Source organism: Gorilla gorilla, chromosome 4, assembly GCF_029281585.2.
Source record: "Gorilla gorilla gorilla isolate KB3781 chromosome 4, NHGRI_mGorGor1-v2.1_pri, whole genome shotgun sequence".
Lineage (NCBI taxonomy): Eukaryota > Metazoa > Chordata > Mammalia > Primates > Hominidae > Gorilla > Gorilla gorilla.
Genome location: NC_073228.2, coordinates 54,399,025 through 54,471,113, shown reverse-complemented (window position 1 = coordinate 54,471,113; position 72,089 = coordinate 54,399,025). Strand labels below are relative to the sequence as shown.

At 44.5% G+C, this 72,089-nt stretch overlaps 1 protein-coding gene, 1 long non-coding RNA gene, 1 other non-coding gene and 1 pseudogene across 4 annotated transcripts; 2 read left to right on the top strand and 2 right to left on the bottom strand.

Annotated features, from left to right (window-relative positions):
- Window positions 1-15,191: 15,191 nt before the first annotated feature.
- On the bottom strand, window positions 15,192-15,684 carry LOC101152166 (large ribosomal subunit protein eL21-like; annotated as a pseudogene).
- Window positions 15,685-43,901: 28,217 nt separating this feature from the next.
- LOC115934749 (U6 spliceosomal RNA) lies at window positions 43,902-44,008 on the top strand. Its single transcript, XR_004070509.1, has one exon. It is a non-coding gene; the product is annotated as a U6 spliceosomal RNA (small nuclear RNA).
- Window positions 44,009-59,206: 15,198 nt separating this feature from the next.
- On the bottom strand, window positions 59,207-60,040 carry LOC129533796 (uncharacterized). Its single transcript, XR_008680161.2, has 2 exons — window positions 59,956-60,040; window positions 59,207-59,522 (listed from the first exon to the last, which is right to left on the bottom strand). It is a non-coding gene; the product is annotated as an uncharacterized lncRNA (long non-coding RNA).
- A 77-nt stretch (window positions 60,041-60,117) lies between these two features.
- On the top strand, window positions 60,118-71,081 carry LOC101125558 (TBC1 domain family member 3G). 2 transcript variants are annotated; one of them, XM_055388331.2, is made up of 15 exons: window positions 60,118-60,237; window positions 61,685-61,757; window positions 61,920-62,002; window positions 63,289-63,328; window positions 63,811-63,891; window positions 64,335-64,442; window positions 64,773-64,882; window positions 66,135-66,183; window positions 66,709-66,829; window positions 67,543-67,637; window positions 68,022-68,087; window positions 68,551-68,650; window positions 69,021-69,173; window positions 70,155-70,593; window positions 70,637-71,081. In XM_055388331.2, the coding sequence occupies exons 2-15, from the start codon at window positions 61,686-61,688 to the stop codon at window positions 70,764-70,766; spliced, it is 1,647 nt and encodes a 548-aa protein (XP_055244306.2). In that variant the 5' UTR covers window positions 60,118-60,237; window position 61,685; the 3' UTR covers window positions 70,767-71,081. The 2 variants fall into 2 exon arrangements, with proteins under 2 accessions (XP_055244306.2, XP_055244304.2); XM_055388329.2 differs by having other exon boundaries at window positions 70,155-71,081.
- Window positions 71,082-72,089: the final 1,008 nt, after the last annotated feature.

Genomic DNA, 72,089 nt, shown 5'->3' with positions numbered 1-72,089 from the left:
GTAATCCCAGCACTTTGGGAGGCCAAGGTAGGTGGATCACCTGAGGTTGGGAGTTTGAGACCAGCCTGACCAACATGGTGAAACTCTGTCTCTACTAAAAAAACAAAATCAGCTGGGCGTGGTGGCACATGCCTGTCATCCCAGCTACTCGGGAGGCTGAGGCAGGAAAATTGCTTGAGCCTGGGAGGCAGAGGTTGCAGTGAGCCCAGATCACAACATTGCACTCCAGCCTGGGCAACAAGAGCAAAACTCCATCTCAAAAAAAAGTTATCTGAAGTTCAATGGAATAAGACATTCAAAGCTATAAAATATGAATAAGGGCAGGCGACAGCTTGTGGACTGCAGTGGCAACCCTAAGTCAAACCGCGAGTGCCAGACTATGGTTTAAAGAAAATATGCAATCTGGAAGTTTGCACCTCAAGTTACTGCTACTGCAAAGTAATTAGTACCATTTATGGTAAGAATATGTAAAGTTTTAGAATGTAATGCCAATTCTTCATTTTAGTAGGATGAACTCCACACTAGCTTGAGTCTTTGTCTCAACAGAAGCTTTTTTGACGATATAGTCAGTGGCTCAAAAGCCACTCAGGACCCAGCACAGTAGTTCACGCCTGTAATTCCAGTGCTTTGGGAAGCCAAGGTGGGAAGACTGCTTGAGGCCAAGAGTTTGAGTCCCAGCCTGGGCAACATAACAAGTCACCGTCTCTACAAAAAAATTAAAATAATAGCCAGGTATGGTGGCGCACGCCCATAGTCCTAGATATTCGGGAGGTGGGACATCACTTGAGCCCAAGAGTTCAAGGTTATGGTGAGCTATGATCACACCACTGCACTCTAGCCTGAAGAACAAAGAGAGACCTCACTTCTAAAATAAATGAATGATAAACAATTTTTAAAAACCAGTTATATTTGGAGAATATAACTATATATCACAGGCGTATAACATTTGAAGTGGTCAAATGGATTGTCTTTAAGAGACTTTAGCGAGGGTACTATAAATAGCAGTTATAGTTTCTATCCTATAGCATTAAACACCTGAGAGTGCTCTGTTTACTGAAGGCTCTACCACATAGTATGATACAGAAACTTACAACTTGCTGAGACCTTAAACTTAATTCACAGGCACTGCAACGTAAAACCACTTTTCTGTCCTTCAAGATCAAAACAAATGGTCTCATCTCTCCCTTCCCGCCCCAAGAAAATGGGGTACTTTAAAAGATGTCAGATGAAACAAGCCAATACTTTTAAAAACACAAGTCAATCCTTTGCAAAGAAACAGATTAAGATGCTCATATTCTGCTTCGGTATTGATCCCAAGCCTTTTAACAGTTTAAGCTGACCACAAATCTCCCCTTCCACTTCTATAGAATATTCTCCTCCTTAAACTTCCTTTAGGGCCTTCCGATACCTCCTGTCCCTTGACTTATATACACACACACCTCCAAAATATACGCAGACCTAAGGAACACAAGTGGAAAACACATTTTTAATTAATACACTGCTTATCCTTAAAAGTATGTTGTTAGAATGCAACAACATAGAGTCTACATAGAACCCCAGAATACCAAATTTGAAAGCTACAACAAAAATACCCCATAGCAATCTGAGTAATTTAAAGAACACAGATGTAAAAAATAAGGCATTCTTACCACTGTATTATAGGACTTAAACTTTGGTTTAAGGACAAAATTTTTGGTTGGGTGCAGTGGCCTGTACTCAAATAAAAAATGAAAAACAAAAATACTTTCTCCATGTTAAAAAAATTTTTTTTTTTTGAGACAGGGTCTCACTCAGGCCAGAGTGCAGTGGTGCAATCATGGCTCACTGCAGCCTTAATTTCCTGGGCTCAAGCAATCCTGACTCAGCCTCCCAAGTAGCATATACTACCACACCTGGCTAATTTGTCTGGTTTTTTTTTTTCTTTACTTTTAACCAATGCACACCGGCTGATTTATTTTTATTTTTAATTTTTTTTACTTTTTGTAGAGATGGGGTCTCACTCTGTTGCCCAGGCTGGTCTCAAACTCTGAGGCTCAAGTGATCCTCCCACCTCAGCCTCCCAAAAAGCTTGAATTATAGGCATGAGCCACTGCACCCAGCCAAAACATTTTTTAAAAGCAGACTTAAGGCCAGGTGCAGTGGCTTACATCTGTAATCCCAGCACTTTGGGAAGCGAGGCAGGTGTTTGACGCCAGCCTGGCCAACATGGCAAAACCCCGTCTATAGTAACAATAGAAAAATAGGGCCAGGCACGGTGGCTCAAGCCTGTGATCCCAGCACTATGGGAGGCTGAAGCAGGCGGATCACCTCAGGTCAGGAGTTCAAGACCAGCCTAGCCAAAATGGTAAAACCCTGCCTCTACTAAAAATACAAAAAAATTAGCCAAGCATGGTGGCACACGCCTGTAATCCCAGCTACTTGGGAGGCTGAGGCAGGAGAATCACTTGAACCCGGGAGGCAGAGGTTGCAGTGAGCCAAAATTGTGCCACTACACTCCAGCCTGGGTGACAAAGCGAGAACTTGTCTCAAAATAACAACAATAATAATAATAATAATAATAATAATAATAAAGCAGATTTGAGAAAAGAATCTAATTTCCCAGTGGTTAAAAAGTCAAATAAAAAGAGTAGGGCAAAAAAAAGAAACATTTAAAATAAAATGTAACAATATTAGCCCAGCACCATAGCTTATGCCTATAATCCCAGCACTTTGGGAGGCTGAGGCAGGTGGATTGTTTGAGGTCAGTAGTTTGAGACCAGCCAACATGGCAAAACCTTGTCTCTTTTAAAAATACAAAAATTAGCCAGGTGTGGTGGTACGTGCCTGTAATGCCAGCTACTTGGGAGGCTGAGGCAGGAGAATCGCTTGAACCTGGGAGGTGGAGCTTGCAGTGAGCTGAGATTGCGCCACTGCACTCCAACCTGGGCAACAGAGCGAGACTCTTATCTCAATAAAAAAATGAAGAAGAAGAAAAAAGAGATCTTGTCAATGGATACTAAAGTAAGGTATATATTGGCCAAGGTACATACAAAGGAATATCCAGAGACTAGTCACGCTCCCTATTTTTTAGAAGACAGGGTCTCACTCTGTCACCCAAGCTGGAGTACAGTGGCACAATCATGGCTCACTGTATCCTTGACCTCCTGGGTTCAAGTGATCCTCCTGCCTCAGCCTCCTGAGTAGCTGGGACTACAGGCACATGCCACCACACCCAACTAATTTTTTTTAGAGACAGCATCTCACTATGTTGCACAGCCTGGTCTTGAACTCAAGGCCTCAAGCAGTCCTCCCACATGGGCCTCCCAAAGTGCTGGGATTACAAGCATAAGCTACCGCACCTCGCCTACTCTCCCTTATTTAGTGAAAACACAATAATCAGTAATAAGCTACACTGCACTCTAGCCTGGGCGACAGAGCAAGACTCTGTCACAAAATAAAAAATAAAAAATAATAATAATAAGCTATAAAGAAAACATATAAATCTTATATTAGAAAAATTTTAGACTTTTCGAAGTGCTTCACATTCATATTCTATCACACCATTGCAAAATGTCCTAACAGTAAGTGACAAATCCAAAATTACAAAAGTAGTTGATCAGATCTGAAACCTGATTCAAAAAACATGTTTGCTCTATGGGAGGAAATATAAATATGTATAAATTCCTTCTTTATGCTAATTTCCTTACTCATTCCTAGTTAAAATATCACTTATCAGACCTAGGCTATTACAAACATGGAAGTAAAATTCAGTAAAACAAAGCCAAAAGTACCACTTTTTTTATTTAGCCAGTCTACCCTTCAACCAGGAATCATATGAAAAACATTCCATCAATGTTCTGTGTGTTTAAGACTGTGCTGGGCACTGGGGTGACTAGAAGAGAATTCAAACAGGGTTCTTTGCTTTTCAGATAGTATACACTCCATTTGATAAAAAGACAAGAAAAAAAGAAAACAAAGCCAAGCTGTGTTCAACCAATCCTCCTAAAGGAAGAAAACTTACTGTGTGGTTCTGTAAAACTCCAGGTAACAAGGATATCAAGAAGTGAGAGAGCAGAGTTTAGTCTGAAACAACCTCAAGGGGAAAAAAAAAAAAATGAAGTTTGAGCTGGACGTTGAAGGACGGACAGGAATTAGAAAAGCACAAAGGAGGAATTAAAGCATTCAGACAGGGACTGGCAGAAATAAAGACCAAGAAGTGGGACGAAGCATGATACATACAGAAGAGACTGAGGTGACCTGCCTGGAACATAGGTGCATGCAGATGCATAATGGGAAAGAGTTTGGTAAATTAAGTGGGGTCAGCTCCCAATAGACTGCTGGGTCACAGAGACATGCTGTTAAAATATTAAAATAATTGAATATTTAAACTTGAAAGAATCTAAAAGATTTTCTAGCCATTTCTTTTTCAACAGATAGGAAATCAAGGATCTATAGGAAAGCTAATGGCTAGGATAGGGACAAAGGCAGTGAATAGCAGAACAAAACTAAGATCCCCGCTAAGGAACTCCAATTCAGTAGAAAAGTATTGTGTCTTGGGAACTGGAAGAGATTGGTTTCCGGGGGGAGTGGAACATCACAGTGGCATCACAACTAAGCAATGACCACTATGTTTTGCCAGAAGTAATCACTTTCAAGAAAACAGCAATCAAGAAGGAAAGCAGAGGCAGGAGCTACTTTTCAGAGTTATAAAGGAAATGGGTGGATAAACAGCAGAGGTGGTGAGTATCTGGCAACAACAACAACAAAAAAGACTGGTCCACAGAGAGAGAGCTGCAGAACCAAGTAAACGTCTGATTTCCAATAGAAAGGAAATCTTAGCCTGCAAAGTGAAAAGAAAGCAGCCAACATAAAGACTAAGTTAGTTCCCAGACAGATAAGGTGGAAAGTGTAAGGGGGTGCAGAGAACTGAGGAACAGCTGGAAGAAATCTTTCTAAAGGATGAATTCCGGGCTAGGCACGGTGGCTCATGCCTGTAATCCCAGCACTTTGGGAGGTCAAGGCAGGTGGATCACGACATCAAGAAATTCAGACCCATCCTGGCTAACACGGTGAAACCCCGTCTCTACTAAAAATACAAAATTAGCTGGGCGTGGTGGCATGCACCTGTAGTCCCAGCTACTTGGGAGGCTGAGGCAGGAGAATCGCTTGAACCCGGGAGGCAGACGTTGCAGTGAGCTGAGATAGCGCCACTGCACTCCAGCCTGGGCGACAGAGTGAGACTCCATCTCAAAAAAAATAAATAAATAAAAATTTAAAATAATAATAAATTAAAAAATTCCGAAGCAAAGAATAAGCATTATTATGCTCGCTTCAGCACCACATATACTAAAATTGGAACAATAAGCATTATTTCTCACTCACCATAAAGAATTCATCACCATAAAAAGAGTACTCATTTTCAACTAGTATAAGGCCTTATAAAAATTACAGACCAGGCTTGAAGAATGAGGCTAGGAGATATTTTTTAAATCCAAAAAGCTTCAGAGTTTTGCAAATCTATTTGTCTAATCAGTATGTGGTTTGTAATTTCGAAGATGCTTGCCGATCATTTTACACTGTGAATCTCTCACTGCATATTCAAAGTACATTCAGATGAACACTCAATGTATGAGAACAACAAATATGTTATTATAACCTCTAAAATCAGAGTTTATTCTACAACATGTTCTTTAAATGGGTTTTTTTGGCTTTTATGTACTGCTTTTGCTTGATCGGATATGGAAAATATAATTGCTTTAAACGAACGTATTTACAACAAATCATTTTGGGATGGAGTTCTTTTTAATTCTTTTTTTTTTTAAGTTCAAATATCCATAGTTTTCCCATACTTCCTTTCAGAAATAAAGCTCTACAGGAACCAGTGGGGCATACAGAACTAGGTGAGATACACAGAAGGTTCTAATTTGCTTAGAAATGGGTTAATGAACCACAATGAAAAGCTACACATGGCCGGGCGTGGTGGCTCACGCCTGTAATCCCAGCACTTTGGGAGGCCAAGGCAAGTGGATTACCTGAAGCCAGGAGTTAGAGACCAGCCTGGCCAACACGGTGAAACCCCATCTCTACTAAAAATACAAAAATTAGCCAGGCGTGGTAGTGGGCGCCTGTAATCCCAGCTACTCAGGAGGCTGAGGCAGGAGAATGGCTTGAACCCGGGAGGCAGAGGTTGCAGTATGCTGAGATCTCCCCACTGCACTCCAGCCTAGGAGACAAGAGCGAAACTCTGTCTCAAAAAAAAAAAAAAAAAAAAAGGCTACACACCTACAATTTGTCAGTTTTAATTAGAAACTTGCTATTTGGCACCACAAAGGCAGGTTAAGGAGAGACATAAGATTTAACTGGTAACATTCAGCTTTCTGGCTGTCCACCTGTGCAACTGTCATTTCCCTAACCAAGGAGGTGATTACTTCTAAAATTGGTAACACTCATTCAACTTAGACCCTAAATACTAGGTTTAGCTGCAATATTATCAGGTTAAGGAATTTTATATTACCCACAAGAATGTGAGCTCAAAATGTCAATATGGCACACATCCACTTCTTTTAACTGAGTCTACTGCACTAAGTTGCTAAGCGATACCCATCAGAGTGCAGTATGTCTGTAATCAGCAGTGGCTAGAAATGCATTTCTGCTTTAATCACACCGAATATTAGAAACCCAACCAAAACAGCAATCATAAACAGAGTTGCCATCTTTAGACATGCACATGCTCCCTGGGGGCGTAAGTGGTCCAACATGCAAACTCTTAGCTGTAATAAGAAGGAAAAGCTTAACTCCCCCTGGGCCCAGTAAAGCAAAGTACAGAAAATATAATCCAAAATTCAAAAGTTTTATAAACAGTTGAAACTATTAAGATTCTTTTTTTTGTTTGTTTTTTTGAGATGGAGTCTCACTCTGTCGCCCAGGCTGGAGTGCAGTGGCACGATCTCGGCTCACTGCAAGCTCCACCTCCCAGGTTCAGGCCATTCTCCTGCCTCAGCCTCCCAAGTAGCTGGGACTACAGGCACCCGCCACCACACCCAGCTAATTTTTGTATTTTTAGTAGAGACGGGGTTTCGCTGTTGTTAGCCAGGATGGTGTCGATCTCCTGACCTCATGATCTGCCCGCCTCGGCCTCCCAGAGTGCTGGGATCACAGGCGTGAGCCACTGCGCCCGGCCAACTCTTAAGATTCTTATACAACTATCTCTCTGTACATGCAGGGCTTTTTCTCCCCTCAATAAAAATGTAAGCGATGGCTCACGCCTGTAATCTCAGCACTCTACTAAAAATACAAATATTATCCAGGAGTGGTGGCAGGCGCCTGTAATCTCAGCCACTTGGGAGGCTGAGGCAGGAGAATCACTTGAACCCAGGAGGCAGAGGTTGCAGTGAGCCAAGGTCGCATCATTGCACTCCAGCCTAGGCAAGAATCATGAAACTCCGTCTCAAAAATAAAAAAAAAATTAAACTCTTCTTAATATATTTAATGGATTAGAACAAATTCTATGGAATACCTAGGAAAAGCATCTCCCTGATGGTCAAGCATTCACTACTTTTCATACTGAAGCTCTTATTAGATCTATGTCACTTAACCTTCCCATGCCTCAGTTTTCTGACTAAAAGACATTTTCAACCGTAAGACGAACTCTAATTTGAATTAAACATTTATCACTTCTATCATAAATTAATATATATAAGTACCTTATGTTAAACACTGAAAACCCTTACATTTTTGCATCTCAAGGTCAGAGACTTTAACTTTCTAAGAGAAAAATGTGAGGAACAGGCCAGGCACAGTGGCTCATGCCTGTAATCCCAGCACTTCGGGAGGCCGGGCGGGGCGGGGGCAGATCACCTGAGGTCAGGAGTTCGAGACCAGCCTGACCAACATGGTGAAACCCTGTCTCTACTAAAAATACAAAAATTAGCCAGGCACAATGGTGCACACCTGTAATCCCAGCTACTTGGGAGACTGAAGCAGGAGAATCACCTGAATGCCGGAAGCAGGGGTTGCAATGAACCGACATCAAGCAACTGCACTCCAGTGTGGGCAACAGAGCAAGACCTTGTCTCAGAAAAAAAAAAAAAAAAAAAAAAGAAAGTGAGGAATAATCTCTTCTATATATCTTTCTCTTAATTATAACATAAGGAATGCAGAAAAATGCTGTTTTAAAAACTAATATCCTTAATTTTTAACAGATGGTGGTGAGTTTGATTCCACAATATGCATAACAAACAACGAAGCCTTAAGGTCTTTTAACGCTAGGGACAGAAGGAGAAACACTTTCTTGCATTACTGGATTACTGGGCATATAATCAAAATCATTCCTCTTTTTTTTTTTTTTTTTTGGAGACAAGAGTCTTGCTCTGTCGCCCAGGCTAGAGTGCAGTGGTCTGATCTCAGCTCACTGCAACCTCCACCTCCCGGATTCAAGCAATTCTCCTGCCTCAGCCTCCCGAGTAGCTGGGATTACAGGCGCCCGCCACCATGCCCAGCTAATTTTTGTATTTTTAGTAGAGACGAGGTTTCTGCATGTTGGTCAGGCTGGTCTCGAACTCCTGACCTCAGGTGATCCACCTGCCTTGGCCTCCCAAATTGCTGGGATTACAGGCGTGAGCCACTGCGCCCAGCCCAAAATCATTCCTCTTTTAAGTATCTTTTTCCAATATGGTAAATAAGCCTAGAGATGAACAGGTAAGAAGTAAAAAAATAAAATTAAGAAAAAACTGAAAAAAATTTTTAATTTTTAAAATTTAAGGAGAATTGCAGTGTGGATCCTTCAATTTCCTACACCCAGATTCTGCTGTCCACAAGGTTCAGCTTTGGGATTCTTCTACATGCCTTTTAAATCCTTTCTTAAAATTACAGAGAGTCTTTTCTACCAAGTTTTAAATCTAACGCTCTATCAATAATGTAATATTTTATATGCAGTAACATTAAACGTCAGATGGATTAGTAGTTTAGTTTAGACGCCTTTGGGTCTGGAAGCACATGAACGGATAAAACAATTCCTTCAAGTCTCTGACAGCTTCATAATTCTATTTAATCTACATAGCTTCTTCTCAACTTCCTCTGCCTATTCCAAGATATTTTCCAGGTAGGTCTGAAACACTTTGAGTCCCGTAAAGAAATGTTTATGCATCAAATAAGAGAAGAGCTCTTCCTCCACCCCTTCAGCTCCCATGTTTTACCATTATATCCAGTAAACAAAATAGATTGACTCAATCTTAAACAATTCCCCCATCACAGGAAGCCCACTGCAACCACAGCTGCAGAAAGTATCCCTTAAACCATCCCCAACTACCTACAGCAACACAAAGTTAAACCAATTTCCACTGACAAAAGGCTATGTGTGCATTCATTCTAATCAGCCCCAGGATTTATTGTGTGAAACTCAATCATATTCCTTGTAATTCCTTTCCTTTCCATATTCCTTTCCTAAATATCAAATTTATCCCCCAAAAGTGTGAAAATCTATGTCTGCACAAAAACTGCACAAATATGTTTATTTGTAATTGTCAAAATTTTGAAGCAATCAAATTCTCCTTTAGCAGGTGAATGGATAAGCCTTGGTACATTCAGACAATGGGACATTCTTCAGCATTAAAAAGAAATTATCTGTTAAGCCATAAAAAGACATGGAGGAAACCTAAATGCGTATTTCTAAATGAAAGAAGCTAATCTGAAAAGGCTACATACTGTATGATTCCAACTGACATTCTGGAAAAGCCAAAACTATGTGGTCAGTTAAAACATTAGTGGTTGCCAAGGGACGGAGAAAAGGCAGGGATGAATATGCAGAGCACAGAGGATTTTTAGGGCAGTGAAAATACTCTGTATGATACCATAATGGTGTATACATGTGATTATAGCTTTGTCCAAACCCATAGAATCCACAACACCAAGAGTGAACGCTAATGCAAGCTGCGGACTTTGGCTGATGGCGATATGTCAGTGCAGGCCCATCAGTTGTAATCGATGGAGCACTCTGGTGGCAAATGTTGACAATGGGGGAGGCTATGTTTACAGGGGAGCAGGGGACGTTTGGGACATCCCTGTATTACACAAATCTCTGTACAGTATTTCTCTCAATTTCCCAGTGAATCTAAACTGCTCTAACAAAATTAAAGTCTTAAACAGTTAAAAAAAATTAACATGGGTACAGTATTGTAAGCTAAGCTACAGATTTGATTTGGATTTTTACCAGTTTTTGCCTTAATATCTTTCCTTCTTCAACATTCAATTCAATATTCCTTTGTTGCATTAAATCATCACCTCTCCCTACACTCCTGCAACCTGTGACAGTTTCTCAGTTTTATCCTGTTTTTCATGAACTTTGCACTTTTGTTAAAGGTCTCTGTATTTGGGTAAAGCAACATTTTAAAAATCTACAATGAGTGAAATATATCTTGGAGGAGTAAGATTATATAAAAGGTCATTCACTGTTTAAAGTTTTTGGTTAAGGTACACTTTTAGAAAATATAGTCACATCTGTATGAGTGGTTTTGTCATGCATATTAAGTGTGGCTCTATTTCAGTGAGAATGCAACCCCACTTCATGAGTGATGCTGCTAAATGAGAAGGGAAGCGGAAAGAGAACAATGCATTACCAATGACAGCACAGCACAAAAGCTGGCTAGGATAGCATTGTATTGAGTCCAGTAAAGGAACCAAAATTTAATTAGGTTGAAAGAGAATTTAAGTATCTGGGCAATTGTATCACTCCGATCTCTGTCAGTATCACATTCATTTAACGTTCCTAAAGTAATTTTTTGAGAGTCTATATTGACCCAAGTATTTTGCTAGACACCAGGGATATGATGGTGACAGAGACACCAAGGAAATTAAAGATTAGTGGGAAGATAGCTAAAAGAAGAGAATTCAACACAATTAGATAAATTCTATTGTAAGGGCTAAAACAAATTTCTATGTGAACATAAAAAAGACATGAAAAAGTTTTTTGCTGTAGATAATTTAGAAAAAAAAAAACCCTGAAACTTTTAAGAAAGGTAAAAGTGACTGGAGAGGAAAAATGGGGAACAGAAAGAACCTAATTTTGGAAGACGCTATGTTTAAATGGTTGTGGGGCAGGGTTGGGCAGTGCTGGGGTTAGGAAGTACAGGTCTAGAAATCTGAGCACAGACCAGTTTAACATGTGATGGCTTGTCTGGGACAATCTCAGTTGGCTTTCGTCATGCCTAGCTGATCTGTGCCCATTTTCCTTCAAGTGTCCTGGTGTGAATGAGAGATTGCACAACACTCTGGAGAGAATACAGGTTATTCTTTGTGCATATTAAGGGGATATGGACTTGATTGGGTGAGTACAACTAGAAGTAGAAGAAGGTACAGGAGTCTCCTGACATCTTCATTTTGGTTGGTTGAGCTTGAGGCTCTTGTGAGACATTCACGCAGAAATAACCACTGGATAATTCAATATAGGACAATATTGAGAAATATGTGGGTGTGTGTGTGTATATAGAGAGAAAGAGACAGGGAGAATCAAAAGTAGGGGGCATCCCGGAGAACACTGGGATACATAATGATTAAGCAAACAGATTTCTATTCTGGTTAATTACATCTCTAGTTCCTCATCTATAACTAGGGCTAATATTAGTCACTTCTCGGTGTTGTAAAGATGAAATAAAATAGCATATAAGCACCTATATCCAGCAATCAATGTCCATATAGAGATATATAGCTATTAAAATTTATTCATATTTATGTATTTATTGCTAAACATACATGGCTACCATTCATTTTCCTGTGTCACCGTAGTAGAAGAAAAAGGGAAGCTCTCAGAAGAACACTTTACTTGAGGGCTATATTGTGTCATCAGGTAACTAGGGATTTGAAGTGATGCACTTCTTGCTTTTGAATTCCCATAGGGTAGTTTAGGGCAGGCCAGTTTGCCTGAAAGCAGAATGAGAAGAGAAGAATAATAGACCCATGAAATTGTGTTTTCCTTTTTATTTGTGAGAAGTTAGAATTCTGCCTTTGTTTATGCTGTCTCTGTGTGTCTGGCCTTCAGGGATCTTGAAGATTCTGGGTCTTCACAGTGGCCATAACACCTTGTGCTAGCTAAGCCTGTAATAGCATGCTTAATAAGGCTTAAAAAGAATGACCCGAATTCCTCAAACAAAACAAACTCTATGCAGAGGTGGTATATGGATTTTTCTTTCAAAAGATAAGCCAAGAAGAAGTAGATGATTAAAGGCAAAATAGATCCACAGGTCACTAATGGTGTAGAGACATACAGAATTACAAAAAGCAAGAACTAGTTAACAGAATGTATATCTAAAGGAAATAAAACAGGGACACATAGCCACACAGAAGTTGAGCAAAAAAAGCCCCTGTCTTCCTTTGGTTGCTCACTAACAAGGGAGCCTGGTGTTGGATGCTGACTCAGCGACTACAGAACTTGGGGAAACTGGGTCAGGTGTGCCTTCCCTAGCAGCTATAATGATTCCACAAAAATTAAACCTGAAGAAGTCGAATTAAGAATTCAGACATTTCTATAGGTGAGCTTGAGCATTCTTTCTAACAGTAATTTGCTAAGAAGTAATTTATTTAACCTAGGAATTTGTTAGTCTCATTTTGGGACCAAATATCTTTTCTGTGGAAACTCCACGATGAGCATCTTCTCACTGGTGCCTCTCCCTAGAGAATCAGGGCTAGGAGGCATGAGGCAGGGAAGCCAGATCAAAACAGCCAGTGTTCCTAGGAGGAATGCTCCAAATTTATCCTTTCCAAATTTATTTATCTATTTCATACAGCTAAGAAGGGTAACAAGTGCACAAAGTTTGGGAACCTTTCAGCCAAGTCTCTCTCTGCCTGTGTTTATAAAATAATAAAGAAATAAAAAGAAGTATTATTGGGACAAAGCCCTGCCCATTGATTACATATTTTCTATCGACGTTTTGATTCTGTTGCCATGGGGGAACTGACCATGCAGCCTCTACTGCCTGGAGTGTTCACTTTCTGTCCCTTTACAGAAGTCTGAGGCTCCTCAAACTACACCAACTGGTTTATTAAAAGACAGATGTGGGCCAGGAAGCCAATCCAGCTTCTTTCACTTCATCAAAATGAAGATGTCAGGAGACTCCTGTACCTTCTTCTACTTCTAGTTGTACTCACCCAATCAAGTCCATATCCCCTTAAAATGCACAAAGAATAACCTGTATTCTCTCAAGAGTGTTGTGCAATCTCTCATTCACACCAGGACACTTGAAGGAAAATGGGTACAGATCAGCTAGGCACAAGGAAGGCCAACTGAGACTGTCCCAGACAAGCCAACACATGTTAAGTGTTTAGGAAAATGAATGACAGAAAGACTGGGGAATCAAGAACCAAATGACAATTTTTTTTCTTATGAACAGGAGACTCTTCTATGAGGAAAACACGGGGGAGAAAATTCATTCTTAACTTTAAAAGTTTAAACTAATTTTAAACTAATTTATGCAAACTTGTGTAGCATAAAAATCAAAAGATAAAAAGGTCCTACACTAAATTATTCTTCCGAGTCTGTCCCCTATCTCCCCAGAGACATTCAGAGTTGTATGTTATTTATGTCTCTTCCAGAGTTAATGTATGGCATGGCATACACACACACACACACCCCATATGCAATTTTATATATATATATATATATACATATATATATATCTGAAAACAAACACATTTTAGGCTACTTGATATTCTGTTGTAATAAAGTCCAATTTTCCCTGCCCCATAATGATGTATTTTTAGATTTTTCTAGTATATTTATTTTACAAAAAATGATGAATGGGGTATTTTTGTTCATATAACATTCTGCTCATATATGAGTATAGCTGTAGGATAAATTTCTAGAAGGGGAATTGCTGAGGCAAAGGGCATGGCATTTGCATTCATAATTTAAAGATATTACCAAATTGCCTGCAAGAAGTTTTCCACAATTCAAACTATCACCAACTCTGCAGGAAAGTGGATTTTTCCCTGCACACTCACCAACACGGCATTTCACCGCAAATGTGAATCAATGCCAACATGAACGATGAGCAGACCCCTTTCCTGCTGCTGCGAAGGCAGTGTGCCTCCATCTTCCATGATTTTATCTATCACAGGAAAAAACAGGATTTAAATGTAAAAGTTGGACAAAATCACCCATAACAGACTATTTTAACCCAGTTTAGGAGGTTGTTAAAATTGGTATGGACAGAATGTCTGGATGGAAAGAAATTCTGAAAAAAATTTTAAAAACCCTGAAGAAGTATTCCTTGAAAAGTTTAAATGTGCCCTGAAACACATCTGGGTTATAATAAATGATAGAGCATCCAAGAGAAATGTAGAAGGCACATTTGTATTGAACGTGTGCATTTTAGTATGATTATATTTGCAATCCTGATATCATCAGGGTTTGAACAGTAAAATAGAGGCCACTCTTTGTGTACAAGGAATGAATGATTTCAAAGAAGGGACTTAGAGATTTGTACAACAACTGGAAGGGCTGCAGAACTGCAGGTCGGGAGGTCATCACCAAAGTAGGTGACTCTGCAGAGTTGGCCTTAAACCACCCTGGACAGTTCACCAGCTCAGGCCAAAGCACTCATACACAGCATTGTCAAGAAACTCAGCTGGGCTGCTTTAAGATTTAGGCCTGTCCCATCTGCTTGCAAGTGTCTCTGTAAAATGAGTCTCTTCTCCTCCATCTTCCACAGTGGGTGTAAGAGCTTCTCACTGGACATACCAACCTTAACCCATATGGTGAGTGGAATTCAGGAACTGTTGTTCTCAACTTTGGGGTAATACAATTTTGGAAACATACTGTGGAACTGATTTTTTTTCTCTTAACATTGTATCATGAACATTTCCCATAGCTTTTAATATTTTATAAATATTTTATAAACATGATTTTTATAGGCTTTTATCCTATGCAATATTGTCAGACTTTTTTCTACTATAAATAATTTTGCAAATTATATTCTGATATATGAAGTTTTTATATCCCTGATGATGTCCTTCTTGGCTATTTCTAAAATTGAAATGAAGGAATTAAAAGGAAGATACCTTTTTTAAGGAGAAAATAATTCAAAGATTTGGATCAGAATAATTCATAATTCCCTAATGCGTATCTGTAAATGATTATTATCCTTTTAGAAACACTATATATTTTCTTTTTTTCTTTTTTTTTTATAGCCCAGAGGTCCTTTATTATTATTTTTTAACACCTATTATGCCATGAATTCATAGGGAATAGGTTCCAGCAGCTCAGGCTCCTTCCCATTGGTTCTCACAAAGTGTGCTTCTCTGGGTGGAGCAGGCTGGCACTTTAGTTGAATCCAGGTACCTTTCTCTTTGGCTTCTTTCTTTTTCTGATCTTCCTTCACGCGTTTCAGGAAGCTATCTCGGCTCTCAGAGTGCTTAATGTGCTCAATACGCACATGAATTCTCTTGGCAAGAATCTTGCCCTTGTTTGTTTATAACAATGCCAACAGCATGCTGGGTAACATTGTAGACTCTTCCAGTTTTGCCATGGTAGCACTTATGGGGCATTCCTTTTTGAACAGTACCCATTCTCTTGATGTCTACAGTATCACCTTTCTTATAGATTCGCATATATGTGGCCAAAGGAACAACTCCATATTTTCTAAAAGGCCTAGAGAACATATATCGGGTGCCTCTCCTCTTTCCCTTTGTGTTCGTCATTTTGGCGAATTACCGGAAGATGGCAGTTCCGGCCGAAAGGTGAAACACTATATATTTTCATCAAAATAATTTAAAACACATACATGTAAACACACAAGAAATGCTGCTAAATTGATAGAGAAATAATGGCATCCCATGTTGATTTAAATGTTTATTAATGAAGTTGAGCAAATTTCTTATACATGTTGCTTCCATTGCTCCAATATCTTAAAAGTACTCTGCCTTTGAGGAACCTCCATCACAATTTGTGTAATGACTTTACTAATTTATATTCCCACCGACAGTGTATAAAATTCCCTTTTCTTCATATCTTCATCAACATTTGTTACTTTTTGTCTTTCTGATAATAACCATTCTAACAAATGTGAGGTTGTATTTCACCGTGATTTTGAATTCCATTTCTCTGATGATTAGTGATGTTGAACATGCTTCATATATATGTTGGCCATTTGTATGTCTTTTTTGAGATGTCTTCAGGTATTTTGTTCATTTTTAAATCTGATTTTGTTGTTGTTGCTTTGCTTTTGAGTTATGTTTCTGTATATTCTGGATAGTAACCCTTGCAAATGCAGAGTTTGCAAATGCTTTCTCTCATTCATAGGTGGTCTCTTCATTTTACTCCTTGTATTGATTGTTTTCCTTGCTGTGCAGAAGTTTTTTAGTTTGATATAAAGCTTTTTCTTTGTTTAGTTTTTTTTTTTTAATTTTGTTGAATGTGCTTCTGAGGTCTTATTCAAAAATCTTTGCACTGTCCAATTTCATGAAGCATTTCCCTGTTTTCTTCTAGTACTTTCATAATTTCTGATCTTATAGCTATGTCTTTAATCATTTAGGTTAATTTTTGTATATAGTGAGAGGTAGGGGTCTAGTTAAATTCTTCTGCATATGTATATTCAGTTTTTCTTACATCTTCTTTTTTTTCTGTTGCCCAGGCTGGAGTGCAGTGGCACAATCTTGGCTCTCTGCAACCTCCATCTCCCAGGTTCAAGTGATTCCCTTGCATCAGCATCCGAAGTAGCTGGGATTACAGGCACCTGCCACCATGCCTGGGTCATTTTTTTTATTTTTTATTTTTTAGTAGAGGTGGGGTTTTGCCATGTTGGCCATGCTGGTCTTGAACTCCTGACCCCAGGTGATCCGCCCACCTCGGCCTCCCAGAGTTTTGGGATTACAGGCGTGAGCCCCGCGCCTGGCTCCCTATATAATTTTTTTTAAAAAGACTGTCCTTTTCTTAATGTGAGTTCTTTGAGCCTTTCTAGCAATCCCATTACTGGTTATATATCCATAGGAAAAGAAATCAGTGTGTCAAAGAGATATCTGTACACCTATGTTTATTACAGTGCTATTTACAATAGTCAAGATATGCAATCAACCTAAATGCCTATCTACAGATAAATGAATAAAAAATTATACACACACACACACACACACAAGAATACTATCCAGCCATAAAACAGGAGGAAATCCTGTCATTACAACAACATGAATGAACCTTGAGGACAACTACGTTAAGTGAAATAAACCAGGCACAGACAAATACCACATGATCTTAATTATATGTGAAATATAAAAAATGTTGATTTCATAGAAATAGTAGCATGATGGTTACCATAGGCTGGGGATGGGAGGCTGGGGGAACTGGGAGAATTTGGTCAATGGATACACAGTTACAGTTAGACAGGAAAAATAAATTCTGGTACTCTATTATAAGGTAGGGTGACTATAGCAAATAACAATAAATAATGCATATTTCAAAATGGCTAGAAGAGAAGATTTTGAATGTTGTCACCACAAAGAAATAATAAATGTTTAAAGGGACGAAGGTGGTAATCATCTTGACTTGATCATTACACTATGTATACCTTTGAAACATCACATTGTACCCCACCAATATCCAGAATTATTTTCTGTCAAAAAATAAACATAAAACATGTTGTACTATAAATATTATCATAAAGTGTTGGGATAATTAATAATGAAACTGGATTTTTAAATGTCTGTTTCTGTTTTTTGTGAAATGCTTTTCTTGCACATGATTCTCAAGCTGTTCCTTCTACTGAAAGTGATAATGACAAGGGCATAATCCCATTTCATCACTGATGCTGGTGAAATATGGCAGTCATTCTCAGTGTGTGGGTGGAACTACAGTAGTGAGGAAAATATCTGTTCTCCCCCAGGAGAATCTGGGGTGCCTTTCAAGGGAGCGTACACCCTCAGGGTTACACATCGTAGCTCCACAGCTTTGTATAGTAGCAGGTGTGCCTTGCAGGCTGTGTGACTAGGAGTACGAGCATGTGTTCCCACTACCAAAAACAAAAATAAGATATATATTTTATATGATTCCACCTTCTTTTTGAGGCATGATAACTTTGTTCATTTACTTATATATATTCATTCAGTTGTTCTTAAATTATTAAAACATCACTACTATTTCTTTAAGAGAGAATTAAGTTTTCACGCCTTCTTTGCTGTACAGCTTTCGTTCAAATTTGGGGAAGTAGAAATGAGTTCCAATATGATCAGATTCAGTTGTTGAGCAATTAGCAGGAACATTTTTCAATATAGTTCAATTAAAGCTGTAAAATTTTTTGATTTTAATATGACGATTACATATTAATGTAATATTCTTATTCCTGTAAGGAAATTTGGGATAAGCTGAAAAGATTACTGGTCTCCAGTGGAAAATCATACATTGTTTAGAACACACACTTTCACTTTGCCTTTTATTACCTTTGAGCTATTACATACTTTTGTAAGTTGTAAATAATTGCTAGTAATGCAAAAAAATTCTTGCCTATAGATCTGCAAATTAATTCTGTTTTCTGGAGGTCCATTAACTTCCCTCTCAGGTATCCTGTCACCCCATCCTCCCTTACTCCTATGCCGAAAAACGCAGTTGTGAGTCTACCTAAAATTGCATTTCCTCATCTCTCCTGTGTGTGTGTGTGTGTGTGTGTGTGTGTGTGTGTACATATATGGCTATATTTATATATACATATGGCTATATTTACATATATAAAGACTTCTTTGAACCTATTATAACATTTTCCTGATTCCTTCATTGAGAGTTAAAGTGTCTATGATTTGTGTGTATATATATGTGTGTGTGTGCATGTGTGTATATGTATATAGATGTGTGTATATATATTTAAGAGTCATAATTCATCACCTTTGCAAATTGTATTTTAGCATTCTATTTTATTATTTTTATTTTTCTGGTCTTGTGATAGAGTTATGAGTATGCTCATATGTCAGGGAAAGATTCAAATCTGTCTTTTGGGAAAGAGCTTCTTACTAACAATATCTATGCCACTGGTTCTTATTAAGGTAAATGCAAATCAATAATTACAAAACAAAATGATCCCATAAGCCAGTGTCTTGACACATGTCAGAAGTCCCACCTGCTCAGGAGGCTGAAGCGGGAGGACTGCTTGAGCCCAGGAGTTCAAGACCAGCTGGAGCAACATAGGTGACAACTTGACTGTAAAAAAAAAAGAAAAAAAGAAAGAACAAAGAAAAGAAAAACCCATAATGAAGATTTATCTAGGATCTCCCTCTGTACTGTTTCCAAACTATATTTGTGTATAATCAAAAACTAGATACTATTTTATGGACTCCCCCAAAAAGGCCCCAAAACTTACCATTTTCTATAGTTAGACTCCTACAAGAGTCATGGACAATTATTTCCTAAAGTGAATTAAACAAGTGAGTTCACAGAATATAGATATTTTAAGACATTGAGGTAGAAGCAAAGAAAAAAAGAGAGTACACATACTCTTTAAGAGAGGGATATATACAGAACGATCTCCATAAATAAGAGCTATTTGGGAGACACTCTATTCAGGAGTGGGATGCTTGAAGGGAACTTCACCGGCAGAGAATAGCCTCTTACGGTGGCAGGACAAGAAGACTGCCAAGGGTGCAGGGTGAAAGGCAGGCCTTTTGTCATAACTACTATATGGGAAGGAGGGGCTTTGGGTCCCATACCTATTAATCATAGCTGGCACTTCATTATGTAAACAATTAATAGAAGCAAATTAAAAATAACCTGTTGGTGAGACAACAGATGGGCAAAACGATTGAGGAAACCAGACAAGAGCAAAAAGAAAAAATTACTTAGAAGAATTTGTAGAAAGATGCACAGACAAATCACGAAGATTTTTGGGTAAAAGTATAATCAAATTAGGTGAGAGAGAGAGTGACATTTGGCATGGAATTTGAAATTGGTCAATTTTATTTAGAGAGGGAGAAAGCCCAGAGTCTTCTGGCAGAGTCTTTTTCCTTTAGGCCAAAGGCCAAGGCCTCAAGCAGCTGCAAGTCCCAACTCCACTACCTGGGGCTGACCCTGCCCTGGCTCCTCATCAGACCCTAAGAAGCACACTGATTCCCCTTGGCTAACCTCTCTAGGGACAGGAAGGGCTGGTGCTTCATTTTTACGTCACTCAGAAAACTGCAAGACAGTATCCTCACCATGAAGATAGATAATGCTGTCCTCTGTCCTCTCTCTCTCTCCTCCTCCCTCTCTCTCCCTCTCTGTCTCTCCCTCCACCCTCTCTTTCTGTTTTTACTTTTCAGATAAAGTGACAATCGAGGGTTAATTCAAATCCCTCGTTATGCGAATGTGTTAAGAACAACACCATGCTTGTTTGTTGTTTAGCTCACCTTCTGTTTTGATAGGACTTCCGGGAGAGTTTCATTTGATCTTGCAGTAACGCTGACTAACTTATGAAGTAATATTTAGATGCATTCAGGTCTTGAACAAGATTGCCATTTTCTGCCGGGCACAGTGACGCCTGTAATCCCAGCACTCTGGGAGGCCGAGGTGGGCAGGTCACGAGGTCAGGAGGTGGAGACCATCCTGCCTAACACGGTGAAACCCCGTCTCTACAAAAAATTAGCTGGGCGTGGTGGCGGGCACCTATAGTCCCAGCTACTCCAGAGGCTGAGGCAGAAGAATGGCGTGAACCCGGGAGGCGGACCTTGCAGTGAGCGGAGATGGCGCCACTGCACTCCAGCCTGGGCAACAGAGCAAGACTCTGTCTCAAAAATAAATAAATAAATAAATAAATAAATAAATAAATAAATAAATAAAAAGACTGCCATTTTCTATGTCTCTCTCAATCAAAAAACAAGGATATTTCGGAGATTACTCTATTTTTTTCTACTTCTGAACATGTCAGTATTTCCAATGAAAATAAATTGGAAATACTTTCTTGAAAGATGCAATTGTTCTTAAATTTATCCATTAACATACGAATAGTTATTCAGCACAAATTTTGTGTTGGCAGCCCAACACACTGTAAGTAAATTAAGCAAAATAGATATTGTTTCTCAAGAAATTTATACTTAATGATGCAAAAATAATAAAGAAGTAGTCACACAAATTAAAAACGTAATTATAAGATGCTCTCAGAGTTAGTAAGCATTTGAAGTGGGAGAGGCATAATGATACCACATAGCTTAAAACATTTTCTTTTTTTTGACTGAGTTTCCCTCTGTCACCTAGGCTGGAGTGCAGTGGCATGATCTCGGCTCACTGAAAGCTCCGCCTCCCGGGTGCACGCCATTCTCCTGCCTCAGCCTCCCAAATAGCTGGGACTACAGGCGCCTGCCACCACACCTGGCTAATTTTTTGTATTTTTTAGTAGAGACAGGGTTTCACCGTGTTTGCCAGGATGGTCTCGATCTCCTGACCTTGTGATCTGCCCACCTCAGCCTTCCAAAGTGCTGGGATTACAGGCGTGAGCCACCGCGCCTGGCCCAAAACCATTATAATTCTTAAGGAAACAGAGAATGAAAGTACATGACAAATAAAACATACGTCAGGAGATGGACAAGTGAATTTACAGTATCCTAAGAGTTTCAGAGGATTCAGAAAGAGGAAAGAAGCACATAGTAACATTAACTTTTTAAAAAGCTAATAGAGAGGGTAGAATGGAACGAGTGGAACAAACCACAATAGGAAAGACAAATACAAAACATGTAATAAGATGGAAGGCTTACACCAGGTGCAGTGACTCATTCCTGTAATCCCAACACTCTCAAAGCTGAGGCAGGAAGATCACTTGAGCCCGGGACTACAAAGCTGCAGTGAGCTAGGATCCTGCTACTTGCACTCCAGCCTGAACAACAGAATGAAAACCTGTCACTTTAAAAAAAAACAAAACTTTGGAATAGTGAAGGCCTTTCTAACTAATAACTCAAAATACCGACATCATGAAAGACTAATAAATTGTACAAAATTAAAATAAAAAACCCATGCATGGTAAACAAATTTTTTAAAAAGCACAATATAAATAAAGACTAACCAGATGGGCAAAAATTAGTCCAACTCATATCAAAACAGCATAATAACATATAAGGGGCTCCTTATGAATGCTCCAATAAATCAAACTAAAAAGATCAACAACTGTGGCTGGGCATGGTGGCTCATGCCTGTAGTCCCACCACTTTGGGAGGCTGAGGTGAGTGGATCCCATCTCTACTAAGAATTAAAAAGTCAGCTGGGCCTGGTGGCGTGTGCCTATAATCCCAGCTATTCAGGTGAGTGAGGCAGGAGAGTCCTTTGAACCAGGGAGGCAGAGGCTACAGTAAGCCAAGATCAAGCCACTGCACTCCAGCCTACATGACAGACGGAGACCATCTCAAAAAAAAAAAAAAAAAGATCAACAACCAAGTCAAAAAGCAGACCACAGAAGAGAAAAAAACAAATTGCTCTTCAAACTGTTAAAAGATGTCAACTTCACTAATATTAAGAGAAATGCAAAACGACTGCTTGGATATACAAATTTTCACCTGTTAGGTAAGCAAAGGTATAAGGAACAGCTTTTTTATTCATATATTGGTAAAACTGGGAACATATATTGGTAAAACTACAGGGAGAATAACTTGGGACTATCCATCAAAATTAATTGCAAAACTCCTTTGACCCAATGTTTCCACCTATGGAAATTAATAATCCTATAGATATACTTGTATACAAGCAAAATGACATATATAAAAGAGTTAGTCATCAAAGTAGAAGATCAGAAAGTGCATCAACAACTGATTGATTAGATAACATGGTTAAAAAGGAAAAAAAGGCTCTATACTGATAACAGGATAAATTGTTCATGCCAGGTGCGGTGGCTCACGCCTGTAATCTCAGCACATTGGAAGGCCGAGGCAGTAGGATCATTTGGGGTCAAGAGTTCAACACCAGCCTGACCAATATTGTGAAACCCCATCTCTACTAAAAATATAAAAATTAGCTGGGCGTGGTGGCGCATACCTGTAATCCCAGCAACTTGGGAGGCTGCGGCAGGAGAATGGCTTGAGCCGGGAAGGTGGAGGTTACAGTGAGCGGACACTGCACCACTGCACTCCAGCCTGGGTGAATGAGCGAAGCTTCAAAAACAAAGAAAATTGAAGAAAAAAGAAAAGAAAAGTCTCAAAAAAAAGAAAAAAGATAAATTGTTCAGTGAAATAAATTAAGACGCAGAAGAGTATATAATATTAACCCATTTGTATAAAGATGGAGGGAGTAAAGAAGTATTTGTCCATTCACATTTGAATATGCAAAAGAAACCTAGAAAGATATGCAAGAAAGTAAATAATTATATGGTAGCAGGAAAGCTATTGATAAACTGGGCAGATGCGGAAGAGGAGTAACAGGAAGGGTTTTCAATATATTTTTAAATTTTGTACAATCTGACTGTATAACATAGTCTGAAGATTAAACTGCATAATATATATAGCTAGCCAAAATCATTGTATTTTTCCCATTTATTCACACCATTACTCTAGTCTATGCCAAAACTACTTTAGAGGTGGCTACCCAAAATGGAGAAGAGTATAGTAATAATAGCTAAACCTCTACTTTTTTTAGCTGCCTCATCATGTATGCCACGGCTTAATAAACTCACGTCTACACATCTCAAGAATAGTACTGAGCTACATGTACAAAAATACGATTTCTCTAACAAAGATAACTAAAAGTGGAGAAGAAAATGAGCAATGCACAAGGGTCCATAGGAAAGCATACCAAAATGTGATACAGAAGTCAGCATTTCTTTTTTTCTTTTCCTTTTTTTTTTTGAGACAGGGTCTCACTCTCACCCATCCCAGGGACTGAAGTACAGTGGTGTGACCATGGCTCACTGCAGCCTCCACCTCCCACGCTCAAGCCATCCTCCTGCTCAGCTTCCCAAGTAGCGGGAACTACAGGCACGTGCCACCATGTGGAACTAAGTCTTTTTATTTTTATTTTTTATTTTTACTTTTGCAGAGACCAAGGTCTCCCTATGTTGCCCAGGCTGGTCTCAGACTCCTACGCTCCAGTGAGCCTCCTACCTTGGCCTCTCAAAGAGCTGGGATTACAGGTGTCAGGCAGCGCACCCAGCCTAAAAGTCAACATTTCTTTATATTCCAGCCACAAAGATCCTCAGAGTTAAATGAAATTAACATTCACTAGAAACATCATCAGTCTAGAGATATACAAAACAGAAAAAAAGAATCTAAAACAACAGATTTTAGGTCTAACAACAACAACAACAAAATGTGGCTCATTTTTCAAAAAAAATTCCTAACACAAGAAACTATATCCATTTAACAAAATACACTTTCTTTTTTTTGAGACAGTCTCCTCCTGTCATGGAGGCTAATGGGCAATGGTGCAATCTCAGCTCGCTGGAATCTCCGCCCCCCGAGTTCAAGTGATTCTCCTGCCTTGGCCTCCCAAGTAGCTGGGACTACAGGCATGCACCACCACGCCCAGCTAATTTTTCTATTTTTAGTAGAAACCAGGTTTCACTATGTTGGCCAGGCTGGTCTTGAACTCCTGACCTCAGGTGATCCACCACCCTCGGCCTCCCAAAGTGCTGGCATTACAGGTGTGAGCTACCTCGCCCAGCCAAAAAAATAAGAATTTTAATTAGAAGTATGTATTTAATAAATCATTCTGCATAAAGTAGCCAATGCTTAAGTTTGTCCACAAAGTAGAAAAATTGTGGGCCAATACATAATAATGATTTATAAATTATAGCCACTACTGTCAAAAATGAGTAGAAAACACTTTAATTTGATGAAATAAAATAAACTACCAGATATTTGAAAATACTCCACCGCCCCAGTTTTCAATAAAAATTTTTTCAAGAAATCTCTGCACTTACCCCCATTATCTGTTCTTTTTAAAGCTCCATCCTTACGGGGACAAAGTTCACATCTCTATAAACAAGAAAAGAAACACGTAATGAAGAAATATTTCAGATTATCAAAAATGTAATATCTTCCCTGCAACTTCAAAACTGCTGAAAATGTGAGAGCAGCATTTGTACTAGTTGCCCCCCAAGAATATTTAGAAACATTCTTCACAAACAGTTGTTCTTGACGACATGTGATCTTCTTCAGAGAACAAGTAATTTTTTTAAAGTACATTTTAACTTTTAAACTCCTGCCACGGGCCAGGCACGGTGGCTCATGCCTGTAATCCCAGGACTTTGGGAGGCTGAGGCAGGCAGATTACCTGAGGTCGGAAGTTCGAGACCAGCCTGACTAACATGGAGAAACCCCGTCTCTACTAAAAATAAAAAATTAGCCAGGCGTGGTGGCGCATGCCTGTAATCCCAGCTACTGGGGAGGCTGAGGCAGGAGAATCGCTTGAACCCGGGAGGTGGAAGTTGCAGCGAGTCGAGATCGCACCACTGCACTCCAGCGTGGCAACAGAGCGAGACTCCGTCTCAGAAACAAAAAACAAAACAAAACAAAACAAAAACACTTCAATAGTTTCCCTATATCATATAGCCTTTTCTTATCTCCACCACCTTCTCTCCTTCCAACATTTCACTTCATGGGCAACACTGGCTTTTTCCTCTTTCTATAAATTTGCCAGAGCTCGTTGTCACTTCAAAGGCTTTTAACGGGTTGGTTTGACTCTAAATGGAATATTATCACTCACTGTACCCTCTTTTGCAGCTGGATAATTTCTATGTATCCGGCAGGTCCTTGCTTAAAGCCACTTCATCAAAGACAATGTCTCTGAATCTCCAGATGAGGTTAGGTGCCATATGATGATTTACCTATGCTTTCCTTCTTGGGATATATTACAATTGCAATTAGCTATTTATGTAATTAAGTTAACTCCTCCGCTAGATTAGAAGCTCCATTTCATGGCTGTAGCTACCCCTAACATCAGGCACATTATCTAGGCACAATAACTCAAAAACTACATGATGCAGGGATAAAAGGAACAAAATCACAAACATCCCATTGCTGCTATAACCAAAAAGAAAGAAAGAAAGAAATTTAAAAAAGGTCTTAATTTAAAAAAATAGGCCAGGTGTGATGGCTCATGCCTGTAATTCCAGCACTCTGGGAGGCCAAGTCAGGCGGATGACATAAGGTCAGAAGTTCAAAACCAGCCTGGCGAACGTGGCGAAACCCTGTCACTACTAAAAATACAAAAATTAGGCCTGGCACTGTGGCTCATACCTGTAATCCCAGCACTTTGGGAAGCCAAGGCAGATGGATCACAAGGTCGAGAGATCGAGACCATCCTGGCCAACATGGTGAAACCCCATCTCTAAAAAAAAAATACAAAAATTAGCTGGGTGTGGTGGCGCGTGCCTGTAGTCCCAGCTACTCGGGACGCTGAAGCAGAAGAATCACTTGAACCTGGGAGGCGGAGATTGCAGTGAGCTGAGATCCCACCACTGCACTCTAGCCTGACGACAGAGCAAGACTCCGTCTCAAAAAAAAAAAAAAAATTTAGCCAGGCGTGGTGGCAGGCACCTGTAATCCCAGCTACTCAGGAGGCTGAGCCATGAGAATCACTTGAATCCGGGAGGCGGAGGTTGCAGTGAGCCGAGATCACGCCACTGCACTCCAGTCTGGGCGACAGAGAGAGACTCTGTCAAAAAAAAAAAAAACTCAAAATTCGTTTTTATATAATTTCGATGACACCATAATCCTATTCTTTTGGACAGCAGTTAAGCAATAAGAATCAAGAAAAAAATCCGATTTAATTGCTTCACTTCTAGAGAGCCAAAGCAAATAATATAAGATATAGCATGTATAAATTACCTTTGTGTCTTTTATATCATTTATATACTTTATCTTCAAGACATGAAAATATATGCACAAAGATATTTTATATAACCATTTATAACCATAAAACTTTTATAAAAGTCTGGCCGGCTGCAGTGGCTCTCACTTGTAATCCCAGCACTTTGGGAGGCCGAGGTAGGTGGATCACTTGAGGTTAGGTGTTCAAGACCAGCCTAGGCAACATGGTGAAACCCATCTCTACTTAAAAATACAAAAAATTAGCTGGACATGGTGGCGCGAGACTATAGTCCAGCTATTAGGAAGGCTGAGGTCAGAGGATCACTTCAGCCCAGGGGGTCGAGGCTACAGTGAGCTGAGGTCACACCACAGAACTCCAGCCTGGGTGACAGAGTAAGATCTCATCTCAAAAAAAAAAAAAAAAAAAAAAAAAGATCTGGCCGGGCGTAGTGGTTCACGCCTGTAATCCCAGCACTTTGGGAGGCCGAGGCAGGCAGATCACAAGGTCAGGAGATCGAGACCATCCTGACCAACATGGTGAAACCCCATCTCTACTAAAAATACAAAAAAGTAGCCGGATGTGGTGGCACAAGCCTGTAGTTCCAGCTACTCGGGAGGCTGAGGCAGGAAAATGGCGTGAACCCAGGAGGCGGAGCTTGCAGTGAGCCGAGATCGCGCCACTGCACTCCAGCATGGGCGACACAGCGAGACTCCGTCTCAAAAAAAAAAAAAAAAAAAGGTCTAACGGCCTAACAATGATGTAACTAATACACTACTCACAAAGATTTTAACCAAGTTAAAAAAATAATTCACTGGGCCGGGCACGATAGCTCACGCCTGTAATCCCAGCACTTTGGGAGGCCGAGACAGGCGGATCACGAGGTCAGGAGATAGCTACCATCCTGGCTAACACGGTGAAACCCCGTCTCTACTAAAAATACAAAAAATTAGCCAGGCACGGAGGCGGGCGCCTGTAGTCCCAGCTACTCGGGAGGCTGAGGCAGGAGGATGGCGTGAACCCGGGAGGCGGAGGTTGCAGTGAGCCGAGATCGCACCACTGCACTCCAGCCTGGGTGACAGCAGGAGACTCCGTCTCAAAAAAAAAAAAAAAAAAATTCACTGAGCATTAAAAGAAAATACACAAAATACGCTGGGCACAGTGGCTCACGCTTGTAATTCTAGCACTTTGGGAAGCCGAGGCAGGCAGATCATGAGGTCGGGAATTCGAGACCAGCCTCACCAACATAGTGAAACCCCATCCCTACTAAAAATACAAAAAAAAATAAGCCGGGCTTCGTGTGCGCCTGTAATCCCAGCTACTCGGGAGGCTGAGGCAGGATAATCGCGTGAAGCCAGGAGGCGGAGGTTTCAGTGAGCCAAGATGGCGCCATTGCATTCCAGCCCAGGCCACACTGCAAGACTCCGTCTCAAAAAAAAACAAAAACACAAAATATATTAATAGGACTGTGGTAAGGATGGTAAGATTATGAGTGATTTCTTTCCTCTATTGCAAACTATACCATTTCCTTTATAATGTGAAGTGTTTTTTTGTTTTGTTTTGTTTTGAGATGGAGTCTCACTCTGTCACCTAGGCTGGAGTGCAGTGGCTCAATCTCGGCTCACTGCAACATACACTTCCCGGGTTCAAGCGATTCTCCTGCCTCGGCCTCCTGAGTAGCTGGGGTTACAGGTGCACACCACCGCGCCCGACTGATTTTTGCAGTTTTAGTAGAGATGGGGTTTCACTGTGTTAGTCAGGCTAGTCTCGAACTCCTGACCTCGTGATCTGCCCGCCTCAGCCTCCCAAAGTGCTGGGATTACAGGCGTGAGACACCGCACCCGGTCTATAATGTGAAATTTTATAGAAAAATGTCGCTAAATGCTAATCAAGTCTGCCCACCGAAGATCAACCTATAATAAAACAGGGTGTCTCAGCAACAACAACAACAACAACAAAAAAAGAAACTATAAGCCGAGCATGCTAGCACCAGTCTGCAGTCCCAAATACTCAGAAGGGTGAGACAGGAGGATCACTTGTGCCTGGGAGTTTGAGGCTGCAGTAATATAATCGCACCATTGCACTCCAGCCTGGGCAAAAGAGCAAGACTGGGTCTCAAATTTAAAAAAAAAAAGACAGAAAGAATTTTTTAAATACTAAAAATACAACATGTGAAGTGAAAATTTCACTCGGCAAGCTTCACAACAACAAATCTGAGATGACAAAAGAGTCAGTGAACTTGAAGCTACATCGATAGATAGAATCTAATGTGAGGCCAGGCGCTGTGGCTCACACCTATAATCCCAGCACTTTGGGAGGCCGAGATGGGTGGATCACCTGAGGTCAGGAGTTTGAGACCAGCCTGACCAACATGGAGAAATCCCATCTCTACTAAAAAATACAAAATTAGCCGGTGTGGTGGCACACACCTGTAGTCCCAGCTACTCAGCAGGCTGAGGCAGGAGAATCGCTTGAACCAGGAGGTAGAGGTTGCAGTGAGCTGAGATCCCACCATTGCACTTCAGCCTGGGCAAGAAGAGTGAAACTCTGTCTCAAAAAAAAAAAAAAAAAATCTGAAAGAGAAAATAGAGGTTAAACAAACAAACAAAAAACAGGGCTTCAGGGACCTACAGCACAGTACCAAAAGGTCTTACATACATAACCAAAGGCCTAAAAAAGAAGACAGAAAGAATATGAGGCAGGAAAGAAACTTTTGAAGAAATGATGGCTGAAATTTTCTTCAATTTGAAAAAAGACAAATCCACAGATTCAGGAATCTCAGCAAACCACGAATAGTCAAATGCCTTGCTAAAAAGCAAACACAGAGGGAAAACTCTTGAAGCACCAAAAGAAAATGTCACATTACACAGAGGGAACCATGACTGGATAAATGGCAGATTTCTCATCATAAAATATGGAAGCCAAAAGAAAATAAACTAAAATACCCCTTGCTAAAAGATAAGGCACTGTCAACACAGAATTCTATATCCAACCACAATGCCCTTCAAAAATAGAGGTGAAATAGATACTTTCAGATAAAAGAAAGCAAGCACAATTTATCACCAAAAGATACGCCCTGCAAGAAAGGCTAAAGAAATTCTTCAGGATTAAGAGAAATGATGCTAGAAAATGCAAATCTTCAGAAGACAAAGAAGACTACCACAAATGGTAAATATCTGGGTAAACTTAGATGACTTTTAGCTCTTAAGTTCTTAACATTACATGATTATTGAAAGCCAAAATTACATTGTTGTTTTCTGGGGCTTATAATGTACATAGTTCCAACACACATGACAATAGCATAACTGACAACAAACAGAGGTGATATAAAAGAACAACTTACAAGCTTTGTATACTTTACAACTTGTACAATATTAGCCAGAAGTGGTAATACTATAAAAACAGACTTAAAAGAGTAAAGAAATATATTTAAATTGCTAGAGAAATGTGCCAAAGAATTAAGTTGAAACCCTTCCTGATATTAAAAAATTAATTCAAAAGTGAATCGCAGACCTAAATGTAAGAGCTAAAACAATAAAACTTTAGAAAAAAACACAGGAGGTAAGTCTTTAGGACTTGGTTGAACAACAGTTTTTAGACATAACACTAGATAAAAGTAGAGGCAACAAAAGAAAAAATAACTAGAATTTACCAAACCTACAGACTTTTTTGCTACAAACAAAATCATCAGGAAAGTAAAAGGATGGAAGAAATATTTACAAGTCATATGTCTGATAAGTAGTTTGTATCCAGAATACAGAGCTCTTCCACTCAAAAATAAAAAGCTATACAGCCCAGTTAAAAATTGAACAAAGGGGCCGGGCACTGTGGCTCACCCCTGTAATCCCAGCACTTTGGGAGGCCTAGGCAGGGGGATCACCTGAGGTCAGGAGTTTGAGACTAGCCTGGCCATCATGGTGAAACTCCGTCTCTGCTAAAAATACAAAAATTGGCCAGGCGTGGTGGCGGGCACCTGTAATCCCAGGTACTCAGGAGGCTGAGGCAGGAGAAGCGCTTGAACCCGGGAAGCGGAGGTTGCAGTGAGCCAAGATATCACACCACTGCACTCCAGCCTGAACAACAGAGTGAGACTCTGTCTACAAAAGAATATAATGAAAAAAGATAAGTAAAAATCAACACCACAATGAGATACTACCTCATGCCCTGTAGGATAGCTAAAATCAAAAGCCAAACAATAAAAAATGTTGGCAAAGAGATGGAGAAATTAAAACCTTCATATATTGTTGCTGGTAATTTAAAATGTTACAGCCTCTTTGTCAGTTTTTCAAAAGGTTAAACAGAGTTGCAGCATGAAACAAAAATCCTAGGTCCAAGAGAATTGAAAACAAATGTCTGGATTTGCAGACAAATGTTCATAATAATAACACTATTCATAATATTGCAAAAGTATATACAACTTAAATGTTTATCAATTAATGAATGAGTAAAGAAAATGTAGTATAGCCATGTAATAGAATATTATTTGACAACAAAAAGGAATGAAGTTCTAATAAATGCTACAAAACAAATGCTTGTACATGATGCTAGGAGAAAGAAGCCACTCACAATACACCAAATGATTCCATTTATATGAAATTTGACAAATAGGGATAGAGACACAATGAAGATTAGTGATTGCCAGGAGCTGGGGAAGTAGGGTAATGGAGAGTGACTGTTAATGGGCCAAAGGGCTTCTTTTTGAGGGGATCCAAGTGTTCTAAAATTGATTGTAGTGACGTAGAGACTGTCTCAAAAAAAAAATAGTGTGTTAGCACAGATAGAAAAGTAAAACTCAATCACAAGGTGTCTGTAAGAAACACACTTCAACGGAAGACACAAACAGGTCCAAAGTAAATGGATAGGCTGGGTGCGTGGTGGCTCATGCCTGTAATCCTAGCACTTTGGGAGGCCGAGGTGGGCACTTGATCACTTGAGGCCAGGGGTTTGAGACCAGCCTGGCCAACACGGCAAAGCCCTGTCTCTACTAAAAATGCAAAAATTAGCCAGGCATGGTGGCACACACCTATAATCCCAGCTACTAGGGTGGCTGAAACAGGCGAACTGCTTGAACCTGGGAGGCAAATGCTGCAGTGAGCCGAGATCACACCACTGCACTCCAGCCTGGGTGATAGATTAAAACTCCATCTCAAAACAAACAAACAAACAACAACAACAACAACAAAAAGACGGTGAGTGGCTACATAGTAAAGAGAGGGAGGGACATTTCACAGTAAGTCAGACAATGAAGAAGTCATAATAATTATAAATGTATGCACCTAAAAACAAGGCTTCAAAATACATGAAGGAAAATTTGGCATAAGGCATAAACAGTCAGAATACTCAGTGCCCCAAACATGGTAAGATATTTTAGCATCCCTCTTTGTGATTGACAAAACCAGACCAAATAATAATAGTCATCATCATCATCTAGCAATGTTAAAACCACTATAAACATTCTTTTCAGGTAAACTTGGTGCATTCCCCATGAAAGACCACATACTGAGCCACAAAGCTGGACACGATAGAATGAAAATAATGGGAATCATACAGATTATGTTCCCTAACCACATTAGAAAAAAAGATATAAAATTAATGACCTAGCAGCCGGGTGCGGTGGCTCACGGCTGTAATCCCAGCACTTTGGATGGCCAAGGCAGGCGGATCACCTGAGGTCGCGAGCTCAAGACCATCCTGGCTAACACCGTGAAACCCCTTCTCTATTAAAAATACAAAAATTAGCTGGGCGTGGTAGTGGATGGCTGCAATCCGAGCTACTCAGGAGGCTGAGCTGAGGCAGGAGCATCGCTTGAACCTGGGATGCGGAGGTTGCAGTAAGCCAAGATTGCATTACTGCACTTTAGCCTGGGTGGCAGCACAAAACTCTGTCTCAAAATAAAATAAAATAAAATATGTAGGGTTCTACCTAAAGAACCTATATATAAAAGGGTAAAGTAAACCCAAAGTAAGTAGAAAAAAAAAAAGAAATAGTAAAAATAAGAGCAGAAGAAATGAAACAGAAAAGTAACAGAAAATTTGAAGTCAAAGCTGGTCCTTTTGTCAGAGACCTCTGAACCAGAGTGCTTCTATCTTGAACAGGGGCTGGGTCAAATAAGGCTGAGTCCTGCTGGGCTGCATTCCCAGTAAGTCATGCATTCTAAGTCACAGAATGAGATAGGAGGCTGGCACAAGATACAAGACAGAAAAACCTTGCTGTTAAAACAGGTTGTAATAAAGAAGGGGGCCAAAACCCACCAAAGCCAAGATGGTGATAAAACTGACCTCTGGTCATCCTCACTGCTCATTATACACTAATTATAATACATTAACATGCTAAGAGACACTCCCACAAGCGCCATGACAGTTTACAAATGCCATAGCAGTGCCAGGAAGTTACCCTATATAGTCTAAAAAGGGGAGGAACCACTAGTTCTGGGAATAGCCCACCCCTTTCCCAGAAAACTCATGAAGAATTCACCCCTTGTTTAGCATACAATCAAGAAATACTCATAAAAATGGGAAACCAGTGGCCCATGGCACTGCTCTGCCTATGGAGTAGCCATTCTTTTATTCCTTTACTTTCTTAATAAACTTGCTTTCACTTGATGAATCCGCCCCAAATTCTTTCTTGCAGGACATCCAAGAACCTCTCCTTGGGGTCTGGATTGGGATCCCTTCTGGTAACACGTTGGAAAGACCTACAAAGTTGACAGTCTGCAAGCGAAATTAATTTATTTTTAAATAGGAAGAATACAAATTACCAAGAACAAAAGGGGAATTAGCTCTATGATCCCAAAGGTATTAAGAGGGCCAAAAATTATTATTAATGACTTTATGCTAACTAGTTCAACAGCTGAGATGAAAAGAAGAAATTCTTTGAAAACAAAACTTATCAAAACTGATAAAACAGAATATCTGAGAAGCATTTTAAGTTGAATTATCAAAATCCTTCCCAAAAAGAAAACTCTAGACTCAGATTTTTTCACTGATAAGTTCCTTCAAACACTAAAGAAAAAATAGCATCAATCTCACACAAACATTTCCAGAAAACAGAGAAGACAATGCTTCCCAAATCATTTTCCAAGTTTAGCATGAAGAATACCAATGCATATACCAAAAATACCAGCACCTGACAAAAAGCAGCAAGGTTACACCAAAATCCCTCACATACAAAGATGCGCAAATATTTACTATTAGCAAATTAAATCCAACAATATATTAAGAGGAATAGGCCAGTTGCGATGGCTCACACAGATTACGAAAGTAATCCTGGCACTTTTGGAGGCCAAGGCGGGAGGATCACTTGAGGTCAGGAGACCTGCCTGGCCAACATGGTGAAACCTTGTCTCCATGAAAAAAATTAGCTGCTCATGGTGGCACGTGCCTGTAATCCCAGCTACTCCGGAGGCTGAGGCAGGAGAATCACTTGAACTCAGGAGGCGGAGGTTATAGTGAGCAGAGATTGTGCCACTGTACCCATCTCCAAAAAAAAAAAAAAAAAAAGAATAATACACCATGACACCAGATGGCATTTAGTATAACATTTGAAAATAAAACAATGAAATTTACATTAATATCTTTAAATATATAGCATTATCTCAACAGATACAGAAAAAGCTTTTGAGAAAACTCAATATCCATTCAGGACATAAACCCTCAGGAAGCTAGGGCTAGACCTTACTCAACTGTGTATTCTCCATGGCATGGCATGACTATTCCTCTTGGGGTCTGTGACTATAACTATCTTTTCAATGGCGGTCATGTTGGGTTCTGTTGTCCCTGTCATATCTAAATAGTAATAAAACCTATATTTGAAAACAATCTGATAAAGTTCATCAATAAAACCCCTACAGCTGACTTATAATTAGTGGTGTAACACTGAATGCTGTATTCAAAGAATGAAAACAAGATTAAGTCAATTCTGTGAGGGAAGAGAATAAAAGGCATTACAACTAGGGAAAAAAGAGATAAAACTGTGTTTTATGACAATCATCTATTAGAAAAATCTAAGAAATGTACCTAAAAAAACTCGTAGAATTAATATGACTTAAGGTTGTAAGAAACAGGTCAATATACAAAAATTCTATTTCCAACAAAAAATTAGAAATTTTTATAATACTTCATAATTTCTGAAAAATTTAATATTTTAAAATACAAATAGCATCAAAAAAAGACAAAATACTTAAAAATAAAAATAATTTTAGGCCAGGCGTGGTGGCTCATGCTTGTAATCCCAGCAGTTTGGGAGGCCGAAGCAGGCAGATCATTTGAGATCAGGAGTTGACCAGCCTGGCCAACAGGGTGAAACCCCATCTCTACTAAAAATATAAAAATTAGTTGGGCTTAGGGTACATGCCTGTAATCCCAGCTGCTTGGGAGGCTGAGGCAGGAGAATTGTTTGAACCCAGGAGATGGAGTGAGCCAAGACTGGGCCACTGCACTCCAGCTAGGCGACAGAGTGAGACTCTGTCTCAACAAAAAGGAAAAAAAATAAGTAATTTTAAAAACAGAAGACATGCGAGACCAAAGGCTAAAAGCAACAAACGACTGCTCAGACAAAACAAAAAAGACCTAAATAAATGGAGAGATACACTATACTAATGACTAAGACTCACTGGTTGTTAAGATGTCAGTTCTCCTCAAACTGATCAACAGATTCAAGACAATTACAATCATGATCCCATCAGCCTTTTTTGGAGAAGACAGAAAAGAGATGATTAAAATTTATACGGAAATGTGAAGGACGTAGAGTATGCAGAACTTCGAAAAAGAAGAAAAAGGTTTTAGGACTTGCAATTCTGACTTCAAGACAATATAAAGTTACCAAATAATCCGAATACTCTAACAGGGCTAGACAAACAGATTTTTGGAGCAGAATAAAGATTTCTGAAAGAGATCCCACTTATGCAGCCACGCGATGTTCCCAAAGCAACCCGGTAAGAAAAGGAGACTCTTTTCAACAAATGGTGAAAAACAACTGGATAGCCACATGCAAAAAACTCAGACCTACAAAAATAACTTCAGACGCATCACAGACCTAAATATAAATTAGCAAAAGCAAACCCTTTTAGAGGAAATAAAGGAAATTACCTTCAAGACTTTGAGGTTAGGCAAAAGTGTCTTAGCTCACAGTAAGCAATAACTACAAAAGAAAACACTGATAAATTAAACCTAGCAGATATAAATATTTCTGCTCATCAAAAGGTACAGTTAAAATAAATAGGTAGGCCGGGCGCGGTGGCTCACGCCTGTAATCCCAGCACTTTGGGAGGCCGAGGCGGACGGATCACAAGGTCAGGAGATCGAGACCACGGTGAAACCCCGTCTCTACTAGAAATACAAAAAGTTAGCCGGGCGTAGTGGCGGGCGCCTGTAGTCCCAGCTACTCGGGAGGCTGAGGCAGCAGAATGGCGTGAACCCGGGAAGCGGAGCTTGCAGTGAGCCGAGATCGCGCCACTGCACTCCAGCCTGGGTGACAGAGCGAGACTCCGTCTCAAAAATAAATAAATAAATAAATAAATAGGTAAACCACATAGACTTGGGGAAAGTATTTACAAAACATTTATCTAACAAAGGGTGAGTATTTAGGACATATAAACACCTTCTGCAACTCAAATAGATGAAAAACGAAAACAAAGAACAGTAAAGGCGAAATTAACAAACTCATCACAAAAGAGAACACACAAATGGCCAACACACAAGCTAAAACGTGCTCAATATCACCAGTTATCATGAAAATGTAAATTCAAACCACAGTGATACCACTTCTGGTCAAGATAGAGTGAATAAAGGGGACCAGATTTAGCCTCCTTGTGTGAAATAATAAAAACCTAATAAAATGAATGAAACAACAGCACTGAAGATATTGGACAAGTAACAAAAGACAGTGATCCCTGGAAGACAAAAAACAAACGGGCCACACGTGTGCCCAGCTTACTGCCTTGAGAGAGTTTCCAGGTCGTGGAACAGGGAGGAGGAACCCAGGCAGAGCCTGTCGTCTCCCCAAGTTGAGGAAATGGAGCTGGAAGTCCAAGGAGGCCAAGGTGCCTAGAGCTCACAAGGGAGACCAGCACTGAGTAGAGAGCTGGAGAGAGAGAGAGAAATGAAGAGATCTACAAAGGCTCACCCTAGAACTTTTGGTTGAATGACAAATCAGCACTTGCAATGTAAAGGGGCTGTCCAAGGGCAAGGTGAGAAATCACCAAAACAATTAGACGTAATAGCATCCAGAACTGACTTAAGGATGTGTATAGTACCCACACCCAAAAGTCCAAAAGGAAATGATGTGATATAATTTATATCACATTGGAGATGTGACATTGGAATACTAAGAGAGAAAAGGCTTCAGAAGGAGGAAAAATTTAACCCTAAACACAGCCCTGGTCCAATCAAGGAAAACATAAAAGACCCAACAGAAAGAAACTGTTTTCAAGCAACTTAATAATGCCACAGAACAAAGTCCACAAATATTTTTAAAAGGCAAACAAAACTAGAGAAACTAGAAAACAAGGTAAAATTCACACTGGCTCAAAAGTCAATCCAAATTTATAAGACTTACATAGAAGCAGGAAATTATACCCCATAATGAAACAAAAAACAAACCAATTTTGAAATGAAACAGAAAATAGAATTGGTAGACAAGTCCTTTAAAACAATTATGATGATATTTCATATGATCAGAAGGCTAGAAGAAACAACATATTAAGTAAAAGTATGATTTTTAAAATTTGAACTTCTAAAGATGAAAATTACAAAGTCTAAGATGAAAAATACACTTTCAAATTTGCAACACATGAAATCAAAATTACTAACCTAAATGAAACACAGAAAAAAAAACACTAAAAAATGTAATACGTGATAATTGAAATAACTTCAAGAGGCCAAACATATTTGTAACTAGAGCCACAAAACAGGAGACAATACAGAAAAAAAATTTTTAGAAATCATGGCCAACAACTTTTCACATATTTGAGGGAAATTATAAGCATATATAACAAGGCACTCTTTTAATGAACTATCATTCACTAGAAACATGAAGAAAAGTGGCTGAGCGCAGTGGCTCATGCCTGTAACCCCAGCACTTTCGGCAGCCAAAGTGGGAAAATCGCTTCAGCCCAGGAGTTCGCGACCAGTGTGGGCAACATTGCAGAACCCATCTCTAAAAACATACATACCCCCCAACACACACACACACCACACACATGAAAAATGGCCTGGCATGGTGGCTCACGCCTGTAATCCCAGCACTTTGGGAGGCCGAGGTGGGCAGGTCACCTGAGGTCGGGAGTTCGAGACCAGCCTGACCAACATGGAAAAACACCATCTCTACCAACAATACAAAATTAGCTGGGCATGGTGACTCATGCCTGTAATCACAGCTACTCGGGAGACTGAGGCAGGAGAATTGCTTGAACCTGGGAGGCAGAGATTGGGGTGAGCCGAGATCGTGCCATTGACTCCAGCCTGGGCAACAAGAGCAAAACTCCGTCTCAAAAAAAAAAAAAAAACAAACCAAAAAAAACACACAAAAATTAGCCATGGGTAGTGGCACACACCTGTGGTCCTTCCAGCTACTCAGGAAGGCTAAGGCAGAAGGAGGTCAAGGCCATAGTGAGCCATGACTATGCCACTGCACTCCAGCCCAGGTGACAGAGTAAAAGCCCATCTCCAAAAAACAGAGTAAACCATGACCAAAATGACTACAATCAGAAATTAAAATTCCAATGCAGCCAAAAAAAAAGATCTTATTACACACTACAAAATCAAAAGAAAGTTGAAATCGTTATAATACTATCATGTAAAGTGGACAAAAATAAAAATGTTATCAGGAAAAAAGAGCATCATTTTATATACATTAAGGGTTTAATTCATCAAGAACACACAAAAATCCTAAACATTTATTTACCTATTAATAACAAGGCTTCAAAATAAATAAAGCAAAAATGAGAGAACTGTAAGAAGAAATGAAAGAATCCACAATTATATTTTAAAATTTCAGCAAACCTCTCTATGTAATAGAACCAGACCAGGCACGGTGAATGACACTTGTTATCCCTGAACTTTGGGAGGCCGAGACAGGATTGCTTGATCACAGGAGTTCAAAACCAACCTGAGCAACACAGGGAGACCCTGTCTCTACAAAAAGAGTTTTAAAAATTAACTGGGTGGGCCAGGCGTGGTGGCTCACACCTGTAATCCCAGCATTTTGGGAGCCAGAGGCAGGCAGATCACCTGAGGTCAGCAATTCAAGTCCAGCCCAGCCAACATGGTGAAACCCTGTCTCTACTAAAAATTCAAAAATTAGCCGCGCATGGTGGCACACAACAGTAATCCTAGCTACTCGGGAAGCTTAGATAGGAGAATCGCTTCAACCCGGGAGATGGAGGTTGCAGTGAGCTGAGATCATGCCACTGCACTCCAGCCTGGGCGACAGAGAGAGATTCCATCTCCAATAATAAAATAAAATATAAAATAAAATAAAATAAAATAATAAAATAAAATAAAATAAATAAAATATAAAATAAAATATAAAATAAAATAAAATAAAATAAATAAAATAGCTGGGTGTGGTAGCATATGCCTGTAGACCCAGCTACTGGGGAGGCTGAGGTGGGAGGATCACTTGAGCCCAGGAGGTGGAGGCTCAATGAGCTATGATTGGGCATGCCACTGCACTCCAGCCTAGGTGACAGAGCGACATCATGTTCAAAAGAAAGGAATGATAATAATAACAGGACCAGCAGACAGAAAATCAGTAAGGATACAGAAGCTTGAATAACACCAAACTGACCTAACTAACTTTAGAACACTCTACACAACCTACCAGAATACACATTCTGTTCAAATGCATTTGGAACATTCACCAAGATATACCATATTCGGGCCAAAAAAACAACTCTTGGTACATTTAAAAGGTTTGAAGTCTTATCATGAATTTTTTCTTACCACTGTGTTATTAATTTAGAAATCAGTGACAGAAAAAAATATCAATAGGCAATCCCCATATTTGAAATCAAAACATACTTTTAAAATAACCAATGGGGGCCAGGAGCTGTGGCTCACGCCTCTAATTCCAGCACTTTGGGAGGTCGAGGCAGGTGGATCACAAGGTCAGGAGTTCAAGACCAGTCTGGCCAAGATGGTGAAACCCCGTCTCTACTAAAAATACAAAAATTACCCGGGCATGGTAGCAGGCGCCTGTAACCGCAGCTACTCAGGAGGCTGAGGCAGAGAATTGCTTGAACCCGGGAGGCGGAAGTTGCAGGGAGCCAAGATCACGCTGCTGCACTCCAGCCTGGGCGACAGAGCGAGAATCTGTCTCAAAATATAACATAACATAACATAACATAACATAACATAACCCATAACACCAAGGGGTAAAAAAAGGACAAATATATCAAGTATTTTAAGACAGTTAAAGCAGTAATTGAAAGAGAAATTTATACAATTACATGACTATATTAGAAAAGAAAGAAATCAGTGACTTCACCTTGTTCCTTAAGAAACTAGAAGAGCAAAAGAAAGAAAGATCGAGCAGAAGTCAATGAAATAGAAAAATAGGGCACACTCAGTGAAATGAAAGGTTAGACTTACACTTCCGGGACGATGGAATGGACATACTTTTTCCCTATTCCTCCCACGAAGTACAAATTTAAAATGTGAACATTGTAAATAAAACGAATATTCTCTGAAAGGTGGAGAGAAGGCAAATCAGCTCAGGATCACAGGACACAAGGCACAATATAGCAGTAAATTCCCTGGGTATTCTTCTTTTTGCCTAATGTATCCTACTCCTGGAATGGAGGAAGTGAGTACATCAGGACACCGATGAACACAGACCAAAAAAAAAGAATCCCCAACAGGGCCGGGCGCGATGGCTCACGCCTATAATCGCAGCACTTCGGGAGGCCGAGGCGGGTGGATCACCAGAAGTCAGGAGTTGGAGACTAGCCTGGCCAACATGGCAAAACCCCGCCTCTACGAAAAATAAAAATTAGCTGGGCGTGTTGGCCGGTGCCTATAGTCCCAGCTACTCCGGAAGCTGAGGCACGAAAATCGCTTGAACTTGGGAGGCGGAGGTTGCAGTGAGCAGAGATGGCGCCACTGCACTCCAGACTGGGTGATAAAGACGGTCTCCAAAAAAAAAAACAAAAAAACAAAAAAACTAAAACAGTTGTTTAAGTAAGATGCATAGTCTCATGACAACACAAAAATGCCCAGGTTTCAATCAAAAGTTATTTGTGATACCAAAAACATATGAAGAATCCAGAAGATTTCAAATTGAATGGAAAAAGGCAATAAACAAATGCAAACATCAAGATATCTTAATTCTAATACCTCACAGATACATCAGAATTAACTGAAAAAATTTTGTGTTTGTTTGTTGTTGCTTTTTGTTTGTTTGTTTCTTGAGACGGAGTCTCGCTCTGTTGCCCAAGCTGGAGTGCACTGGCATGATCTCAGCTCACCGCAAGCTCTACCTCCCAAGTTCAAGTGATTCTCCTGCCTCAGCCTCCTGAGCAGCTGGGATTACGGGTGCCGCCATCGCTCCTGGCTAATTTTTGTATTGTTAGTAGAGACGGGTTTTCGCCACGTTGGCCAGGCTGGTTTTGAACCCCGGACCCCAGGTGACTAACCCACCTTGGCCTCCCAAAAACAATTTTTAGGCCGGGCATGGTGGCTCACGCCTGTAATCTCATCACTTTGGGAGACCGAGGTGGGTGGATCACCTCAGGTCTGGAGTTGGAGAACAACAGCCTGACCAACATGGACAAACTCCGTCTCTACTAAAAATACAAACTTAGCCGGGCATGGTGGCACATGCCTGTAATCCCAGCTACTTAGGAGGCTGAGGCAGGAGAATCACTTGAACCCGGGAGGCGGAGGTTGCAGTGAGCTGAGATCACGCCATTGCACTTCAGCCTGGGCAACAAGAACGAAAGTTTGTCTCAAAAAGGAAGAAAAAAAAAAATTCAACGGAACAAATATCCAAACCATATCAATGAACTAAAATAAGCAGATATAAAATACAATAAAGAAAAATGGTTTTGGCATAGTGAATTGGGGTAGAAAAAAAATACGACAAGAAAAATGGGATTCCAAAAATGTTCAAGTAACTCAAAAGAAAGCAGGAAAAAGAACAATCAAAAAACTAAAACTAAAACGAGGCGTGGTGGCTCAGACCTGTTATTCTAGCACTTTGGGAGGCCAAGGCGGGTGAATCACCTAAGGCCGGGAGTTCAAGACCAGCCTGGCCAACATGGTGAAACCCCAACTCCACTAAAAATATAAAAATTAGCTGGGCGTGGTAGCACATGCCTGTAACCCCAGCTACTTGGGAGACTGAGGCACAAGAACTGCTTGAACCCGGGAGGCAGAGGTTGCAGTAGGCCAAGATTTAGCCACTGGACTCCAGCCTGGGCAAGAATAAAACTTTGTCTCAAAAAAAAAAAAAAAAAAAAGGATTCTGACAACATCTGTAACTATGTAAATGACCCAAATACCTAAAAACAGCAAATAAAAGACAAAAACTGGCCAGGTGCAATGGCTCACAACCATAATCCAAGCACTTTGGGAGGCTGAGGAGAGCAGATCACTTGAGGTTCGGTGTTCGAGACCATCCTGACCAACATGGTGAAACCCTGTCTCTACTAAAAATGCAAAAAAAAAAAATTTAGGCAGGCATGGTGGTGGGCGCCTGTAATAGCTACTCTGGAGGCTGAGGCAGGAGAATTGTTTGAACCCACTAGGCAGAGGTTGCAGTGAGCCGAGATCATACCACTGCACTCCACCCTGGGTGACAGAGTGATAATCCATCTCAAAAAAAAAAAAAAAGAAAAAGACAAAGATTGACAAACTAGATTTAAAAAACGTAACCTACAGCCAAGCATGGTGGCTCACGCCTGTAATGCCAGCACTTTGGGAGGCCATGACAGAAGGGTCTCTTGAGCCCATGAGTTTGAGACCAGGCTGGGCAACATAACAAGACCTCGTCCCTACAAATAATAAAAAAATTAGCCGGGCGTGATGGCGCACATGTGTGGTCCCAGTTACTTGGGAGGCTGAGGTGGGGGAATTGTTTGAGCCCAGGAGGTCCAGGCTGCAGTAAACCATGATTGTGCCACTGCAGTCCAGCCTGGGTGACAGAGCAAGACCATGTCTCAAAAAAAAAAAAGGCCAGGCACAGTGACTCACACCTGTAATCCCAGCACTTTGGGAGGCCAAGGAAGGCAGATCAAGAGGTCAAGTGTTCGAGACCAGCTTGGTCAACATAGTGAAACCCGGTTTCTACTAAAAATATAAAAAATTAACCAGGCATGGTGGCGGGCACCTGTAATCCCAGCTACTCGGGAGGCTGAGGCAGGAGAATTGGTTCAACCCGGGAGGTGGTGGTTGCAGTGAACCAAGATGACGCCATTGCACTCCAGCCCAGGCGACAGTGCAAGATTCCATCTCAAGAAAAAAAGAAAGAAAGAAAGAAAGAAAACATAACCTAACACTGTTTTGTGTACAAGGCATTTACTTCGAATATAACAATCTAAGCACGTTGAAAGCAAAAAAAAAATTCAAAAGGTATATGATGCAACCATTCACTAAGGAAAAGTGGATGACTATATTAATATCAGAAACAGTATACTTCAGAGCAAAGAAAAAGTACTAGAGACTAAGAAGGAAATTATTTATTGAGAGAGGGGTCAATCCACCAAGAGGACATAACATTCCTAAATGTGTATGCAGCAAAACACCAGACTACGAAATCTGTGAAAGAAAACCTGATGGAACAGAATGAAGAAATACACAAATCCACTATAGAGACTTCAGTATTTCTCTGTAACAACTGTTAAAACTACACGTATGATCACAGCAAGAATATTTACTTCAACCCCATGAACTAACTGGATCCATGGACATTTACAGGACATTCCACCCAGCAAGAGTGGAATACTTTTTTTTTTTTTTTGACAGAGTCTCACTCTGTCGCTCAGGCTGGAGTACAGTGGTGCAATCTCAGCTCGCTGCAACCTCAGCTTCCTGGGTTCAAGCAATTCTCCTGCCTCAGCCTCCCAAGTAGCTGGGACTACAGGCATGTGCCACCATGCCTGGCTAATTTTTGTATTGTTTTTGAGTAGAGATAGGGAGACTCCGTCTCAAAAAAAGAAAACAGCCAAAAGTGATGAACAGGGGATATATAAAGGTACTACTGCTTGTCTCAGCAGCACATATACCAAAATTGAATCAATACAGAGAAGATTAGCATGCTCCCTGCACAGTGATGACATGCAAATTCTTAAAGTGTTCCATATTTTAAAAAAAAGATACCAAATAAGCACCTGAAAAGATGGTCAACATCATTAGCCACTAAGTAAATACGTATTAAAAACACAGTGAGGTGTGTGTAGTGGCCTGTAATCCCAGCACTTTAGGAGACCAGTCTGGAGCATGACTTGAGCTCAGAAGTTCAAAACCAGCCTGAGCAACATAGCAAGACCTTATCTCTTCAAAAACATATTTCTAAAAACATTGGCTGGGTGTAGTGGCACACACCCATAGTCCCAGCTACTCAGAGGGTTAAGGTGGCAATGAGACATGATCATGACACTGCCCTTCAAAGCCTAGGTAACAGAGCAAGACCCTGTCTCAATAATAATAATAATAATAATAATAATAATAATAATAATAATACACACAATGAGATATCACTACCCACCTATCAACATTACTAAATGAAGACTTACGTTCACATGAAAACCTGTGTGATGTTTGTAACAGTTTTATTCATAATAACCTACAAGTGGAAATAACTGAGATTATCTTTCAGCAAATAAGTAAACAAAGTGCAGTATAACTGTAACAAACACTAAGCAACAACCCGGAGGAATCTCCAAGGAATTAAACTTAGTGTAAAAAACTCAATCCCAGAAAATTACATGTTGTTTTGTTTTGTTTTGTTTTTAGACCAGAATCTCATTCTGTCACCCAGGGTGGAGTGCAGTGGTGCAATCTCGGCTCACTGCAACCTCCACCTCCTGGGTTCAAGCAATTCTCATGTCTCAACCTCCCAAGCAGCTGGGATGACAGGTTAATCCCTGTAATTTTTGTATTTTCAGTAGAGACTGGGTTTCACCATGTTGGCCAGGCTGGTTTCCAACTCCTGACCTCAAGTAACCCACCCACCTCAGCCTCCCAAGGTGCTGGGATTACAGGCGTGAGCCAGGCACCTGGCCTGCAGAAAATTACAAGTTCTATCATCCCATTTATATAACATCCTTGAGATAACAAAATTACCAAAATGAGGAATACATTAGCAGTTACGACTAAGTCTGGCGGCAGGAGGAAAGCAGGTGTGGCTATAAAAGCACAACAGGAAGGGAGAGGATTCTGGGAAGATGGTGCAATAGGAAGCACCAGGAACCTGAGGTCGGGAGTTCAAGACCAGCCTGGCCAACATGGAGAAACCCCGTCTCTACTAAAAATACAAAATTAGTCGGGCGTGGTGGTGCATGCCTGTAATCCCAGCTACACAAGAAGCTGAGGCAGGAGAATTGCTCCAATCCAGGAGGCGGAGGTTGCCGTGAGCCAAGATCGCGCCATTGCACTCCAGCCTGGGCAACAAGAGTGAAACTCCATCTCAGAAAAACAACAACAACAACAAAAGAAACAAGTATATATAAGTCAGCAATGAAGAAAATGCAGGACTTGTACACAGAAAAATCATAAAACTTTACTGAAGTAAACTGAAGACAACATAAATAAATGGAAAGACATTTCATGTTCTTGGATTGCAACACCTTAATGTTGCTAAGATGTTACTACTCCAAAGCAATCTACACATTCAATAAAATCCCTGTCAAAATCCCAAGAATGTTTTTGCAGAAATTAAAAAAAAAAATACATTCTAAAACTCATGTAGAATCTCAAGGGACCTCAAATAGTCAAAACAATCTTGAAAAAGAATAAATGTGAAGACATCACACTTCGTGATTTCAAAACTTACCACAAAGCTACAGTAATCAAAACAGTGTTGCCAGGTTTGGTGGCTCATGCCTGTAATCCCAGCACTTTGGGAGGCCGAGGCGGACGGATCACCTGAGGTCGGGAGTTTGAGACCAGCCTAACCAACATGAAGAAACCCCGTCTCTACTAAAAAGACAAAAATTAGCCGGGCGTGGTGGCACATGCCTGTAATCCCAGCTACTCGGGAGGCTGAGGCAGGAGAATCGCTTGAACCCAGGAGGCAGAGGTTGCAGCGAGCCGAGATCAGGCCACTACACTCCAGCCTGGGCAACAAGAGTGAAACTCCACCTCAAAAAAACAAAAACAAAAACAAAACACAGTGTTGTACTGGCATAAAAACAGAGCACTGAAAGAGAATAGAGAGTTCAAAAACAAACTCTCGCTTATATGGTGAAGTGATTTTCAACAAAAGTGCCAGGATCATTCAGTGGGAAAGAGACTCTTTTCAACAAATAATGTTGGGAAAACTGCATTATCTACATGCAAAAGAATGTAGGTGGACACTTCTCTTACACTGCACACAAAAATTGACTCAAAGTGGATCAAAGACCTAAACATAAGAGCTACATCTGGGCCGGGCATGGTGACTCACACCTGTAATCCCAGCATGTTGGGAGGTCGAGGCAGGTGGATCATGAGGTCAGGAGATCGAGACCATTCTGGCAAACACGGTAAAACCCCGTCTGTACTAAAACTACTAAAAAACTAGCTGGGCGTGGTGGCAGGCGCCTGCAGTCCCAGCTATTCGGGAGGCTGAGGCAGGAGAATGGCGTGAACTGGGGAGGCAGAGCTTGCAATGAGCTGAGATCGTGCCACTGCACTCCAGCCTGGGCAACACAGTGAGACTCTGACTCAAAAATAAATAAATAAATAAATATAAAAATAAAAATGTCAACAAATTTGCTCAACTATAACAGAAAAAGAAAGCTTACGAGAGAATGTAGAGCTCATAGTTTCTACTTAGTGTTTGTTAGATAAAAGGTTTAAATGGACTGAAAATCCTGAAAAACTGCTTGAATCATAAAGAATCTATGAAATATTATGGAAGCGTTTTCTAGCTTGTTTCTGAAACCTCTGGAAAAAACCTCCTCATGTATCAATACAAGCTAACCTGCTTTACAGAAACCAGAAGAAAACCATGGCTGGGCACGGTGGCTCACGTCTATAATGCCAGCACTTTGGGAGGTCGAGGTGGGCGGATCACGAGGTCAGGAGTTCGAGGCCAGCCTGGCCAACATGGTGAAACCCCCGCTCTACTAAAAATACAAAAATTAGCCAGGCATGCTGGCAGGCGCCTGTAATCCCAGCTCCTTGAGAGGCTAAGGCAGGAAAATAGCTTGAACCTCGGAGGCAGAGATTGCAGTGACCCGAGATCGTGCCACTGCACTCCAGCCTGGGACCCAGCGAGACTCTGTATCAAAGAAAAAAGAAAAAAAAGAAAAAAGAAAACTATGCATTTTATTACATGTACGCATTTGTCTTTCATATACTTGTAACTCAGAAAACCATGATTTCACAAATATAATAATAGAAATACAATAATATTAGCAATCATAACATTTGTGAAAGTGTAAAGAATAAACTGGCCAGATGCTGTCTCTTACACCCTAGAACCCAGGTTCTGGTCAAGGCTTCTCTTGGTTGTATGAACTCACCTTCATGGACCTGTCATAAGGCTCAAAAGAGATACTGTAAACAAAAGCATCTTGTAAACTGCATAAGCCTGTAGATACGTGGTTCGTCTAAATCCAGGCACTTTAACGACTGACAGCTGTCCCCCCAGAACCTCCTTTCTCGATTCTTAACATAAACAACTTATATTTCCAAGTCCAGTTCAAAAGTTATATTCTTGGAAGCCTCCGCGTCCCTCCTGTCCATCCAGGCAGAACTAATCCATCTACGCTCTAGTATTATGCTTTCATAACTCTTGGCTCTTCCCCAGTTCATTCAAGAGTGTAACGAGCAGTTAAAATATGTCAGACATCATGCTATGCACTGGAGAAATAATCTTAAATGTGTGAAGCTTACAAAGCTTTTTCACACACATTATCTCATTTCATACTTTAAAAATATCCCATAGGATCATGATTATGTGTTTACAATTTCTCTAACCAGAATAAATTCCCAGGGGGTAGAGACTAAGTGTGATTCACCTTTGATTCCCCAGAGTCTAACGCAGTGTCTGGCACCCAGAAGGCACCCATTAAGCACTTGATAAATGAATGAATAAAGGAGTAACAGACACTTGTTCGATTACTAAAATGTCAATCAGGGTTAACACTGAAATAATCTTTCCACAAAGTTTCCACAGGGGAGAGGGGAAAAATACATTATATTATATACAAACACATCTGGGGAGCGAAAATTCCTCCCTGTAGCAGAGCATCTCCAACTCAAGTTTAACTGTTTAACAAAGCCACGTAGCAACTGAAGATGGATTTGATTTTACTACTGGACTAACAATCTCTTAGTGAAGAACAATGAGTTCTGCATAAAAGCTCCTATGTAGATCATTCTGCTTGGTAAAACTGGGCATTATTACACAAATATTAAAATAAACACTTAAAGAGCTTCTGCACAGCAAAAAAAAAAAAAAATCATCAGAGTGAACAGGCAACCTACAGAATGGGAGAAAATGTTTGCAATCTATCCATCTGAGAAAGGTCTAATATCCAGAATCTACAAGGAATTTAAACAGATTTATAAGAAAAAAAAAACTCATCAAAAAGAGGGTGAAGGATATGAACAGACATTTCTCAAAAGAAGATATTTATGCGGCCAACAAACATATGAAAAAAAGCTCATGATCACTGCTCATTAGAGAAATGCAAATCAAAACCACAATGAGATACCATCTCACGCCAGTTAGAATGGAGATCATTAAAAAGTCAGGAAACAACAGATGCTGGAAAGGATGTGGAGATACAGGCACGCTTTTACACCACTGGTGGGAGTGTAAATTAGTTCCATCATTACGGAAGACTGTGGCGATTCCTCACAGTGACCAATTGAAATTATATTTTACATGTAATAAAACCATTTTCTATTTACAAAAATCAAATAAATTCTCGTAAAGCAAACACGCCTCCATTTATTTCCCACTTTTTGCACAAAATTGGATTTCACTGTAACTGAGGTGTGCTAAATGCATGGTTAATCTAGTGTCAGCATCATCTTCCTATAAATTACAGATGCCTTCTGTGAGCAGGTCTCCTGCAGGCTCATGTATGTTGTATTTTGAAATCTACTTTAGAGGATATTTTAAGACTTTTAGAACCAGAAATACCATTTGACCCAGCAATCCCATTACTGGCTATATACGCAAAGGATTGTAAATCATTCTACTATAAAGACACATGCACACGTATGTTTATTGCAGCACTATTTACAATAGCAAAGACTTGGAACCAACCCAAATGCCCATCAAGGATAGACTGCATAAAGAAAATGTGGCACATATACACCATGGAATACTATGCAGCCATAAAAAAGAATGAGTTCATGTCATTTTCAGGGACGTGGATGAAGCTGGAAACCATCATCTCAGCAAACCAACACAGGAACAGAAAACCAAACACCACATGTTCTCACTCATAAGTGGCAGTTGAACAATGAGAACACATGGGCACAGGGAGGGGAACATCACACACCAGGGCCTGTCAGGGGATGGCGGGCAAGGGGAGGGATAGCATTAGGACATATACTTAATGCATGTGGGGCTTAAAACCTAGACGACAGGTCGATAGGTGCAGCAAACCACCATGGCACATGTATACCCATGTAATAAACCTGCACGTTCTGCACATGTATCCCAGAACTTAAAGTATAATTTTAAAAAATTTTAAAAATAAAAAATAAAATAAACAAAGTCTTGTTTCAGGGTAATATTAATTTGCGTTACCACCTATTTCAACACGGCAGACAATTGTACCATCTGAGACAAATGGAGCTTTGACATGAAATCTTAAAATACCCCATGAATGGTGGCCGGGCGCGGTGGCTCACACCTGTATCCCAGCACTTTGGGAGGCCGAGGCGGGCAGATCACGGGGTCAGTAGATCGAGACCATCCTGGCTAACACGGTGAAAACTCGTCTCTAATGAAAATACAAAAAATTATCGGGGCGTGGTGGCAGGTGCCCGTAGTCCCATCTACTCCTGAGGCTGAGGCAGGAGAATGGCGTGAACCGGGAGGTGGAGCTTGCAGTGAGCCAGATTGGGCCACTGCACTCCACCCTGCTCAACAGAGCCAGACTCCATCTCAAAAAAAAAAAAAAAAAAAAACCGCATGAATGGATTGATGACAAAAAGCGAAAAAATCCAATGCTACCAGCTCTCATAAGCTCAAAATTCAATTCTCTACTCTACAAAAATCCCTGGTATAAGTGAGAGATATACTTCAAGATCTTTGCATATTCCAAAGTTTATGGCTATTACTGACACAGAGCTTCTTCCATAAACTTCAAACGTTTGCACTGAAGAGCACTGTGTCTGGGGACTACTTTACTATCACTAGCTTCATAATGGTGTTTTCTCCTTGGTGTAATATTTCACAAGGAGACAAAGAATACGTACGTGTGTATGTGAATCATTCATGCTAGTTACCACGTAAATAACAACAAGCAGCAAATACGAAGTTACAAGTGAAGTTGAAGTGTAAATGCTGCTGTCCAGATGGGTGAGGCTTACTCATCCGCCACGCGACGTCCTCAACCTCGCCTCCACCGCACACAGCGTTCAAGTTTCCATCTCAACAGAACATACGCATCATGAACCTTTACGGTTCATAAACAGTTGAGAAAGCTAACATCAAATTCTTGCATGCCAAGAGTCTACAAATTATTCCATTCACAGATGTTATAATCGGATTTTTTTTTTTTTTTTTTTGATACGGAGTCTTGCTCTCACCCAGACTATAGTGCAGTGGCGCGACCTCGGCTCACTGCAACCTCCGCCTCCGGGATTCAAGCAATTCTCCTGCCTCAGCCTCCCGAGTAGCTGGAATTACAGGCACGCGCCACCATACCCGGTACTTTCTTGTATTTTTAGTAGAGACGGTGTTTCACTATGTTGGCCAGGCTGGTTTTGAACTCCTGACCTCAAGTGATCCGCCCACCTCAGCCTCCCCAAGTGCTGGGATTACAGGCGTGAGCCACCTCGCCCGACTCTGATCATTGCTTAATTAGGATAAAACCATTCCTTAGAAAGGTCATTCAATTCTGATGATTGTATATCTCATATTTTTCAAATACTGTCATTGTTAATAAGCGTTTCACTCCACTAAGGCTACCCTGGCATCAAACGTATTTCAGATTTGGCCAGGCCCGGCAGCTCATGCCTGCAATCCCAGCATTCTGGGAGGTCGAGGCGGGTGGTTCACCTGAGGTCAGGAGTTGGACACCAGGCTGGCCAACATGGCAAAACCCCATCTCTACTAAAACTACAAAAAATTAGCTGGGCGTGGTGGCAGGTGCCTGTAATCCTAGCTACTCGGGAGGTTAAGGCAGGAGAATCCCTTGAACCTGGGAGGGAGAGGTTGCAGTGAGCCGAGACTGCACCCCACTGCACTCCAGCCTGGGCGACAGAGCAAGACTCCATCTCGAAAATAATAATAATAAAATACAGTGAGGTGTTTTTTTTGTTTGGTTGGTTTTTTGGGGGTTTTTTAATGTTTTTTTGACCGAGTCTCGCTCTGTCGCCCAGGCTGGAGTGTGGTGGCGCGGTCTCAGCTCACTGCAAGCTCCGCCTCCCGGGTTCACGCCATTCTCTTGCCTCAGCCTCCCTAGTAGCTGGGACTACAGGCGCCCGCCACCACGCCCGGCTAACTTTTTGTATTTTTAGTAGAGACGGAGTTTCACCGTGTTAACCAGGATGGTCTCAATCTCCTGACCTCGTGATCCGCCCACCTCGGCCTCCCAAAGTGCTGGGATTACAGACGTGAGCCACCATTCCCGGCCCAACACAGTGAGTTTTAATAGACAGTCAGGGTCAGGTGACATTCATCTATCTAGTCCTACATGCCATTTTGGCATTGAAGGGTTCCACAGGGCTGGAGTCACTTAGCTCTAGGTGCACAATTCTAGTGTATGAGTATACTTTTCTATTCTAAAGCCGCAATGGGCAAAATGGGTCAGTGTAATTGTAGAATTCATCTTCTACATATCAAGCACTGTAATAGGTAAACATTTTATATACATCCTCTCTAATCTTTGCAACATTCCACAAAGTAAGGGTTATTTTACCCATTGAAAAATCACTGGAAAGTCAGAGGATTTAAGGCCATTGCCCCCAACATCTACAGCCCACACCAGGATTTGAACCCAGATCTGTCTGGTTTCAAAACCCTGCCCTAATCATTTCACTGTATTACCAATCCAAGGAATAAATAAAGTTAAGGTATCTTAGTCAGATAAAAGTGGCAAATTAGACCAGGCGTGGTGGCTCACGCCTGTAATCCCAGCACTTTGGGAGGCCGAGGCAGGCAGATCACGAGGTCAGGAGATCGAGACCATCCTGGCTAACACGGTGAAACCCCACCTCTACTAAAAAAATACAAAAAATTAGTCGAGCGTGGTGACACACGCCTGTAGTCCCAGCTACTCGGGAGGCTGAGGCAGGAGAATCGCTCGAAGCTGAGAGGCAGAGGTTGCAGTGAGCCGAGATCGTGCCACTGCACTCCAGCCTGGGTGACACAGTGAGATTCCATCTCAAAAAAATTTTTAAAAATGTGGCAAATTAATGAGAGGAAAATTTAAAAAGTTAACCCCACAAACCAATAAATCTATTTATGATTATGTTTTTTGTAAGAGACAGAGTCTTGCTCTATTGTCCAGGCTAGTCTCAAAGTCCTGACCTCAAGCAATCCTCCCGACTCAGCCTCCTGAGTAGTGGGGATTATAGGCATTACAGGCATGAGCCAATGCCCCCAGCAAGAAGTCTGTATGTTCTTATCATACGTGCGACTAAACAAAATTATACTTAAGAAACTGACAAATCATGGTAATATTTTAAATATCATGACTACACTGAAACCCTGCCAGAGGTATTTTTAAAATGTCAAGGATTTTTTTGATTTTTTTTTTTTTTGAGACAGAATCTCCCTCTGTTGCCCAGGCTGGAGTGCAGCAGTGAGATCTTGGCTCACTGCAACCTCTACCTCCCGGGTTCAAGCGATTCTTCTGCCTCGGCCTCCCGAGTAGCTGGGATTGCAGGCACATGCCACCACACCCGGCTAACTTTTGTATTTTTAGTAGAGACGGGGTTTCACCATGTTGGTCAGGCTGGTCTCACACTCCTGACCTTGTGATCCGCCCACCTCGGCATCCCCAAGTGCTGAGAATACAGGCGTGAGCCACCGCGCCCGGCCAAAATGTCAAGGATTTTTACGCTGACGTGCTTAATGTGCCCAATCTGCAATTCTAGTGGCAATCAGTGACATACCCATAAATCAGAGAGTACTTCTATGAAAATAATCACAGCCTGCAAATATGGATAAAACTCCTCAGCTTTACCTCTTAGATGGTTCTAGACAGTTTCAGAATTCGTGCCTCTTTCTTCAACTCTCTCATTAATTTTATTACCCTTGGCAGTAAAATAATCTTACCAATTGCTCTCCCTATGAAATTGTGAATGAAGATTCCCATTTCTCTTTGCTAGGTTTTGTTAGCTGCCATCTCTGGGAAGGAGAAAGTGTTTTTATAGATAGGCATGGCAAGGACAAATAATGGAGCTGAAATGCAAGGGTGGATGGCAAATAAATTGCATCTTGTGAACTACCTCCAACTAACTTCTGCCTGGAGCACTGTGTTTAAAAGGATTCCTAGGCCACATCTGGAGGGATCCGGGAAAAAAAAAAACAAAAGAGATGTGATGAAGGTAAGCGGAGAACCAGTAAAGTGTAGTGCTACAGTAGCCTAGGGTTTCAAGGAAAGGAGATTATAATATCCAGTCAGGCAGAGCAGCAGTCAAACAACATGAAGAAAAATGTCCACGAGACTTGGCATGTAGGAGATCACTGATGTGCCTACTGACAAGTTCAGTAGTGTTGTGAGGGAAAAGTCAATGGGCTAAAGCGGAAATGAGTGCTGACACAGAGACAGCAGGTGTAAACCAGAGACAGAGCCAGTGTACCGGATGGCTGAAGTCAAATACTTACGTAGCAAATGGGGATAGAGACACGTGTCCGATGGATGTATTGGCTTTCTCAGGACAAATATTCCATCCCCTGAAAACCACAGGAAAGGGGTAAAGAAGGATACTCCTATAGGTCAATTTACAGAAGAGAGCAAAACCTTAAAATTGTCAACGAAGTAGGAGCTAAGAACCTCTGTATCAGGTGAAGAGACAGGAAGGTCAAGACGGGGAAGGAGAAGATTTGCTAAAGCTGTTGAAGAGAATGAGGGAACTAAACAGGGCTGGGCAAGCAAAAGGCATCAGGCAAGGCTGAGTACTCAGATGAGGTTGAAATTATGTAATAGTTACATTAAAACAGGGTTAATCTGTATGACTAGGTGCTTTTTCTTTAGCCTTCAGATACAGAAGTAGAACAACAGACCGTGGATTGGGCTGGCATTTTGCCAGGATACAGCAGGAAGACAGGGGCACAGGAAAGGCCCAATGCTGGGAGTATTTCCATTAATCTCCTATGAGATCCAGGCTGGCTAGGGTAGCAAGGCAGGTTATAAGAAGAAAAATACAGACAAACTCGTGAGACTGCAGAGGCTTGGAAGGAGAAAATGTGTTGGGTGACAGTGAGATGCAGAAGATTTCTAAGGTGATACACCTGTAGAGGAGAAGGTGGAGGTCCCAGCCCGGGGAAAAGGTGGCTAATCTGCCCCTGGTGATGCCCACTGGCATTAAAGGAATCCAGAAGAGACGAGGCTTTTTCTGTTTGTGGAAGTTATCTTCTTGTCCAAGTTTCTCTTCACCACTGAAAACCTCTGAAAGTTGTCAACTTCATTAAGGTAGATTCAGAAGACCTGTTTGATTCAAAATGACAAAATGCTTCTAGAGAAAAAGCACATATGTCTGGTCAGATAATGTGTGTATGACTTTGGACAAATCATAGCATTTCAGTGTTTGAGGTAATCTAGTCTGTCTGTCCTCTTTATTCCTTAACTCTCCATCTGTACAGACAGAAACAATGTAATCAGCCACATAACTTGTATAAAATAAATATGAAGAGAGAACCAATTATGAAGGCAGAAGTTCTTGGGGTGAGGGGAAGAATTTTAAAATACAAAATTAACTACCTACTTCTTCAAGAAGAAAAATATCAGGGAGTACTGAAAGAGAACAATTGCAGAAAGGAAGAGAAATTAACGTGAACAGCAACCAAAAACCTTCTAAGAATGTATCAACAGTCCAGTGGAAAACAAATGCCCACCCTGATGACACCTTGATCTTGGACCCATGGCCTCCAGTACTGTGAGACAGTAACATTCTGTTGCTGAAGGTGCCCAGTCTGTGGTACTGTAAAACAGCCCTAGGAAACTAACACAGCCTGTTAGCCCACAGATGGTGGAGAGAAGGAATGCTCAGTGGAGCTCCAGGCTTACTGTCTACAGCTCCCAAAGTGTGCTACGGGACCCCTGGATGGGTGTAGGTATGCAAGATAATTTTGGGTGGTGCAGGGTGAATAATTTCAAATGACATAAAAATGTGTATCTCTTACTGGGTAAATCAGGGGTCCCCACCTGTTAGGAACCAGGCAACACAGCAGGAGGTGAGCACCCAGCCAGGGAGCAAAGCTTCATCTGTAGAAACAGCCGCTCCCCATCCCTCGCATTACCGCATGAGCTCTGCCACCTGTCAGATGAGTGGTGCCGTTCCATTCTCATAGAACCCAACTGTGAACTGAGCATGCCAGAGATCTAGATTGCGTGCTCCTTATGAGAACCTAGTGCCTGATGATCTCTGACTGTCTCCCATCACCCCCAAGTGGGACCACGTAATTACAGGAAAACAAGTTCAGGGCTCCCACTGATTCTATATTATGGTGAGTTGTGTAATTATTTAATTATATATTACAGTGAAATAATCATAGAAATAAAGCACACAATAAATGTAATGGGCTCGAATCATCTCTGCACCATCCCTTCCCCTTCTCGCAGGTCCGTGGAAGAGTTGTCTTCAAGAAAACTGCTCTCTGGTGCCAAAAAGTTTGGGGACCGCTGGTGTAAATGTTTCTAAGAATAGTTAAGCAACTTAAGCTTCATATGCTACGAAGAATACAGCTTTAAATGCTAATAAAAATAGGTGCAAGTGAAAACACTCTTTCTGTGGTCCAGGGAATCTTAACCATTCTATCAGAAAGACTTGCAGCTTGGAGCTGCAGCTGCCCTCCCACATCCTGTCCACTGTAAAGCCCTGCAACACACACATACACGCACACACACACACATGCACGCACACATGCACATACATACACATGCATATACTTGCACACACACATGCACACACACATGCACACAGATGCACATACATAAATACATTCACATGTATATACCTGCACACACACATGCACACACATACACATGCATATTCCTGCAAACACACACACACACACACACACACACACACACACACACACTGTGCTTCATGCCCTCACTAGGGTGGCCTGGGAGGAAATGCGTGGTTTTAGGAGAAATGAAGACAACTCAGGCCCCTCATTCTCCTGGTGTTTGCACAAGTGCCTTCTCTGCAGACCATGCTTCAGTCTCTTTCTTGGTTCTCCCTCTTACTGAAAGAGAGAAGCAGAGGCCCGGCACATATTTGGCTGCTTAGGGCTCAAGCCAAGTTCGCAAGCTTCCTGGGGAGCCTAGTGAGACGAAGGCACTGCAGAGCCTCCCCAAAAGAGTCGTCGGCTTTTCATGGATCCTTGAGCCCAGGAAGGCGATAGGTGAGACATCACAGTTCATCAGAAGACACAAGCAAACTCCGGCAAGAAAGGGCAACAGTCAAAGATTTTATTCTCTCGGAAAAGGGTTCTCGGGCTGTAAGCAGCAGGCAGAAGACTTTATTGCACGCGTAGTTAGGTGATGGCGACCTACGGTTTTCACTGGGGACTGGGATCGAGAGTGACCCGACCTCCTACTCATGCTCGTCTCTCCCTGTCTCTCTCTTTGCCTTTTGTGTCTCTCTGCCTGTCTCTCTCGCTCCTTTTCCTCTCAGCCTCCTCTGTCTCTCTCCTTATCTCTCATCCTCTCTCTCTCTATCTCACTCCCTTCTCCCCATCTCTCTTTCTCTCTCCTTCTTTTCCACTTCTCTCACCCTCCTCATCTCTCTGCCTGCCACTGTTCAGGCTCCTGGGGCCCCACGTGGATGGGCGGACACAGGACTCCTAGGTTACCTTTCATAGCGCAAGCAGAGGGCTGCAGGACCTTGGTCCCCACCTCCCAGCATCCTCAAAATGAGGGGTGTGGGGTGTGCCGTGCTCTCCTGAGTGGGCGCCCCACACTCCAGGAAGCAGAAACTGCAGGTCACAGCTGGTTCGAGTGGTGCCCACGGGGCTGCCAGCTTCCATCGTGTGATCTGCTGAGGCCAAAGCAGAGGACAGCAGCCCAGGCCCATCTCTGCAGCAGGGTGGGGGTAGGGGTGGGCTTGGGGGTGGGGATGGGGATGGGAGCTGCCAATGCAAACTGGCCCCTGGCTGGTTTCCTACCCTGCACCCTGCCATGCAAGTCCTCTTCTCCTACCCCTACCCCTACCCCTGTCTGCCCCACCTCCACCCCTGGGCTGCCCCACACCCAGGCTCCAGAAGTCTCCCAGGATCCAGGAACTAAGGGCAGCCACTGGGTTCCATAGCCCCCAGTCCATGAGTCAACCACCCCTCTGCATGCTGACAAACCTTGGCTCTCATGCCCCACCCCAAGCCAAGCACACAGCCCTGTCCCCCCACCAGCATTATTACTGCCTCCTGATTTTGGCCCTGACAGCCCTGCTTCCTGGTAACCTTGCCTCCTCCCACCCTGCTCCAGGCAAGCCCAAAGGCCAGGCCCTCCACCCATCATTCCTGGGGGTCACTCTACTATCTCCTTGCCCAGATGTCTTAACCTGGCTTTACCAAGATAGAATAAATAACAGGGATGAGGCCCCAGACTCCACCAGGAAGATGTGCCAAAATACCCTCCATTTAGAAGTGGGAAGAGTGATGGGGCCTATGGATGACTGCAGGATTGTCACCCAAGCAGCAAGAAGGGCAAGGAGCCTGGTTTCCTGCCCTTACCCGGGGAGGATGTGGCCAGGGCTCCAAAAGGCCCTGGAGAGGGGTGGGCAGGAGAGCAGATCCACCCTTCTCTTGAGGAAGCAGCCACCATCCCCAGGAAGAGCAGATGGGGGCACACAGGCAGAGTCCCCGCGTGCTGTAGAGCAGGGCCAGCAGAACTGTACTCAGCCTCAGCCCCAGGGGAGCTGCAAGATAGACTGAGACCCTCACAGGTTGGGCTCTGTGTCCCCACCCAAATCTCATCTGGAATTGTAATCCTCCTATGTCAAGGGAGGAACCTGGTGGGAGGGGATGGGATCTGGGGACAGTTTCCCCCCTGCTGCTCCCCTGATAGTGAGGGAGTTCTCAGGAGAGCTGATGGTTTGAAAGTGTGGCACTTCCTGCTTCTCCGCTCACTCCCTCCTGCCGCCTTGTGGAGAAGGTGCCTGCTTCCCCTTCGCCTTCTGCCATGACTGTAAGTTCCCTGAACTGGGAGTCGATTAAATCTCTTTCCTTTATGAATTACCTAGGCTCAAGTATTTCTTTATAGCAGTGTGAAAACAAACTAATACCCCTTCCCTGAGGCGCCTTCTCCTTAGGCAACCCGCTGCCCCCATGCTCCTCCTCTGCCCCCTGTTCTTTCTTGTCCTCTCATGAGGCCCAAGTGATAAACAGGGCCAGCCCCAGCCCCAGCCCCAGCCCCAGCCCCAGCCCCAGCCCCATCCTACTGCAGGCCTGTGTGGCTGCTGGAGAGGCCGTGTTCCTTTCCTCTCCCTGAGCCTGCCTGATATGCTTTCTGGATCCTGGAGGAAACTGACCCCCTATTCTCATACTGGTGCAACATCTTCCAACACCTCAAAGCTGTACCATTTGAGCCAGTCTTTTCTCTTATCTCCACTTGCTAGGGCTGTCATTAGGACAGTCCTAGAGGGTGGTGCCAATGGATGAATGGATGGATGGACAGGAGTCCAGGGATGATGTCCCTATCTGTCCTGAACTGGGCCCTTCCTCCAATGAGAAGCCTTCCTGAGTGAGTATATACAGTCATCCCTTGGTATCCATGGAGGACTAGTTCTAGGGTCCCCGGGAATGCCAAAATCCATGGATGCTCAAGTCTCTGATATAATAACATGGCCTAGTATTTACGTATAAGCTATGCGCATCCTCCCGTATACGTTAGACCGTTACTAGATTATTTATGATATGTAATACAATGCAGATGCTGCATAAATGGTCGTGATACTGTATTCTTTAGGGAATGATGACAAGAACAAAGTCTGCACATGTTCAATACAAACATAACCGTCCAATTTATTTTCTGAATATTTTCCATCTGCTGTTGCTGAATCTACAGATGCAGAGCTCCTGGATACGAGAGCCAAGTGTGCTTTGAGAGTAGGGTGGGTGAGGTTGCTAATGAGTAGAGGGGAGCAGGTGTTGATCAGGAGGGCCCTGCACTGGGGCATCTGGACGTCCTGCCTCAGGACTTGAGACTCCAGTTGGATGGCACAGGTAGACTCAGCCCACGTCAAAGCCGTCCCCTTGAAGTTTCATTTTATCCCAAGCTCTTTCTGGCCCCTGGAATTTGGCATCCCCTAGGCCCTGCGTGGAAGGACAGATGAACCAGGTTTTAGTTAACATGTCTAGAAGAGTGAGCCCCTCCTGTGTGCCCAGGACTTTCCCCACAGGATCCTCTAGCTAGAATATCCAAGGGTCATGGAGAGAAATACTCAGTTAAAATATCAGAAATGAAAAAGTGATACCATTAGAGACACTAAAAAGACCATTAGGTAATAGTATTAGCTTTTGTATTCTGAGATCCAACAGCAGCAGTCACTTCCCTCCACCCCTATGTGTATCCCAGGACCACCCTGGGCGGGGAGGGCTGAGGTTAGGGAGCAGCCATGGATGCTCTGATGCTGGCCCTGGGCCTCGGGGGTGACAGTGATGAGGAACTGGGTGCACACATGAGTGGGGCAGCCGGGCCTGGCCAGAAAAGCAGCACACGCGTGCACAGACATGTTTACCCACATACATGTGTGCACGCACATGCACAAACACATTGCAGGCAGGCATGTTGACGCCTCAGGCAGCGGAGGACCCTGACTCTGGGCACTGCTGACCCGGACAAGGCCCCATTGTGATGCGTGCCATGACCTCAGAATGTCACTGGTGCTTAGCACCTATCCGCTCTCTGGCCTGCCTCAGTGTTCTACAGCAGTTACACACAGGCAGTGGTATCTGTGAGCAGCTCTGTGGACTCAAAGGTTTTTTTCCTGAGAGGCATGACCCAGGCCAGCTGATTCATCAGAATCAGGTGAGCGTGACCTGCTCTCTTCCCTCCAGGCGGACTTGGGGACAGTGGCTACGGTGCGGGCGGTGTTTGCCTCTGTGGGGCAGCAGGATGACCGAGGAGGGTCATCCCTGAGCACTCACCAGGCGCCCGTTCTACACTGCCCGTGTAGACGATTGGCTCTTTCGTCTCCATGGTGGCTTCGTAGAGTGGGTGCTGTTCCCAAATGTCCCCATTCGACAGATGAGACGTCTGGGGTCAGAGAGGCAGTAACCGGCCTGGGAATCCGGACATGACCCTGAGTTTTGCTCTCAGCCCTGCCGTGTGCTGTGCTGGAATTCAGGCCTGAACCCTGTGACCTCCCTGCCCTAGATCCCAAATCTGCCCAGGTTTCTGATCCCGATGGGGCAGAGCCTGGTCCTGGCAGAGCCACTGCTATAGAGCCACTGGTATAGATCCACTGGCATAGATCCACTGACGGTCCTCAGAACACCTCTGTGCCCTAAGCTGGGTCCTGACGGTCGCTGTGGGCCCCACTGAACACACATGGTCCCTTGTCCGGGGGAGCCTGCTGCCCCTGGGCAGCTGTGGAAAATGAAGGAGCCCTGGAGGGCTGGCTGAGGGGAGACTATCTTCCCTTGTGTTCAAAGGGGTCCGGGCACTAGGGTTCTCCCCAGGTATTTCTTGCTCTGTGTGGTCCTCTTGAGGCCTCGCCCTCCTTTTGCCTCGAGTATTCCCAGGAGGGACGGTCCATCCAGGTGTTCTCCAGGACCAAGGACCCACTGTTCTTCCTCAGTGACCCAGGAAAATTAAGCCTCCTCCTGTTGGGACGGCTCAGAATGGTGGACTCCACAGTCCCTCCACGAGAGACGTGGTTTCCATGCGTACAATAGATCTTTCTCATCCCCCAAACAGAACACCCTCCTGCTCAACAGGCGTTATTCCTAAAGTGGCTTCACTGTTCAGACTGAAGAGCCACAGTAGCCAAAGTGATGAGCGGAGTAGAACCGAGCAGTCAGGAGAGATCTTGTTCCCTGTAGGAAACTGGGCATCTCTGAGGCCCTGAGCATCCCAGGAGGCCGATTGCACAGAGACCTCTGGTCGCTGACCTCAGTCTGCCTCCACATCCCTGGAATAGCCCATCATGGGCCCTTCACCCTTGGCAGGTGGAAACCATTCAACCTGCTGGGGCCGGTGTGTCCCCATTTCATGGCATTGGGGGACAACAGGATTCTCTGTCTAGGTCCCACTGTACTCAAGTCCTTGGGAAGATGCCCACCCCTGCTTGGGACTTGAGACTCCAGAGACTCGAGCAGCTGTGGGCCACTGGGTCTGGCCCCTTTTTACCTGGGGGCGGCGGTGGAATGGGGGTTACGCAGCCAGCCAGCATCTGGGAGCCCGGCGAGAGCGGTTCAGGTGTTCTCCGAAGCCGCCGCGTACAGTGTAACCTTTAGACAATTTTGTCTCACAGGATGGACGTGGTAGAGGTCGCGGGTAGTTGCTGGGCACAAGAGCGAGAGGACATCATTATGGAATACGAAAAGGTACAAGTCGGTCTGCTTCTTGGAGGGAGGCCTCTTCCAGTGTGCCCTGGTCAAAGGGTCCTGGGCTCCCTAGGAGCACAGGGCAGGGACGGGTGGCCAATGCCCCCAGGCCCTTGCACCCTTTACCTTGGACCCCTCACCAAGGCTCCCTCTGGGCTACAGGGACACCGAGCTGGGCTGTCAGAGGACAACGGGCCTAAGGCTTTTGGAGGCTACAACAACGTCGATCATTTGGGGATTGTACAGTGAGTCCTCTGCACTCCCCTCACCCCTAAAGCACCTGTCTCAGCTCAGGGATGGGTTTGCTTTTAGAAAGGCCTTTCTGATGCAGGACATGTCTCACCAGGTCGGGTCAACCTCCTTTCCAGGGACAGAACTCCTCCCTGACTCCCCTGCAGGTCCAGCCCGAGGTTGTTGTTAGGCCAGAGGTGTGGGGCCCATCTAGGGAGCCGGTGGGAATGGAGACTGGGCTAGGTCAGGCCCCTGGGCGCTCAGCAGTTCTGTCGGCAAGTGAGCACAAGAGGAGCGGGGCAGCCTGAGGGTCTGGCCCTGTCTACTTGGAGACAACCCCGGTGAGATGCAAGGGTTATGGCCACAGGGTGAGGGGACGCCTGGCCCAGCTTCAGGGCTGTTGTCCAGCAGGTCTCTGAGGGCCCACCTGCCCCTGTTCTCCCCCATTCCCCTAGAGCTACAGCCCTCACTGTCCCGTGAGGGGAAAAGGCATGGTGATAATGGGGGCTGTAGCCCTAGGAGAATGGGGGAGAAGATGGGCAGGGCCCCGTTCTGGGCATCTCACGGTGAGGCCAGGGAGGCAGCAGGGCTTGCGGCTAAAGACCTGGGTCTGGTGCTGGGAAGGGATCTGGGGCCGGGCAAGAGGAGCCCAGCCAGGAGCCCATCCCTCAGGGATCACAGGATGGAGAGACAGAGGATCCCTGGGGAGGTAGGGTGGGAGGGAGCTGATGAGCCGTGCCACTTCTGAAACGCAGGGTGTGTGGCTCGGGTGCAGGGAGAGGCAGGTGGATGCTGGGAGGTCAGAACCTGCAAGGGCCTTGGGGCTGTCAAGTGGGGTGGGCCTCTGGTGCACCCAGAGTACACCGGGCAGGTCTCAGGGCAGGCTCCCTTGACCCTGGCGGGGTGATGTGGTCACTCCCTGAGGGAGTCCTGTCAGGGCCCGGTCGCCCACCCTGGGCGGCCCCCATCCCATCTCAGGGCTAACCTTTCTCAGCTCCAGCAGAAAGCACCACCTCGAGTCCAGGACGGGCAGCCCCATTGGGCAGCCTGACCGCCCCCCACGCCAGGGGCCCCAGTAATCCCGGCCAGGCTGTCCCTACACTCCTTCTTCTCCCAGATCCTGCCCCCCCTGGGAGTCAGCCCCACAGGAAGGCCCTTGTCCTCCCTTCCCTGTGCCTTCTCCTGGGCTGAGCCCTGAGCTGGAAAGGGACAGAGCCAGTCCTTTCTGGGGGTCGGCACCCAGGCTGGGGCCGCTCCAGGCCCCGTGCAGTTCCTCAGCTCTGCCTGGGTTGCCTTACAGTGAGACGGAGCTGCCTCCTCTGACTGCGCGGGAGGCGAAGGTAAGAGCCTGATGCATGGAGGGGCTGGTCCAGGGACGTAGGGACTGGGTGGGTGGTCAGTGAGGCAGAGGAAGCAGCTGGCCTGAGCGGTGGCTGGTGAGGGCAACACGCTGTCACTGGGAGGGGCAGCAGTCCCTGCTGGACCTGACCCCAGGTTGCTGTTCACTTTGGCAGTTTGATAAAATTCCAAAAGGAGAACCACAGTCCTGGCTTGGGGGTGGCTGCGCGCTTGTGTCAGGACCCCACCTAGAGGCTGGGACCTAAGACTGGTGTGTCTGTGGCCTGAGGATGGTACATCCCGGGGTCCCAAAGCCAGCCCACTGGTGCTCATTTGCTCAAAGGCTCTCAGCCCTTGAGGTCTGCCCTTCCCTGGCTCCTTCCAGCTGGCTCCCACCAGGGCTCCAGAGCCCAATACCCAGCATCCGTGGGTGGCTCTGGGAAGCCTGGCAGCTCCGCTAACTCCAACATGCCTCATTTGACAGCAAATTCGGCGGGAGATCGGCCGAAAGAGCAAGTGGGTGGATATGCTGGGAGCCTGGGAGAAATACAAAAGCAGCAGGAAGGTAATGTGTGGAGGGAGGAAGCACTCTCTGCAGAGACAGGGGACAGGCACCCATGGCTGTGGCCTGGCACCGTCAGCCTCTCAGAGGGTGGGTGGCACACTGTCCTCGCCCAGAGGACTGCAGGCCTGGTCGCCAGATTTCCTGCCTATTCGTGCAAGCGTCACCTTGCTGGGAGGGAATCTGAATCTAGGGCTGGGACTACCCGGAGCTCAAGGCTAGGGATGCCCTGGTGACCTGAAGGAAGGAAAAGGTTCAGATCAGAGTTTCGACTCTGAGTGTCCATCCACTCTTTCAGTCCTGGGAAGGGAGACCCTGTCCCAGCTTGATCTCACCTCTACTGAGGAATCATGGGGCCAAAACCGACAATTTCCAGAATCCCCGGGCTCTGGTCCTCACTGGGGTCACCCCGTGGCCTGTGACACCAGATTGTTTTCTGCCGACAGCTCATAGATCGAGCGTACAAGGGAATGCCCATGAACATCCGGGGCTCGATGTGGTCAGTCCTCCTGAACATTGAGGAAATGAAGTTGAAAAACCCCGGAAGATACCAGGTACGCTCAGCCAGAGCACAACAAACAGGACAGGCCGTGTCAGGGGCCCAGGTCTCCAGCTGGAGGGAACGTCAAGACCACCCTGGGGAGCTGGGGGTGAAGGTCAGATGAACACCCTGGGCACAGACGGTGACACAGTCACCACAGACAAACTCAGCTCTGGTGACCCTCCCTGGCTTCAGTAACAAGCCAAAATGCAGCTTTCTGCAGAAGGAAACCTTCCTTCTGTCCTTCCTTCCCGAAGTGCTGACTGTGGGCTGACTGCCACTGGGGGCAGGGAGTCTTCCATCTGTCCTGAGACTGCTTCCTCCTCTTGGCCCTGCCCTACAGATCATGAAGGAGAAGGGCAAGAGGTCATCTGAGCACATCCAGCGCATCGACCGGGACATCAGCGGGACATTAAGGAAGCATATATTCTTCAAGGATCGATACGGAACCAAGTAAGCCTACGGGAGCCACAGGGTCCCAGCAGAGATGGGGTGAATGAGAGGGATGGGGGCTTCCCCGGAGCAGAAGCCAGGGTCACCCAGGAGGGATGACACAGCTGCCAAGAGCTCTCCCGGCCCAGGGAGCAGCCGGCACCATGAACCGAGCACCTCCCTGGTTCCAAGCCCTGGGCCAGACTGGAACATGTGGGGCCAGAACCCAGGAGGGTCCTGAGGAGATGGAAGGCAGCAAACAAAATCATGCACAATGGTGAAAGGTGCTCTCCCTGACTCATGGGGACCCATGGTAGGACCCACGGGAGGGTGGCAGGATAGAGGGCCCATGAGCCCCGCCAGGCAACAGTGACAGCACCAAATGCTGGGAGAATTAGGGGTCCTGGAAACTCTCATCCAGGTCTGCTGGGAACAGGACGTGGCACAGCCACGTTGGCAGCCAGTTGGGCAGTGGCTCACAAAGCTCGATGGACTTGAACCACACATCCCCAAAGTGTCACAGATATTGAACCCACTGATTTGGAAACTGCCATCCACATGAAACCTGCATGCCAGGTTCACTGCTTGACTCCTCGTCACTCACACACGGAGCCTTCGGGGACGGCCTTCAACACGGGAATGGGGAGAGCAAGGCTGGTCCTCCCTTCAAACGGAAGACCCAGTGAGAAAAGGGAACGAGCCGGTGATGCCCGCACGAACGTGGGTGGATCCTAGATGCATTTTGCTGAGGGACAGAAGCCAGACCCAATAAGCTACCACAGTAGGATTCCCATTCCTAGGCCATTCTGGAAAAGGCCAAACCACAGGGACATAGAAGCAGTCTGGGTGGCCAGGGGCTGACGGATCGGGGAGAGGCTGGGTACATAGGGGCCACCCTGGAGACTTGGAGGATGAAGGAGTCGCCCCAGGAGGGGCTGGCGCGGTGGCCGGGAGACTCTGCACATTGGTTCGGAACCGTGGAGGAACTGTACACCCACAGACTGAACTGGCGTGTGTGCAAACTGAAAAAAAAAGAAAAATCATTCAGAGTGAAAAGGATCAGGCAAGTCACTGTACAACTGGGCTATTTGCATGTCACAGATGTGGATTTTACTGAAACATTTCTTCAAGAGTCTCAGGCCCTGAAGAGCTCACTGCTTATCTGGTGAATCATCTGAACCTGAAATGGGATTTGCTGTTAGGCTTTGTAGACAAAGTGAAATTAACAACATCTGCACAAAACAAACCAAAGCCCCCTTTCTCTGTTTCCTAGGCAGCGGGAACTGCTCCACATCCTGCTGGCGTATGAGGAGTATAACCAGGTGAGTATTCCCGGCAGTGAGGTTCCCGGGCCATATTTCCATATTGACAGGAGTGGGTGTCTGGTGGGGGTGTCGTTGCTTCTTTTAAAGTTAGTATTTGTGACCCACCAGGATATAGGAGGTAGGATGTCAGCTCACCGCTGGCATAAAACTCCAAGGAAGGGGGTGGTCTCAAGGGGTCAAGCTGAGACACAAAGGAGTCAGGGCCTGGACTCCTGGTGTCACCTGGGCCTGACCACCACTTCTCAGAACAAGAAATGACGCCCTCCTCCTGGGGCTGCCCCAAAGCCCAGGAGCTTGGCAGCATCGCACACAGGATGGTGCTATCAGCAGACATTTTGGACAAGGTGCTGAAGTGCCTGACGGACTTGGCTCTTGTCATGAAATGAATGCGCATCCTGAGGAAGCCTCTCCTTCAGAGGAAGCCTCTCCAGTCACCTCTGCCCTCTCCAATGACATGAGTCCTCCCAGGTGACCTCAGCCCTCCCAGGTGATGTCCTTCCATGGTGACTCTGGCTCTTGCAGGAGGTGGGCTACTGCAGGGACCTGAGCCACATCGCCGCCTTGTTCCTCCTCTATCTTCCTGAGGAGGATGCATTCTGGGCACTGGTGCAGCTGCTGGCCAGTGAGAGGCACTCCCTGCAGGGTAAGTGAACAGCTGCCCCGGGGACCTCCTGCAGCCAGACCTGGGGATGGCCACCCTGGCCAGGTGATCACAGCTTTCAGCCAAGGCACCCTCCTTGTGTCGCCAGCTTGTTGGGAGACTTTAGGATGTCTCTGCTGAGGGTCCCACAGGAGTCCACGGCTGACCCCCAAAGCCCAAATCACACGCCTCTCATCCCCATCAGCAGAGGGCATCTCATCCTCCCCGTGGCCACCCTCTGTGTCCTGGAGCCACGCCCTCCGGCTCTGATTGTGTGCAGCTGACTCTCCCCTCCCTGAGAGTCCTCCTGCCCTCCAGCTGCCCGGGCTCCTGCTGCCATCGGTGCCCACGAATGGGCCGACCAAGCCCAGGTGGCAGCATCTCCCCATCCCCTGTTCCCTGGCCCGACCCAACTACCAGGAGGTGACCGGGAAGCCAAGCGCCCACCCAGTTCCGGCCGCCCTGTCGTGGCCTGAAAGTCAGGCTTGCCCTTTTTGCACCCTGGCCCAGGAGGCCTCCAGGGGAACCTCCAGCCAGGCTCCAGGGAATGTTCCCGCCCCACCTCCCCAGGGTAAAGGCCGCATGTTGAGGTCACCAGATGGGAGGGTGGGAGGCCTTGGGGTTTGGGGGCCTCTCCAGCTGCCCAGCTCTTGCAGCTGATGGCTCCACATCTTGGGGGAAGGCTCTGATTTCATGATGGGCTGGGGGCTTCTCAGGATTTCACAGCCCAAATGGCGGGACCGTCCAGGGGCTCCAAGACCAACAGGAGCATGAGGTAGCCACGTCACAACCGAAGACCATGGGGAATCAGGTGAGCTTATGGTCCCCTCAGCTCTTCCCAGAGGCCCTGCCTCCCGTGGGGCTGTAGGAGCAGGGGGGCTGGAGCCCCTCGTGGGGCTGGTGACTGGCTGAGTCCCAGCCAGGGCCTGACCTGGGACGTCGGGTTCTCCATGGGCTGGGAGTTGGTTTCCTTTCCTGCCCTGGAGGAGACAGAGGCACAGGGATGGGGGCCCAGCTCCCGCAGAGCAGGGCAAAGGGCAGTGTGTCCACCGGGAGTGTGGGAAGGTGACAGTGTTGTGGGGAGCTCTGGACACCGCCCAGTGTTCTGCACTAGGGGAAGGGTCTTCAGAGGCCCTGGAAGAGGGAGGTTTTTAGGGCAGCCCAGTGGCCTGAGCACCTCTGTTGCTTCCATCAGGACAAGAAAGATCTACGTGGGCAGCGTTCCCCGTTAGGCTGCCTCATCCGGCTATTGATTGACGGGGTAAGGAGGCATAGGGAGACCCTGGCTCAGGGACCCTCCTTGCCCTGCAGTGCCCTGCTTCCCCAGCCCGGGGGTCTGGCTCACTCCCAGCCCACAGGAGGCTCAGGCGGGTCCCCAAAGGACACACAAGCAAAACCCTCTGCCCAAGAGGGGTCATCCCAGGGCAATGGCTGGGGCTCAGGCCCAGCCTCATGGGCAGACTGGGCCAGGACCCCACTTGAGAGGGCTCAGGGAAGCCTCAAGCCCTGGGCAAGCCCCTCTCTCCAGGAGCCACATCCCCACTCAAATGAGTGCCCCCCATGAGGAGCTTCAAGACCTTGTCTGACCCAGCGTCCTGGAGGGCTCAGGCGACCCTCATGGGGAAGGTCACTGACTCTGGAGACTGAAGCCCCAGTGTGCGCAGCTCAAGCCACCAGCCCCAGCCTGGAAGGACCAGGTTCTTTCACACCTGCTGTCCCCACAGATCTCTCTCGGGCTCACCCTGCGCCTGTGGGACGTGTATCTGGTAGAAGGCGAACAGGCGTTGATGCCGATAACAAGAATCGCCTTTAAGGTTCAGCAGAGTAAGTCTACGTGTGCCCAGCGGGGCCTGGGGAGCCCTGGGGTCAGACCCCGACTGGCCCGAGGGCAGCTTCCTCACACTGTCCTCATGATCCTCTGTTCTGGCCCAGAGGGAGGTCTGGCCAGGTGGGCTGGGCAGGACACTGTGACACCGAGCCCATCCCCCACATGACCCAGATGAAAGTCGAGAGTGTGGTGAGCACTTCCCTGTCCGGATCGCCCCCCAGCCACAGTCTCCTGTGTATATCTGGACGCCTGGGGTGGCCACAAAAGGATCCGGCACCGCCCAGTAGGAGACTGAAGTGGCCACGGGGTATGAGCTGTGACCATTCCCAGGTAACGCCCCTGGCCTGATATCCACCCTGTCCCTAGAGCGCCTCACGAAGACGTCCAGCTGTGGCCTGTGGGAACGTTTTTGCCACCGGTTCGTTGATACCTGGGCCAGGGATGATGACGCCGTGCTCAAGCGTCTTAGGGCCTCTATGAAGAAAGTAACAAGAAAGCAGGGGGACCTGCCACCCCCAGGTGGGCTCCAGTGCCATGTCCCCTCCCATGTCACCCTCTGGGGTAGTCAATAGTAGGGGAGTGCCCGGGACCCGCAACCCTACTACCTGGGCCTTCCTCTTCACCTTTTCTTCCTCCTCTTCCTCCTGGACTCTAAGAAAGTACAGGAGGCCCACCGGTCCTCAGGCCAGGCGCTCAGTGCGTGTATACTGGACATGCTGTGCACGCAGGAGGGGGATGTGGGCAAGACCCTCCAACGAGCCCCCTCCCACTTTCCACGGTGTCTCCCTCTCCCCCTCGCAGGGCCCTCCAAGTTACTACAGGAGCCCAGACCCATTTATGGGAGACCCCGCCCCTCCCTGCAAGCACCCACAGCCTCAGAGAGCAGCAGAGGCCCCTCACTCCTGCACGCTCCTCCAAGGTTGCCAGGACAACAAGCCTTGAGCCAGGGAGACAAGGGAATCAGTGTCCCTGAGCCACAGAGCATTCAGGGAGAGGGCACAGGCGGGACCCCAGCCCCAGAGCCAGAGCCAAGAGTTCAGCCAGAAGTGGGAACGTTGAGTCCTGGCACGGACTGGGCAGCCCAGGAGGGCAGAGGGTGACCCGCATCCGGGCCCAATCACCCACTGCGGAGACAGGTCCCCACGTGAGGTGACAAGGGGCTGGGTGACATCCAAGGCCCCTCCCACCTGAGTTCTGACTGGGGGCCGTATCCCAGGCCCAACAGCCCTGGGACGAAGGTGTGTGGCAGGAAGCCCCCAGCCAGTCTGAACCCTGGGGGCAGTCCCAGGAGCCACCCGCCATGCCACGACAGATTCCCCACGCCAGGCAGCACGCACCCCTCCCTCTGGGATCAGCAGACTACAGGCGTGTCCTCAGTGTCAGTCCACGGGGGCCACACAGAGACCCCGAGGACTCCAGAGACGCAGGCAGGTGGGGCCCAGCCCGGAAAGGCCTGCGTGGGCTCACTGGAGATGCTGACCGCGTCTGTTTTCCTTTCAGCCAAAGCCGAGCAAGGGTCGTCGGCATCCAGGCCTGTGCCGGCTTCACGTGGCGGGAAGACCCTCTGCAAGGGGGACAGGCAGGCCCCTCCAGGCCCACCAGCCCGGTTCCCGCGGCCCATTTGGTCAGCTTCCCCGCCACGGGCACCTCGTTCTTCCACACCCTGTCCTGGTGGGGCTGTCCAGGAAGACACCTACCCTGTGGGCACTCAGGGTGTGCCCAGCCCGGCCCTGGCTCAGGGAGGACCTCAGGGTTCCTGGAGATTCCTGCAGTGGAACTCCATGCCCCGCCTCCCAATGGACCTGGACGTAGAGGGCCCTTGGTTCCGCCATTATGATTTCAGACAGAGCTGCTGGGTCCGTGCCATATCCCAGGAGGACCAGCTGGCCCCCTGCTGGCAGGCTGAACACCCTGCGGAGCGGGTGAGATCGGCTTTCGCTGCACTGAGCCACAACGTGGGCATGGACTTCCCGGCCCTGCAGTGCACCCAGCACTGATTCCAACCAGGGCGCCCCCTTCGGAGCTAGGGACGAACAGCAGTGTGCTCCCACCTCGGGGCCTTGCCTCTGCGGCCTCCACTTGGAAAGTTCTCAGTTCCCTCCAGGCTTCTAGAAGCATCTGGGCCAGGGCTCATGGCTGGATAATTTCCCTAGGCTTAACAACCCAAGCAAGCTTCGCATCCTCGTTTTATTTTTGGTTAAACTTATGAGAGTGTATTAAGACAGAGAGCAGCTCGAGAGACATTCAGAGATGGAACACACCAGACCCCAGATCACAAAGCCAACCATGCCCAGCCCCTCCCAACACCCCCAGCCCCACGACCATCGTTCTGAATTCTGACGACACCGTGAGCCTGCCTTTGTACTTTAAACTCATGGAAGGATAACCACCTTCACGTTTTGAAATAAATGTTTCCTGTTGAAATGATTTTAGATTTTAGACAGAAATATTGAAAAGGCACTATAGTGTCCTCCTATAACTTCCATCCAGCTGCCCCTAATAATGATGTTTTGCAGTCCCATGGCACATAAGAAATTTAGGCCGGGTGTGGTGGCTCACACCTGTAATCCCAGCAATTTGAGAGGTCGAGGTGGGAGGTTCAGGTTCACTTGAGTCTAGAAGTCTGAGACCAGCCTGGGAAACCTAGGTGGACCCGGTCTCTAGAGAAAAGTCAAAGAAATTAGCCAGGCATGGTGGCGTGTGCCTATACTCCCACCTAGTCAGGAGGCTGAGGCAGGATTATTGCTGGAGCCCACGAGATCCAGGAAGCAGTGAGCCATGATTGCACCACTGCACTCCAGCCTGGGTGACGGAGTGAGACTTTATCTCTTAAAAAAATTTAAGAAATTTAATGTGGGTACAATTCTATTAACTCAATAATAATGTGAACTATTATCTAACGTTATGAAGGCTAGAATTATCCCATTTTTGCCTAACTTCTCATACCTGTTCCAAGATCCCACCTTGGACTCACCCTCTGCCTTCAGCTCACGTCTCTTCAGCTTCCTCCACATGGTCCAGCAAACACACACCTGGGCTGAATGGGAGAGCTGGTTGGTCATACATAAAGGTAGACCGGTGGGCAGGGATTTTCAAACTTATACAGTCAATGAGTTTTCCTTGGTGTTCTGGAGAGCACCGTTTGAGAAACGCTTTGACAGTGAATCCAGGCCTCAAGATCCATCCGCTGCTCTAGCTTGAATTTTGCTCAAGCTCAGTGAACACCTGCTCTGCCGGGTGCACGTGAAAGGGGCAAGGATGAGTAAGCTGTAGATAAAGAAGACAGGACGCAGGGGGTCTGTCTAAGCTCTATCCCATGCCTTCAGCACTGAGGGATGAAATCCAACTCTTAGGGAACGGTGGCCACGTGCTGGGCCAGCCCCAGGCTCTCAGGATCTGACAGTGAGTGACGCAGAGCCAGGCCTTGCCCTTGGG

Excerpts from the sequence above, each read along its gene's own strand:
- LOC101125558 (XM_055388331.2), top strand. The coding sequence starts at position 61,686 with ATGGACGTGGTAGAGGTCGCGGGTAGTTGCTGGGCACAAGAGCGAGAG. Across the intron at positions 63,329-63,810 it reads TGACTGCGCGGGAGGCGAAG|CAAATTCGGCGGGAGATCGG; the intron begins GTAAGAGCCTGA and ends CTCATTTGACAG. Across the intron at positions 68,088-68,550 it reads TCCGGCTATTGATTGACGGG|ATCTCTCTCGGGCTCACCCT; the intron begins GTAAGGAGGCAT and ends CTGTCCCCACAG.